The sequence below is a fragment of the Coregonus lavaretus genome (genome assembly GCF_964263955.1).
Source record: "Coregonus lavaretus genome assembly, chromosome: 24".
In the NCBI taxonomy this organism is placed as follows: domain Eukaryota; kingdom Metazoa; phylum Chordata; class Actinopteri; order Salmoniformes; family Salmonidae; genus Coregonus; species Coregonus lavaretus.
In genome coordinates, this window is record NC_140011.1 from 3,931,252 (window position 1) to 3,998,257 (window position 67,006).

At 43.4% G+C, this 67,006-nt stretch overlaps 1 protein-coding gene and 1 pseudogene across 2 annotated transcripts; one reads left to right on the forward strand and one right to left on the reverse strand.

The window, feature by feature from the left end:
• The first annotated feature begins 11,757 nt into the window (after nucleotides 1-11,757).
• LOC311099690 (large ribosomal subunit protein uL11-like) lies at nucleotides 11,758-20,304 on the forward strand. The gene is made up of 6 exons (XM_084140407.1): nucleotides 11,758-11,914; nucleotides 14,815-14,888; nucleotides 15,190-15,288; nucleotides 15,393-15,474; nucleotides 18,413-18,499; nucleotides 20,145-20,304. The coding sequence occupies exons 1-6, from the start codon at nucleotides 11,878-11,880 to the stop codon at nucleotides 20,261-20,263; spliced, it is 498 nt and encodes a 165-aa protein (XP_083996533.1). The 5' UTR covers nucleotides 11,758-11,877; the 3' UTR covers nucleotides 20,264-20,304.
• Nucleotides 20,305-28,157: 7,853 nt separating this feature from the next.
• Nucleotides 28,158-34,326, reverse strand: LOC311099363 (DNA polymerase epsilon subunit 3-like; annotated as a pseudogene). The gene is made up of 4 exons: nucleotides 34,261-34,326; nucleotides 29,172-29,257; nucleotides 28,873-28,991; nucleotides 28,158-28,306 (listed from the first exon to the last, which is right to left on the reverse strand). The product of its transcript is annotated as a DNA polymerase epsilon subunit 3-like (transcript).
• Between the last annotated feature and the right edge of the window lie 32,680 nt (nucleotides 34,327-67,006).

Below are 67,006 nucleotides of genomic sequence, written 5' to 3' on the forward strand. Positions count from 1 at the left end.
AGGACACCAATAAGAAGTAGAGACTTGCTCGGGCCAAGAAACACGAGCAATGGATATTAGACCGATTGAAATTTGTCCTTTGGTCTGGAGTCCAAATTTGAGATTTTTGGTTCAAACCGCTGTGTCTTTGTGAGACGCGTTGTGGGTGAACGGATGATCTCTGCATGTATAGTTCCCACCGTAAAGCATGGAGGAGAAGATGTTATGGTGTGGGGGTGCTTTGCTGGTGACACTGTCTGTGATTTATTTAGAATTCAAGGCACACTTAACCAGCATGGCTACCACAGCATTCTGCAGCGATACGCCATCCCATCTGGTTTGGGCTTAGTGGGACTATCATTTGTTTTTCAACAGGACAATGACCCAACACACCTCCAGGCTGTGTAAGGGCTATTTTACAAAGAAGGAGAGTGATGGAGTGCTGCATCAGATGACCTGGCCTCCACAGTCCCCCGACCTCAACCCAATTGAGATGGTTTGGGATGAGTCCGACGGCAGAGTGAAGGAAAAGCAGCCAACAAGTGCTCAGCATATGTAGGAACTCATTCAAGACTGTTGGAAAAGCATTCCAGGTGAAGCTGGTTGAGAGAACGCCAAGAGTGTGCAAAGCTGTCATCTAGGCAATGGGTGGCTATTTGAAGAATCTCAAATATAAAATATATTTTGATTTGTTTAACACTTTTTTGGTTACTACATGATTCTATATGTGTTATTTCATAGTTTTGATGTCTTCACTATTATTATACATTGTAGAAACTAGTAAAAATAAAGAAAAACCCTTGAATGAGTAGGTGTGTTCAAACTTTTGACTGGTACTGTATATATATATATATATACAGTACCAGTCAAAGGTTTGGACACACCTACTCATTCAAGGGTTTTTCTTTATTTTTACTATGTCTCTCACTGTTCAAATAAACCTACCATTAAAAGTATAGACTGATCCTTTCTTTGTCAGTGGGCAAACGTACAAAATCAGCAGGGGATCAAATACGTTTTTCCCTCACTGTAGATGTGCCAACCCCATTCAGCCAATCAGGGAACCATTGTATTTGCAGAAAAAACATTGGCTTGATTAGACTGCCTAGTTTATTCGACCAATCAAATACATTTTTGCTGTGGTGCGAGACGAGCGCCAAGATCATCTACTGTAGCCACAACAATTTTCCAAAGTTCGGAAATGGCAGACTACAATCCACAACAATAAATTAGTTTGTTAAAGATCCTAAATCCTCTGGTTTGGCTTAGTATTAATGATTGGAATTGCACCGATATTTGTAGATTATTTTTAAAAAAATTGGCATACTGCACAAGGCTCTCGCAACCTGCGAGTTGGATTTTCCATCCATTTATACCATTCAGAGTTCTTATTCATAAGTGACTGACGTTTTTAAACATAGACGCAGCCACTGGGTCACTAGCTAGCTAGTACTGTTAGCAGTCTGACCTGCTCATTATAACAACCTAGATTACATATTTGTGCTTTAGTTAATGTGCAATAATTACTGACTATCGGATAGGGCTCATCATCAAAACAACTATATTTATGATCTTTAAATGAATCAATCAATTTCATCCTGCTCATCAAGTGGATTGGATATGACAGATTATGACCATGGCATATGCTTCAATGTTGGATTCTTTCTAAATTCACTTTTTAGTTAGGCTTGGGCTATCTCAATTTACCAACAGGACATTCTGAAACGTCAATTTATGGAGAGATTGCTGTCAAGACTACAACAAGTCATCAACCAGTTACCTCTTGACTTAGATTTCCTAAAACTCCTGTGCGGTCCCTAGCTCATCCTCATTTAATATTTTGCTGATCAGGTTGATCTCCACCAGTAATCACAGATGCACTAAGAGAGTTATTCAATCTGGTCAAAACTGAAGTTGAAGCACGCCCCATGCCATCTGTTGATCTGGAGGAAGTTGTTGGGGCCAACATCTGCCCTACACTTGGAATTTCTAGGGAAAAGCTGAAGATTTGATACACATCTGCCAGTTCCATGCATTGCAAAGTGTCTGCGAGTTTCCAAGTGTACCATGTTCCGAAGGATGGACGAATATGGTTTATCTGTCAGGGGGTCATACAGCAACATTACAGATCAAGAGCTGGACAACATTGTGACAACCATCAAGACTCAGATGCCTAATGCTGGCTATCGCATGTTCCGAGGACAGTTGGTGTCATTGGGCCTCCGTGTCCAGTGGTGGAGGATGAAAACAGGACCGGTCCTTGCCGTCCTTGCAGGACCGGTCCTTGCGAGACCAAAAAATGACACCCACCGCGAAACTAGAATAGTCCCATTAAGCAAAATGACGTTGAAAAGATGTCTAAAATATGTATTTTCCAAACGTTGAACTTAGGTTCAATTTAGGTTCTGAATGAAAGGTGAAAAGGTATTTTCTGTATGTTTAAAATGCATATTTTCCAGAATGTTGAAAAGGACATTAAAAAAATAAACATTTTCAGGACGTTGAAATCAGGTTCATTTTCGGTTCTGAATTAATGTTGAAAATAAGTAATTTATAGAGGTCTATGTTTGGGCCAAATCAAGGCTGGTCCATACCGGACAAAATCTGAACCAAACATAGACGTGGTTCAGATTTGGTCCGGACCAAAAACCAATGTCCGTGGATGTGGAAATCAAGGCCAGTTCAGAACTGCACCAAAAAATACATCCAAAAGGCGTCAGTCCATGCTTACTGAGGTGTAGCCTACAATGTTGCCTGAAATTGTATTTTATGAATGCCCATCTACAGTGGGGAAAAAAAGTATTTAGTCAGCCAACAATTGTGCAAGTTCTCCCACTTAAAAAGATGAGAGAGGCCTGTAATTTTCATCATAGGTACACGTCAACTATGACAGACAAATTGAGAAAAAATAATCCAGAAAATCACATTGTAGGATTTGTTATGAATTTATTTGCAAATTATGGTGGAAAATAAGTATTTGGTCAATAACAAAAGTTTCTCAATACTTTGTTATATACCCCTTGTTGGCAATGACACAGGTCAAACGTTTTCTGTAAGTCTTCACAAGGTTTTCACACACTGTTGCTGGTATTTTGGCCCATTCCTCCATGCAGATCTCCTCTAGAGCAGTGATGTTTTGGGGCTGTCGCTGGGCAACACGGACTTTCAACTCCCTCCAAAGATTTTCTATGGGGTTGAGATCTGGAGACTGGCTTGGCCACTCCAGGACCTTGAAATGCTTCTTACGAAGCCACTCCTTCGTTGCCCGGGAGGTGTGTTTGGGATCATTGTCATGCTAAAAGACCCAGCCATGTTTCATCTTCAATGCCCTTGCTGATGGAAGGAGGTTTTCACTAAAAATCTCACGATACATGGCCCCATTCATTCTTTCCTTTACACGGATCAGTCGTCCTGGTCCCGTTGCAGAAAAACAGCCCCAAAGCATGAAGTTTCCACCCCCATGCTTCACAGTAGGTATGGTGTTCTTTGGATGCAACTCAGCATTCTTTGTCCTCCAAACACGATGAGTTGAGTTTTTACCAAAAAGTTATATTTTGGTTTCATCTGACCATATGACATTCTCCCAATCCTCTTCTGGATCATCCAAATGCACTCTAGCAAACTTCAGACGGGCCTGGACATGTACTGGCTTAAGCAGGGGGACACGTCTGGCAATGCAGGATTTGAGTCCCTGGCGGAGTAGTGTGTTACTGATGGTAGGCTTTGTTACTTTGGTCCCAGCTCTCTGCAGGTCATTCACTAGGTCCCCCCGTGTGGTTCTGGGATTTTTGCTCACCGTTCTTGTGATCATTTTGACCCCACGGGGTGAGATCTTGCGTGGAGCCCCAGATCGAGGGAGATTATCAGTGGTCTTGTATGTCTTCCATTTCCTAATAATTGCTCCCACAGTTGATTTCTTCAAACCAAGCTGCTTACCTATTGCAGATTCAGTCTTCCCAGCCTGGTGCAGGTCTACAATTTTGTTTCTGGTGTCCTTTGACAGCTCTTTGGTCTTGACCATAGTGGAGTTTGGAGTGTGACTGTTTGAGGTTGTGGACAGGTGTCTTTTATACTGATAACACGTTCAAACAGGTGCCATTAATACAGGTAACGAGTGGAGGACAGAGGAGCCTCTTAAAGAAGAAGTTACAGGTCTGTGAGAGCCAGAAATCTTGCTTGTTTGTAGGTGACCAAATACTTATTTTCCACCATAATTTGCAAATAAATTCATTAAAAATCCTACAATGTGATTTTCTGGAATTTTTTTTCTCTATTTGTCTGTCATAGTTGACGTGTACCTATGATGAAAATGACAGGCCTCTCTCATCTATTTAAGTGGGAGAACTTGCACAATTGGTGGCTGACTAAATACTTTTTTTCCCCACTGTATGTGGTAAGCCTACAGTTTGTAAAACACCAAAAAACGACATCTGGACAGGACCAAAAAAAGACGTCCAAAAGACGTTGGCTCGTGCTTACTGGGGTGTAGCCTACCATGTCCGCTGCAATGGAATTTTATGAATGCCCATCCATGTGGTAGGCCCACCGTTTGCAAAACAGGCCATTGCATTTGCTTTATTAGTCCTGATTCCTGTGACTAATCAATTTGGCTATTTAAGCTCTGAATATCAGCTACCCAACTTTATCAGCAATGTCTTTACACAGCGGGAAATGCAGAAGTATTTTATTTTTCACTATGATTGTGAAGTTCTGGCTCCGGGACTCTTAGTTGTGAGCCAGGGTTGTCATTTTCTTTTGGGTGTATTTCTATGTGGGATCTGGTTGTTTCATTTCTATGTTTGGGTTTTTGTTGATTAGTCATATGACTCCCAATCGGAGGTAACGAGTGTCAGCTGTCGGCTCGTTATCTCTGATTGGGAGCCATATTTATACTGTGTGGTTTCACCTTGGTTTTGTGGGTTTTTGTTTCCTTGTTGCTGTTAGTCTATATCAGTATTGGACTTCACTTTCGTCCTATTTGGTTTGTTGTTTTTGATCGTGGTTTCTTATTAATAAAGTCTACGATGTTCGCTCAACACGCTGCGCTTTGGTCTCCTCCTTTCGACGATCGTGACAGAAAAACCCACCACAAAAGGACCAAGCAGCGCGTCCAGGAGCAAAGGGTCTGGACATGGGAGGAGGCGCCGGGTCAGGAGAGAACGTTGGTGGATGTCCTCCTCGGCTGGGGACATATTACCCAGGAGGAGGCCGTCCGGTACCGGAGGGCGATGAAGGGGGAGAACCTGGCAGGAGAGGAGCAACGGCATCGGCAGGGCCATCGTCGGAAGGACGGGAGGCAACCCCAAAAAGTTTTTTGGGGGGGGCACATGGCTTGGGCGGCTGGGCAGCAGGAGGCTGCCACAGGGAGAAAAGGAGAGAAGGCTAACGGAGTACGGGAGCCATTGGCGAGTAGAGGGAGGGAAGTGTTTGTGGCACGGCGTGAAGGACTGATGTGTGTTGCCAGTCCGGTCCGGCCCGTTCCTGATCCTCGGTTGAGGCCAGTGGTGTGTGTTCCCGGTACGGACCGGCCTGTTCCTACTCCAAGCACCAGGTCCACGGTGTGCTACGCCAGCCCGACCCGGCCTGTTCCGGCCACTCGCACCAGGGATGCGGTGCGCGTCGCCAGCCCAGCCCGGCCTGTTCCTGCTCCACGCACCAGGGATAGGGTGCGCTTCGCCAGCCCGGCCCGGCCTGTTCCGGCCACTCGCACCAGGGATACGGTGCGCGTCGCCAGCTCAGCCCGGCCTGTTCCTACTCCACGCACCAGGGATACGGTGCGCTTCGCCAGCCCGGCCCGGCCTGTTCCGGCCACTCGCACCAGGGATACGGTGCGCGTCGCCAGCCCAGCCCGGCCTGTTCCTACTCCACGCACCGGGGATACGGTGCGCTTCGCCAGCCCGGCCCGGCCTGTTCCGGCCTCTCGCACCAGAGATACGGTGCGCGTCGCCAGCCCAGCCCGGCCTGTTCCTGCTCTCCGCACTAGGCCTTATGTGCGTCCCCAGGGTCCAGCATGCCCTGTTGCTGCTCTCCGCACTAGGCCTTATGTGCGTCCCCAGGGCCAAGCATGCCCTGTTGCTTCTCCCCGCACTAGCCCTGAGATGCGTGTCCTCAGCCCGGTACCTCCAGTTCCGGCACCACGCATCAGGCCTACGGTGCGTCCCCAGGGCCAAGCATGCCCTGTTGCTTCTCCCCGCACTAGCCCTGAGATGCGTGTCCTCAGCCCGGTACCTCCAGTTCCGGCACCACGCACCAGGCCTACGGTGCGCCTCAGACGGCCAGAGTCTGCCGTCTGCCCAACGGCGCCTGAACTGCCCGTCTGCCCAACGGCGCCTGAACTGCCCGTCTGCCCAACGCCGTCTGAACTGCCCGTCTGCCCAACGGCGCCTGAACTGCCCGTCTGCCCAACGCCGTCTGAACTGCCCGTCTGCCCAACGCCGTCTGAACTGCCCGTCTGCCCAACGGCGCCTGAACTGCCCGTCTGCCCAACGCCGTCTGAACTGCCCGTCTGCCCAACGCCGTCTGAACTGCCCGTCTGCCCAACGGAGCCTGCAAAGCCGCCCGTCTGCCATGAGCCTTCAGAGCCGTCCGCCAGACCGGAGCCGCTAGAGCTCTCCGCCAGACAGGATCAGCCAGAGCCTTCCGCCAGACAGGATCAGCCAGAGCCTTCCGCCAGACAGGATCAGCCAGAGCCTTCCGCCAGACAGGATCAGCCAGAGCCTTCCGCCAGACAGGATCAGCCAGAGCCTTCCGCCAGACAGGATCAGCCAGAGCCTTCCGCCAGACAGGAGCAGCCAGAGCCTTCCGTCAGACCGGATCAGCCAGAGCCTTCCGCCAGACAGGAGCAGCCAGAGCCTTCCGCCAGACGGGATCAGCCAGAGCCTTCCGCCAGCCATGAGTGGCCAGATCCGTCAGCCAGCCATGAGCAGCCAGATCCGTCAGCCAGCCATGAGCAGCCAGATCCGTCAGCCAGCCATGAGCCGTCCAGCCAGGATCCGCCAGAGCCGTCCAGCCAGGATCCGCCAGAGCCGTCCAGCCAGGATCCGCCAGAGCCAGCCAGCCAGGATCCGCCATTTAGTCAGGTGCTGCCCCTTAGTCCAGTGCTGCCCCTTAGTCCAGTGCTGCCCCTTAGTCCGGTGCTGTCCCTTAGCCTGGTGCTGCCTCTTAGTCCGGTGCTGCCCATTAATCCAGGTGGGTTTAAGTGGAGGGTGGTCATTGGGAGGAGGTTAAGAAAGCGGGTAGTAACTATAGTGGGGTGGTGGTCAAGCCCGGAGCCGGAACCGCCTCCGGGGAGCAACACCCACCCAGCCCTCCCCTATTGTGGGGTTGTGAGGCGCGGTCGCAGTCCGCGCCTTTAGGGGGGGGTACTGTGAAGTTCTGGCTCCGGGACTCTTAGTTGTGAGCCAGGGTTGTCATTTTCTTTTGGGTGTATTTCTATGTGGGATCTGGTTGTTTCATTTCTATGTTTGGGTTTTTGTTGATTAGTCATATGACTCCCAATCGGAGGTAACGAGTGTCAGCTGTCGGCTCGTTATCTCTGATTGGGAGCCATATTTATACTGTGTGGTTTCACCTTGGTTTTGTGGGTTTTTGTTTCCTTGTTGCTGTTAGTCTATATCAGTATTGGACTTCACTTTCGTCCTATTTGGTTTGTTGTTTTTGATCGTGGTTTCTTATTAATAAAGTCTACGATGTTCGCTCAACACGCTGCGCTTTGGTCTCCTCCTTTCGACGATCGTGACAATGATCAGCTTGTCAAAACTTTACAGATAAAACTTGAAACCACTGACCATGACAATGGTGTGAAACTCCTGGACTACAGTTGTGATTGTCCATTACATATTGTCCATTTTACTTTGACCTGTCCTGTTTTTAGGATATGTTGTTTGTTAACATGACAGCACATTTTTTTTTTGATGGACGCCATTTAGATTAGGCAATTTGATCGGAGAAACCTGCATGATGTAAAAAGTGTCTGTCTCATTACAGCGGAGTCACTCACCACCTTCCGGAGACACTTGAAACCGCACCTCTTTAAGGAATACCTGGGATAGGATAAAGTAATCCTTCTACCCCCCCTTACCCCACCCCCCCCCCCCCAAAAAAAAAAATATATGTTATCCCACTGGCTATAAGGTGAATGTACCAATTTGTAAGTCGCTCTGGATAAGAGCGTCTGCTAAATGACGTAAATGTAACATTTTATCTCCAGCCTGTAGGCCACAGAAAAGGCCACATACTATTTTTACCATATCTTATATCTGCTACATGATTTATGTTAGATTATTCTTTTGACAGAACGTTGGTGGAGCGCTGCAGAAATGCGTCTCTCCAACAACACCCTGGAGAGGCGTGCTTGGAATGGAAAGGAAAAATATTTTGCGCCTTTGACAAAGTGGGCACTGCTTATCAAAGGGCGGCATCAGCGCTCACCTAAAAAGCCCATATGCCACTGGTTGAGAGAAAATGTTTTGGGGCAGAATTATGTGAGGTTTTATGTGTTGTTGTTGGAGGTGTGTCTTGGTCAGTTTAGCTCAGAAAATGCCGCCTAATCCTGACTAATACCTGATGACTGTGGATGAAAGCCTCTATGCATCTTGTGGATGCAGTTGGGACCCTGTCCCAAATTACACAACTCGAATGTGTGGTTCGACGCAGTTATTCAGTACGAGCCCCCCTCTTCTTAGTACACATACACTACCAGTCAAATGTTTGGACACACCTACTCATTCAAGGACTTTTCTTTATTTTTACTATTTTTTACATTGTAGACATCATAACTATGAAATAACACATATGGAATCATGTAGAAACCAAAAAAGTGTTAAACAAATCTTTTATATTTGAGATTCTTCAAATAGCCACCCTTTGCCTTGATGACAGCTTTGCACACTCTTGGCATTCTCTCAACCAGCTTCACCTGGAATGCTTTTCCAACAGTCTTGAAGGAGTTCCTACATATGCTGAGCACTTGTTGGCTGCTTTTCCTTCACTCTGCCGTCCGACTCATCCTAAACCATCTCAATTGGGTTGAAGTCGGGGGATTGTGGAGGCCAGGTCATCTGATGCAGCACTCACTTTTTTAATGTTTATTCACTGAGAAGGATGGTCCGCCCCTTCCTCCTCTGAGGAGCCTCCACTGGCACAGATTTATATTACATTTACATTTTAGTCATTTAGCAGATGCTCTTATCCAGAGCGACTTACAGTTAGTGAATACATATTTTTTTATACTGGCCCCCTGTGGGAATCGAACCCACAACCCTGGCGTTGCAAACGCCATGCTCTTTCAACTGAGCTACATCCCTGCCGGCCATTGCCTCCCCTACCCTGGACGACGCTGGGCCAATTGTGCGCCGCGCATGAGTCTCCCGGTCGCGGTCGGCTGCGACAGAGCCTGGATTCGAACCAGGATCTCTAGTGGCACAGTTAGCACTGCGATGCAGTGCCTTAGACCACTGCGCCACTCAGGAGTCTATTACTGTGTAAACTCTTCAGAATTCCAATATGAATGCCAATATGCACTCTATATTACTGTAAGACCTCTCATTGAAATGTACATTTTTAAAAACATAATACCGTATGTAGTCTTGTACCAGACTTGAATAATCAACTGCTCATTAGGACTTGATACTAACAAATGTATTGTTGCTGAATTGGATCAAAAGCCTGAAAAAACGTACAGTAGCTCTCAAGGATTCAACCCCTTCTCCAAAGCACCCTTGATTATGATTTGAAATACATCAATGATAACTCATTACCACTAGAAATAATTGTTACTGAACTCACTCCTCCACGACGCCAGGACAGCGGAGTCACTGACCACCTTCCGGAGACACTTGAAACCCTACCTCTTTAAGGAAGACCTGGAATAGTATAAAAGTAATCCTTCTACCCCCCCCCCCCCCCCCCCTCCCGCACCCACCCATAAAAGAAAAGAAAGAAAAGTGGTTGTCTCACTGGCTATCATAAGTTGAATGCACCAATTTGTAAGTCGCTCTGGATAAGAGCGTCTGCTAAATGACGTAAATACAAATGTAATTCACGTCACAAATAGTATGGTTAGTGTGGTTAGTATGAGTATTCGAACACAGCTTTGCTTTCAATGACAGATCTATAACTCACATTCCTATATGAATTTGGTGGAGTTGCCGAAAAAGTTACATATTGCAGCTTTAAATGGAGACCAAAAAAGCTATTCCTTAACCCCTAACCTTAACCTTTACCCTTAACCCATAACCATTTTAAATGTAAACTTCATTGGGGTAGGGACGTCCCAAGGAATTGAAAGGAGTGATTACTGGGGTAGCGGTAAATGTGAAAGCTGACCAACTGAAGGGGAAGATTCCCAGTGTTTGTGATGCTTGTCGTTTGGTGCGACACAGACAGGGTGGCGTGAATGGAGAAACAGAAGAGTCATTGTCTGTTCTTTTGAGTTTTGATGCTGAGTCTTTGCCTGACAAAGTGATGTTAGGCTGTATAAGTTATCCTGTACGAGCTTTTGTGCCGAATACATTACGTTGTTACAGGTGTCAAGCTTATGGGCATGTGGCAGTAGTGTGCATAAGACAAAGGAATGTGTAGCATTGGGGAAAGTAGTGATATGTGTTAATTGTAGGGGTGCCCATGGGGCTTAGGATCAGAAATGTCCCATGTGAGAGAGACAGGTTGAGGTTTCCAGGGTTAGAGTAGTGCAGAAGTTGTCATATGCTGAGGCAGAGAAGAAAGTAGAGGAAGATGGGTCAAGGGGGAGGGATCCTGAGAGGAGGTGTGAGTAGTAGATCTGTACCAGTACAGAGGGATACACCAACAAGTGATATATGTTTCAGTAAGATTGGATTTTTGGCATTTATAGCAATAGTTATCAACTGTACTGCAGGGATGGAACGTAAGTCGCAGAAAATAGAGGTTGTAGTGGCAGCTGCAGAGAGGTTTTTGGGTGTGCGAGACTTGACATCAGAAGAGTTACAGGGTGTGTTAAGTGGCGGTGTCCCATCCTTTCAGGCTGTTGGCCTGAAGTAGGACTAAATAGATTTAAATAGTGGAGTATGGTATTTATTATTATTTGTATGTTTTGTGAGTGTAGTGTAAGATGGTCGGGTATAAGTATTGTAGCGACCCGCACAGACAGCTGTGTGTTATGTGTTAGGCTAGTAGATGGTTGTGTTGTACCTACCAGTACCCAGTATTCGCGGGGTCCGACATGTCAATCAACCTGCTATCTGCCAATCACGGGAATGCCTGGAATGTTCTGATGCCGGGCATCCTGGCGGTTGGCGGAGTGGCGTGGAGGGGGGTTGGGCAGGGGGATGGAGCATTGGAAGTTAAGACCAGGTTTAGCCTTTGTTCTCTCTCTTTACGTCTGGGCTTCACAAGAGAAGGTCACGATTGGCTTGTGGGTTATCTTTCATTTATTTGGCGTGGGCTACGGCCAAACAGTAGCCTGTGTAAAGTTGGTTTAATAAACCGTCCATTCGTAAACTCAATCCTCTGTCTGGACAGTTGTTCTTTTATGATCTAGTCAGGTCATTACAGTATTATTATATATGTATTTGTATTTATTTTAATTTTGAAGCAAGGCATAAGGGAGTTATACTCCAGTATAGTAGGTGACGGTAATGCAATATTTATTGGATGCCAACCGCCGTTAAACCTCATCAAAGAAGAAGAAGACGTCCCAAGGATCGCAGATAGATTGGACCGTTGTGAATGACGGAGCGTCATCTCCTCCAAATCCCGCGCGACACTCTCTCTGTATAGCGTTCCACGCGCCCCAAGCTTGTTCTTTCCTTTATCACTTTAGCGGTGAAGGTGCAACAGTAATCGGTCGTCCCGAATCCGGGTTCATCCGACACCCTCACAAACTACAGCTGAACTGAGCTCAACGTCTACTGAAGCATCATGCCTCCCAAATTCGACCCCAATGAGACTAAAGTTGGTATGTGAGGTATCTACTGTAAAATGATTTGTTTCAGATAAGATCCAAAATGGAGTCGACTTCTGTCTGGCACATCCATGATGGCGCAGGCCTCTTCTCAGCAATGAGCTGATAAAATGGTAACGTTAGCTAGGATAAACACCACATTTGTCTTGAATTTACTGTGAATGCGTTACAGTATCTACTCATAATACATTCAAGTGAACATTGCATGATGGGAGATTCTGTTTAAACCTTTCAGACGAAATTAGAACGTTAGTTATATATCCCATTTCAGACGTAACATGTTGCTAACTATATAGCCCATTAATTTCAGGTCTAGCTATTTATGTTAGCCTAGCCAGGTAGCTGCTGCTCTGTTTTCACTACGTGGGTGCATCTGGTTTCAGGAGGCAATCTCTGACACGTGTCTAGATTGTAAAGTGTAAGCGCTAGAAATAAGTTAGACATTTCACAGGTATTGAATGGTAGACGATGCATATAGACTAATTGATTTGACTGCAACAAATTATATTTTACTAACTTACTCCTGGCGGGCTGCATGTGGTCTAGGTCAGTGGTTCCCAAGCAGGGGTACTAGGACCCCAGGAGGTACTTGAGAAGACTCGAGACCATAGGCTTACTGGTAAAATGCGCTGGGGGGGGGGGCGGTACTCCTTGCAGACAAAATTCAGTTGGTAGTACAGTAACCGAAAAAGGTTGGAACCACAAGTCTAGGTAATTACATACAGGTTTAGCATCTTTACAAGTTTGGATGACTATTCAGCACAGGTAGCTGGACTATTCTACAGTTACGTAGCAGTTAATTCATCATTATTGGAGACTTGAGGCTGGCTTCAGCCTAGGTGCCCTAGTTAAGTGAACTAGTGCTCACATTTGCACAGCCACACAATGGTACCTGCACTTGCAAGTCAATGATGGGCTTTTGGCATGGCATATTTTAAATTAGCTGACTTAACTCCACGGTGAAGAAAGTTTAATTTCAACTAGGCAAATCAGTTAAGAACAAATTCTTATTTACAATGACAGCCTACCCCGGCCAAACCCTCCCCTAACCCAAACAACGCTGGGCCAATTGTGCGCTGCCCAATGGGACTCCTGATCACGGCCGGATGTGAAACAGCCTGGGATCAAACCAGGGTCTGTAGTGACGCCTCTAGCACTGAGATGCATTGCCTTAGACTGCTGTGCCACTGGAATTTACATTTTAGTCATTTAGCAGACGCTCTTATCCAGAGCGACTTACAGTTAGTGAGTGCATACATTTTTTATATCTATTTTTTTCATACCCCCCGTGGGAATCGAACCCACAACCCTGGCGTTGCAAATGCCATGCTCTACCAACTGAGCTACATCCCTGCCGGCCCTACCCTAGACGACGCTGGGCCAATTGTGCGCCGCCCCATGGGTCTCCCGGTCGCGGCCGGCTACGACAGAACCTGGATTTGAACCAGGATCTCTAATGGCACAGCTAGCACTGCGATGCAGTGCCTTTTGATCACTGCGCCACTCGGGAGGAATTCTGCTCCGACTACATTGGCTAGCGTTAGCGCAATGACTGGAAGTCTATGGGTAACTACTAGTCCCCTGTAGCTCAGTTGGTAGAGCATGGCGCTTGCAATGGCAGGGTTGTGGGTTCGTTTCCCACGGGGGGCCAGTATGAAAATGTATGCACTCACTAACTGTAAGTCGCTCTGGATAAGAGCGTCTGCTAAATGACTAAAATGTAAATGTACTAGCATGCTTAATCTAGATAAATGGACTCAATGCCAAAATCCCAAAGTATCCCTTTAAGACTTGGAAGCATAGAACAGATCTACTGCTTAGACTTGCTTTCAATGATGAGATCTATAACTCGCATTTCTATGGGAATTTGCTCAGTCGCCCAAAAAGTTACATATTGCAGCTTTAACGTTTATGGGTAGTCCTCTGTGGCTCAGCTGGTAGAGCACGGCGCTTGTAACGCCAAGGTAGTGGGTTCGATCCCCGGGACCACCCATACACAAAAAAATGTATGCACGCATGACTGTAAGTCGCTTTGGATAAAAGCATCTGCTAAATGGCTTATTATTATTATTGAAAAAGTCTGGATTTCAGCTAACAAAGGCACGCAACTACAGAGGACAAACATAGGTACAGGTTTTTATTTTTTATTGTCCTTCGGCGACTCTGTAGTCAGCACTGAATTCCACAAAGCCTGGTCTCTGCTCTCATCCATTGGTGGAGTTCATCAGAAACTTCACCATGGAGTGGCATTTGGTCAGCAAATGTTCAATAGGTTTACTGTACTGATGCATAGGCGTAGACCTAATTCCAATTCAGTGGACCACAAATGCGCTTTATCTTGCCCCATCCTATCATGTTTGGCACTTCACATGAGATTGCAATAAATGGTAGGAAATCTGACTACTATTCAGTTCTGCAAAGGGTGTAACCATTTTGACTGACTCCCAACTTCTTAGACAGCACCTAAGACTTATTAGAAAGAACTGCTATAATACTTCAAATTAGTCACTGAGAAATCCAGTATTCACCATAAAGGGGAATATACTTTTAGTTAACTTACACCCTAAATCCTATAGTGCACCTCCATAAGCATTGGGACAGTCATTGAATCACCTGCTTTATTATGATTTAGCCTCCTGCCACTTTGCCAGTGTCTTGGACCTGAGTATAATCCAGTGGAGGCTAAAATGAACCCAGCTCTAGGAAACGGGGCAGCCCAAACAATGGGCAACTGTGCAGAAAGGCCTGGATCAAAATGGTGCCCTAATACTAACAGCATTTTGACTCATGCTAATTCCTTCACTGTATTTACTCAGGAACCACCAATAACCTATGCCTCATATCTTATGGATTTCTTCTCATAAATAACCAGTTTCTCTTTTTCTACCTTGCAGTGTACATGAGGTGCACAGGAGGAGAAGTTGGTGCCACCTCCGCTCTGGCTCCCAAGATTGGACCTCTGGGTCTGGTAAGTGTACCATTCCAACCCTCTCATTTAAAGTGAGTTGTGGTAATTTTTGGAGTACCCATTGTCTGCAGATTAGCCTCCCGCCACTTTGCCAGTCTGAGTGTAGTCCAGTGGAGGCTAAAATGGACCCATCTCTAGGAAACTGGGCTGCCCAAACAATGGATTACTCTGTGCTGAAAGGCCTGAAACAAATGCTAATATTGTCCTTCTGTTTCCCCTGAATTTGTCACTATTGATCACCGTTTGAAGTGTCACGCTTGAAGCTTCTTCTGTGTTTTAAATCTGTACTCCTTGCTTTCAGTCTCCCAAGAAGGTTGGCGATGATATTGCCAAGGCCACCGGAGACTGGAAGGGCCTGAGGATCACTGTCAAGCTGACCATCGTGAACAGGCAGGCAGCGGTACGTGCCAAATCTGTTCCCTCAACCAGAGTCCCTGAAAATGGATTGGCCATTGAAATGTTTTTCAATCATCCCAGCTTTAACGTGGCTTCTGTCTATTGTAGATCGAGGTGGTGCCCTCTGCTTCGGCTCTGATCATTAAGGCCCTGAAGGAGCCCCCTCGTGACAGGAAGAAGGTCAAGAACAGTAAGTTGCCCTGAGCTTTCTCCTCTGATGACTAATGCAATTTTTTTTTAAACAAGGTTGTCTTCATTAAATTAAACCTGTAGTTTGGCACGTTCCAGCCTCCCGTCACCTGTCTTGTTTGTGACTGAGTATAGTCCAGTGGCGGCTAAGATGGACAAATCTCTAGGAAACAGGGTTGCACAAACTGCTCATTAGGCAGCCGTATAGGGCGGCAGATTGACGAGGGCGGCATTTACTGAGCTAAACTGACCAAGACGCACCAACAACATTTAAAACCTCACATAATTCTGCCAAAAAACAATTTCTCATGTGGTTTTAGGTGAGCGCTGATGCCGCCTTGTGATAGACAGTGCCCAATTTGCTGGCACGCCACCAACGTTCCGTCAAATTCATCTAACATGTATCATGTAGCAGATATAGGATATGGTAGTGTGGCCTTTTCTGTAGCCTACAGGCTGGAGATAAAATGTATGACAATGTAATGAGACGGATACTTTCTGGATAAGAGCATCTGCTAAATGACGTAAATGTTTTACATCATGCATGTCCGCCGCTCAAATAACCTAACCTAAATGGCGCCCAATCAAATAAATGCGCTGTCATGTTACAAACAACATATCCTAAAAACAGGACAGGTCAAAGTAAAATGGACCATATGGAATGGACAATCTCTACTGTTGTCCAGGAGTTTCACCCCATTGTCATGATCAGTGGTTTCATGTTTGTATCCGTCAAGTTGACAAGCTGATCATGGCGAAAAGGAAAACACTTCTGCATTTCCCACTGTGTAAACACATTGCAAATAGGCTCACGATAACTTCTGATAAAGTTGGGTAGCTGATATTCAGAGCTTAAATAGCCAAATTGATTAGTCACGGGAATCAGGACTAATAAAGCCAATGTAACGGCCTGTTTTTACAAATGGTGGGCCTACCACATGGATGGGCATTCATAAAATTCCATTGTGGCGACTTGGTAGGCTACACCCCAGTAAGCACGAGCCGACATCTTTTGGACTACTTTTTTTGGTGTTTTACAAACGGTAGGCTTACCACAGAGGGGCATTCATGAAATTCAATTTCAGGCAACACTGTTGGCTACACCTGAGGACTTTTTGGCAGTCCGGACCAGCCTCGATTTCCACATCCACGGACATTGGTTGTTGGTCTGGACAAAATCTAAACCAATGTTTGGTTCAGATTTGGTTCCGGTCCAGACCGGCCTTGAATTATTATTTTTGGTCTGGACTAAATCAGACTTCTATGTTTGGTTCAGATTTAGTCCAGTCTTGACCTGCCTTGATTTGGCTCAAACATAGATGTCTAAAAATGACGTGTTTTCAACTTTCATTCAGAACAAAAAATGTGCCTGATTTCAACATCGGGGGAAAATGTGTATTTTCAACATCCAGAAAATATATATTTTAAACTGTTTTTGGGTCTCGCCTAAGGCGGCAAGGACCGGCCCTGCTCTGTGCCGAAAGGAGCCATTCAGTTAGTTGCGTAGCTGTCCCATCTGGTCTTGCTACTATCAACAGGTGAACGTTCTCAGTCACTGCACCGGATTTCCGTCATATGGATTCTGGAGGTCAGTTTTGAGATTCGTCTAGATCGCAATAAAACATCTCTGGGGGGCTGGTTTGGAGATGGCATGTCTGTTCTATATATTCCCAAATTATTTTTTCACTGTTTGCACTGAACTGACATGCATGACTGTTGCGGATACTCCGATGTTCAGATGAGGGAATGAAAAACAATATAATGCCCACTATTGTGGCGCTCAACTCAAACAGTGGTGTGTAGTGTACCGTAGCTGCTGGCAAAGTAATTCAAAGCCTATGCTTTATCACTCAGGATGTGGTAACTTTCCAGTGCTACTATTTTTGCCATGTAATATTCTTAAAATGGACAACCACATAGTAGAATAATTTGCCTATTTACCTAGTCGGCTTGTGTGCTATGCGAGAAATGGTCCTTGTGGCGCATTAAAGTTGCGAGAGCTGTAGGGAAGGAAACGTATTCTGACGAGGCCAATGCACAACTCTTCAATTGTGGGATAAACACTTGAAAGCAGTTTTCTCCTTTGTTAAAAAGTGGTTTCCCATATTTCCATTGCTACCACGTTTATTTCTCTACTTCTGAAATGGCGCGCGGCATAATTTTTCAAAATGCAGTTCCAACCGGCGTTTTAACACATGGTTTGGACAACTGTGCAACAGAGCTCTTAAAGGGGAACTGCATTTTTACATACATTTACATATGTCCATATTTGCATATTTTTGTTGTAAACTGGGGCAATGGTGTCTTAAAATGGCAATGACATACTTTGTAATAGAAACCCCCAAAATCGATAGTTCTTTAAAATATCAATCAGGTGGTTGAATCCAAAGGGTGTAAATGCAGATGGACAAATCCCATGCTTATGTATTTATAGCCAATATGCTGCATCAGTTGGGCTATAGGTGATTTAACATTTTTACCATTGTTACTTGGCTAATTTCTGGAATGGAAATTGTATTTGGTGTCAGCATTTTATTTTCATTTTGGATAGCATGCCCTTTAAAAAAAAAAGTTACGATCTGAGCTTCTCATAATATTTCTCCCGAGGAGGACCATGGACCCCCCGGGGACCGGAAGTGGTCAAACTCAGTTTAATACATGTATTTTTTATTTAACCTTTATTTAACCAGGTAAGCCAGTTGAACAAGTTCTCATTTACAACTGCGACCTGGCCAAGATAAAGCTAAAAAAAATATCCTCAATCCCTAAAAGCCTGATGGTCATGACTTTAAAAAAATGTATTGGGAGGGTAACTTGGCTGAACAGACAATCCGAGATCGACTGAAGTGTCAGTCATGGGATTTTGTTGCTGTAAGCCCTGTATCAATGATTCAGAGATCCAGGGTGTACTTGTTTTAAAGTCTTCTATTTGTTTCCAGTCAAGCACAGCGGCAGTGTGACCTTTGACGAGATCGTGACAGTCGCCCGCACAATGAGGCCCCGCTCCATTGCCAGGGAGCTTTCTGGTAAGAGCCCAGCCCATGCCTATCCCCTCAGCTTCACGTCATTCTTGAATCACCTGCCACTTTGCCAGTCAGAGTATAGCCCAGTGGAGGCTAAGATGGACCCAGCTTTTGGAAACACGGCTGCCCACACAGTGGGCAACTCTGTGCTGAAAGGCCTAGAACAAAATTGCGCCTTTATCATACACTAGAACATTTATACAGTGCATTCGGAAAGTATTCAGAACCCCATTTCCACCTTTTGTTATGTTACAGCCATATTTTAAAATGGATTGAATAAATGTTTTCCCTCAACACATACAATACACCACAATGACAAAGCAAAAAGAGGTGTTTAGAAATGTTTGCTAATTTATTTTTTAAAAACAAAACAAAACATACCTTGTTTACATAAGTATTCAGACCCTTTGCTATGAGAGTCAATTGAGCTCAGGTGCATCATGTTTCCATTGATCATCCTTGATGTTTCTACAACTTGATTGGAGTCCACCTGTGGTAAATTCAATTGATTGGACATGATTTGGAAAGGTACACCTGTCTATAACTTCCCACAGTTGACAGTGCAGTCAGAGAAAAAACCAAGCCATGAGGTCGAAGGAATTGTTCTTACAGCTCAGAGGCAGGATTGTGTCGAGGCACAGATCTGGGGAAGGGTACCAAAACATTTCTGCAGCATTGAAGGTCTCCAAGAACACAGTGGTCTCCATTCTTAAATGAAAGCCGTTTGGAACCACCCAAGACTCTTCCTAGAGCTGGCGGCCCGGCCAAACTGAGCAATCGGGGGAGAAGGGCCTTGGTCAGGGAGGTGACCAAGAACCCAATGGTCACTCTGATAGAGCTCCAGAGTCCCTCCTCCCAGAAGGACAACCATCTCTGCAGCACTCCACCAATCAGGCCTTTATGGTAGAGTGGCCAGACGGAAGCCACTCCTCAGTAAAAGGCACATGACAGCCCGCTTGGAGTTTGCCAAAAGGCACCTAAAGGACTCTCAGACCATGAGAAACAAGATTATCTGGTCTGATGAAACCAAGATTGAACTCTTTGGCCTGAATGCCAAGCGTCACGTCTGGAGGAAACCTGGCACAATCCCTATGGTGAAGTATGGTGGTGGCAGCATCATGCTGTGGGGATGTTTTTCAGCGGCAGGGACTGGGAGACTAGTCAGGATCGACGGAAAGATGAATGGAGCAAAGTACAGAGAGATCCTTAATGAAAACCTGCTCCATAGCACTCAGGACCTCAGGCTGGGGCCAAGGTTCACCTTCCAACAGGACAATGACCCTAAGCACACAGCCAAGACAATGCAGGAGATGCTTCGGGAAAAGTCTCTGATTGTCCTTAAGTGGCCCAGCCAGAGCCTGGACTTGAACCCGTTCAAACATCTCTGGAGAGACCTGAAAATGGGATAAACTCCCCAAATACAGGTGTGCCAAGCTTGTAGCGTCATACCCAAGAAGACTCTAGGCTGTTATCGCTGCCAAAGGTGCTTCAACAAAGTACTGAGTAAAGTGTCTGAATACTTATGTAAATGTCGTATTTCAGTATTTCTTTTTTTTTAATTGCCAAAAAATCTAAATCTATTTTTGATTTGTCATTATGGGGTATTGTGTGTAGACTGCTGGTCCTAATTCCTTTTCTATTTTCTCAGGAACCATCAAGGAGATTCTGGGAACTGCCCAGTCTGTGGGTTGCACCATCGATGGCCGCCCTCCCCATGATGTCATTGACGACATCAACAGCGGCAAGGTGGAGTGCCCATTTGAGTAAAACATCAAATGGAGAAAATAAAGGTTTATAAGAAATATGAATTTGGTCTTGAATAATTGTACAATTTGCTATATCCACTTAGTAAATTCTAGTGTCTTACAGTCGATTCGTAATTGCTGTGTTAACAACTGTCAATATTTTGCAGTTTAATTATACATGGGATAGTTCACCCAAATTACAAAAAGATATTGGTTTCCTTGCCCTGTCCAGTCTATGGACAAGATGTGAAAGTAATCAATGCTTTTTTTGTACCTGGCCTTGTTTCCAAATACTTGCTTTTTGCCTTTGTGGCACAGTCCAATGAAAGTCAATGGTACCTGTAGTAGCATTATTTTGCTCTTCCAAATCCTCTATAATTAACTTGAGCTACACAATCAATTTTAGATACTTGAGGATTTGGATATGAAGCATGAAAAATGCTTGTACAGTGCCCTGCAAAAGTATTCAGCCCCTTTGGCATTTTTCCTTTTTTGTTGCATTACAATCTGTAATTTCAATGGATTTTTATTTGGATTTCATGTAATTGACATACACAAAATAGTCCAAATTGGTGAAGTGGAATGAAAAGAATAACGGGTTTCAAAAAATTTGAAAAAATAAATAACGGGAAAGTGGTGCGTGCATATGTATTCACCCCCTTTGCTATGAAGCTCCTAAATAAGATCTGGTCAACCAAATACCTTCAGAAGTCACATAATTAGTTAATGTCCACCTGTGAGCAAAATAAGTATTGCATGATCTGTATGTGTGTGTGTGTATATATATATATATATATATATATATATATATTTTTTTTTTTAATACACATACATTAACACTGTTAAGGTCACAACCAAGCAAGCAGCACCATGAAGACCAAGGAGCTCTCCAAACAGGTCAGTTACAAAGTTGTGGAGAATAATAATAATATGCCATTTAGCTGACGCTTTTATCCAAAGCGACTTAGTCATGTGTGCATAAATTTTTACGTATGGGTGGTCCCGGGGATCGAACCCACTACCCTGGCGTTACAAGCACCGTGCTCTACCAATTGAGCTACAGAGGACCACAAGTACAGATCAGGGTTGGGTTATAAAGAAATATCAGAAACTTTGAACATCCCACGGAGCACCATTAAATCCATTATTTAAAAAAATAGAAAGAATACGGCACCACAACAAACCTGCCAAGAGAGGACTGCCCACCAAAACTCACGGACCAGGCAAGGAGGGCATTAATCAGAGGCAACAAAGAGACCAAAGATAACCCTGAAGAAGCTGCAAAGCTCCACAGCAGAGATTGGAGTATCTGTCCATAGGACCACTTTAAGCCGTATGCTCCACAGAGCTGGGCTTTACGGAAGAGTGGTCTGAAAAAAGCCATTGCTTAAAGAGTAAAATAAACAAACAGGTTTGGTGTTTGCCAAAAGGCATGTGGGAGACTCTCCAAACATGAAAGAAGGTTCTCTGGTCAGATGAGACTAAAATTGAGCTAATTGGCCATCAAGGAAAACGCTATGTCCGGCGCAAACCCAAAACCTCTCATCACCCCGAGAACACCATCCCCACAGTGAAGCGTGGTGGCAGCATCATGCTGTGGGGATGTTTTTTATCGGCAGGGACTGGGAAACTGATCTTGTTTGTTCCAAAGACTATTTGGATGCCAGGAGCACAAATCTAGGAGTTCAAATCTAATTGCATTTGTCACATGCGCCGAATACAACAGGTGTAGACTTCACAGTGAAATGCTTACTTACAAGCCCTTAACCAACAATGCAGTTAAGGAAAGTGTTAAGTAAAAATTTAAAAAAAGAAATAACATAATTAAAAAGCATCAGTAAAATAACAGTAGCGAGGCTATATACAGGGGGTACCGGTACTGAGTCGATGTGCGGGGGCACCGGTTAGTTGCATCCTTCAGAGTTTAGTGAGTACTGAGTGAGTCGGTTGACACCAAGTCTAACAAACACGAGTAACTTCATTGCCATCAAATCTATTGTGGGAGGAGTACATCCGAGAACGTCAACAAATTATGACCAACCATGCATGATCTTAATTTTTTAAAAATTAAATTAGTGGTGTAAGGCCATTCTGGTCAGAGTGCATAAGATTTGCATTGTCCTTTATCACAGCAAATAACTGATGGAGATGGTTGGTCTAAATTCTACTCCATTTGTTCGGAGTGTGCCAGTTGTCGGAAGACAACAGAAAATAACTATTACATCAAGGTCCTAGGGATGTGCATATTTCCCTTTCAAGAGAATTCAACACTTATCTAGATAAATGGGCTCTGATACAGGAACAATACATTTTAGTTTGAAACTATTCCGTGCTATTCGGTTTGATGCAATACACTAACGTTTGTTGCATAAACATTCATTTTCCACTCTAAATTCAAATCTACTGCTGATGGAGCTCATGAGCTGGATCTGTCCGAGCTGATGTAAGTAAATGTGTATGTAGGCCCCTGAGCTGAGCCATAAGGAAAACTGGGCGTCTACCACCCCATTAACAGTTCTGAAAATCACCAACCACCAATTAGTCATTTTTGCAGATTAAACATGTTAGAGCTAGTAATGTATCAATATTTCTTTTAAAATGTGCTATGACATAGCCAATGAGTGTACTAAACATGAACACCTGCTATTTCCTTGACAGACTGACCAGGTGAATCCGGGTGAAAGCTATGACCCCTTATTGAGGTCACCTATTAAACCAGCTTCAGAGTGGATTAAGGGGTGGCGACCGTTCAAAGGATTTTAAGGGTGAATGGGCAGGACAAAAGATTTCAGTGCCTATGAACGGGGTATGGTAGGTGCCAGGCGCACCCATTTGAGTGTCAAGAACTGCAACACTGCTGGGTTTTCACACTCAACAGTTTCCCGTGTGTATCAAGAATGGTCCACCACCCAAAGGACATCCAGCCAACTGTGGGAAGCATTGGAGTCAACATGGGCAAGCATCCCTGTGGAACACGACACCTTGTAGAGTCCATGACCTGATTAATTGAGGCTGTTCAGAGGGAAAAAGGTGTTCCTAATATTTTGTACACTGTGTATAGCAGAATTTGGGATTTCACCCAGTCATAATTGAATGGTTAAGACAGTTTGGAAGGTTTTTACAGACCGGAGTGACCTCATCTTCTCCCTGCTTCAGCCATGCAGTGTGGGTAGCAAAAGTAATTGTCTTTGTTATGAAATGATCAACTTTACCCTGTATATCTAAAAATGACCATATACTGATTGTTTCAAGCAAAACTATTGCTGATGGTGAACTTGAAAAATCGAATAAAATATAAGCCCCGATCAGCATGTAGCCAGATGAGTTGTCTCCAACGGTACCGTAAGCTACTTTCATTTCCAGTAAAACACAATTTAACAGTGTATTTGATCAAAATAACCTAGCAAATTATACTGAACAAAAATATAAAAGCAACATGTAAAGTGTTGGTCCCATGTTTCATGAGCTGAAATAAATGATCCCAGAAATGTTTCATATGCACAAAAAGCTTATTTACGTTTTAGTCATTTAGCAGACGCTCTTATCCAGAGCGACTTACAGTTAGTGAATGCATACATGTTTTTAGGTTTGTTTAGTTTTTAGGTTTTTTTTCATACTGGCCCCCCGTGGGAAACGAACCCACATCCCTGCCGGCCAAACCCTCCCCTACCTTGGACGACACTGGACCAATTGTGCCCCGCACATAGTTCTCCCGGTCGCGGCTGGCTGCGACAGAGCCTGGACTCGGACCAGGATCTCTAGTGGCACAGCTAGCACTGCGATGCAGTGCCTTAGAACACTGCGCCACTCGGGAGTCGCATCCCAAACATTTCTCTCAACTTCTGCACAAATGTGTTTACATCCCTGTTAGTGAGCATTTCTCCTTTGCCAAAATAATCCATCGACCTGACAGGTGTGGCATATGATTAACCGGCGTGATCATTACACAGGTGCACCTTGTGCTGGGGACAATAAGGTCACAAAACAATGCCACAGATGTGTTGAGGGAGCGTGCAATTGGCATGCTGACTGCAGCAATGTCCGCCAGAGAATTGAATCTTAATTTCTCTACCATAAGCCTCGTTTTAGAGAATTTGGCAGTACGTCCAACCGGCATCACAACCGCAGACCATGTGTATGGCGTTGTGTGCGCGAGCGGTTTGCTGATGTCAATGTGAAAAGAGTGCCCCATAGTGTCGGTGGGGTTATGGTATGGGCAGGCATAAGCTACGGACAACGAATACAATTGCATTTTATCGATTGCAATTTGAATGCACAGATATACCGTGAAGAGATCCTGAGGCCCATTGACGTGCCATTCATCCGCCGCCATCACCTCATGTTTCAGTAAGATAATGCATGGCCCCATGTCGCGAGGATCTGTACACAATTCCTGGAAGCTGAAAATGTCCCACTTCCATGGACTGCATACTCACCAGACATGTCACCCATTGAGCATGTTTTGGATGAGCTGGATCGACAGCGTGTTCCATTTCTCGCCAATATCCAGCAACTTCGCACAGCCATTGAAGAGAAGTGGGAAAACATTTCACAGGCCTCAATCAACAGCCTGATCAACTCTATGCAAAGGAGATGTGTCATGCTGCATGAGGCAAATGGTTGTCACACCAGATACTGACTGGTTTTCTGATCCACACCCATACATTTTTTTTAAAGGTATCTGTGACCAACAGATGCATATCTGTATTCCCAGTCATGTGAAATCCATAGATTAGGACCTAATTAATTTATTTCAATTGACTGATTTCCACATATGAACTGTAACTCAGTGAAATCTTTTGAAATTGTTATATGTTGTGTTTATACTTTTGTTCAGTTTACATTGCTTGTCACTCAAGTAATAAAGCTTAATATTGTGCAAGCCATTTTACAGATATTTGAATGCTGAAGGTGACCCGCAGATATGCCAGATCAGGAATAGGCTTACATCTCGTTGGTCAGCACGCAGTTTGACTAGGCTACTGATGTTGCTTAGGGTTGTTCAGAATTCAAAATGACATGTAGATAAGTGTCAACATAATTAAATGCTTGGTTCAACACTGAAGGAGAGGACACAGTTGTCACAAAAGATGAGCGGTATTTTCGGAAGGTATAAAGTAATTCGGGCAAAAAAATGGTGAACCAGCAGTTCCTAATATTTTAACCGATTTTCTGACCGATGAATGCTACAGTTGGGCTATTTGGATCGGTTTGGGGTCCCGCAAACTGATGCACTCAAATCTTAAATGTTTGAACCGGGGACTGATGCATATTGGTGAATCGTTACATCCCTGCAAGGTCCTATTTGCATACTTTGAAAAAGCCCCCTTCATTGAAATAATCACTGATCTGACATCTACATTTACATTTTAGTCATTTAGCAGACGCTCTTATCCAGAGCGACTTACAGTTAGTGAATACATATATATATATATATATTTTTTATACTGGCCCCCCGTGGGGCTGTGTAGAACAGCCTTGAAAGATGATTGGAATCTGTTTGTAGCCAGACAGGTAGGATGACTGACAATAGTGAAGGCGGTCACAGGTCAGGTGACAGAGGAATTCCTTTAACCATATATCAATGGCATAATTGTCCCATGATGATCTGTAGGGCTGTGATCATTGTCCATTGATATAACACAATAGGTTTGACGCGTGCGCTCCAAGCCGCGCTCTGGGGTAATAACTATAAACAATAACTGATGGCCTGCTCTCCCGATCACAACAGACAGTTCAGATGAAAGATAACAGATTCGGTGGACTTACGTTGATTTGTGAACGCACACAATGTCTGGATTAGACAGAGTTGGGGGAGAGAAAGCGAGGTCGGTCGGTGGCGATTTTCTCCTATTAATGAGTTGAGATCTGTCGGACAGTTCCACCCAACCTAATTAAAGCGCTCTGGTCCAGCTGCGCAAGCGGCCATGAATTAAAGGGCAATTCCACCAACTCCATGGGCCTTTTCCACAAGCCTATTACAGTTTTTTTCAATTGTTTAAGCACAATTTTGAAAACAAGCACAATTTTGAAAACAGGGCCCGGTTTGACAAAACACTACACACAATTAGCACAACCCTACACCAAAGTAGCACAACACTTCAGATAATTTACAAAATGGAACACTTTTGTCAAAACTATACACGACTTCATAAAAACAATATTTTGTTACCATACGAAACACACACATTTCATATGACTTCAATCTTTTTGAACCAGTTACACACTGCTGTTGCTAACCTAAAACACTTTTAGCAAGTCTAATTCTCAGTGATTAGAGTACTGTAAATGAAGTACACAGAGAAAGTGCAACTATACAAACACTACACAAGACCAATGCTGCAGACTGAGGAAAATATCATTTATTTCTCTCCATATACCCAAATCAGTCAACATGGAGAATCACAACAAAACATGTCCCAGTTTTCATGCTACTACAGTAGTGTGCATAACACTGTTAGCTCAGCAAACAACAGACAAACGTAAAATACTGTATCCAGTACAGGTTACAATTACAGTAAATAACAATAAACAAAAAATAATCCGAAAAAAACTGACAATATTTTACAGAAAATACTACAGTAAACATACTATACATTATCTCTTCGCTTAGCTGGATCTGGCCAGAGAATTTCATCAACATCACAAGCAATATCCTCATTAGCAAGACAACGCGGGAAGAACCATCTTGAATGTCGAATCCATCCTTGCACAGCTGCGGCGTCGACTTGGTCACAGGTGTCCTCCATGGCCTGAATGAGGGGTACCTGAGCCTGGGGCTGGAGATCGTAAACCTTCCACCGCCATGCAGAGAAAAACTCTTCGTTAGTGTTTAGAAACGGAGAGTATGGTGGAACGTATAGTACTGTCAACTGTGGATGGTGTTGAAACCAGTTCTGGAGCAAAGCAGAGCTGTGGAATGACACATTGTCCCAGATGCCACTGTATATCTGCTAAGATTTGGCTGAACTCTCAGTCCAGCCTCCCTCAGCGTCAATCCGTGGTTTACAACATGGTCCACTAGTGTTGCACGAATGTCATTTGATAAGTTTGGTCCTCTTCTTCTTTGTGCACATTCTCCTCCTGCTTCAGGTCTTCCTCGACCTCTGGCTCGGCCTCTGCCTCTTCCTCTACCACCTTCTCCTCCTCCTCCTCCTCTGTGTACTCCTCCTCTCACCCTCACTCTTCTTCTGACTCCTTCCATTTTGGTTGAAGGCAGGTGAACCTACCTGCTGCATTTTTATAGTGCTTAAACCTGATTGGTGTGTCTACAATTTAGCAATCATGTGTTTGTGCACCTGATGGCTTTGTTTAACAGATTGGCTCATAGGTGTGGTAATTTGACAGTCAGTGCTTTGGAATTGCAAGGAAGTGACATCATGATATACTTCTGTGTCTGATGTGTACAAGTGTGTTTAGTGTTTTGCAAATCACTGTGTGTAATGTTTTGCAAATAGTGTGAAGCTGACAATGTGCTTACAGTTGTGCAAATCTAGCCTTGTGTTTTGCTCCTTGAGTGTAAGGTTTTGCTAATTGTGGGAAAAGTTTAATTTTAGTGTGTAAGCAATCGTAAAAAACTGTAACTCAAGGATGTGTGCATTTTCAAAGTACTCAAACAGGGCATTTTCAAAGTACTCGAACAGGGCATTTTCAAAGTACTCGAACAGGGCCTCAGACCACACATCTGTGTTCTGATCAGTGCTTTACTACAGTGTTTCCCAACTCCTGTCCTCGAGTCCCCCCAACAGCACATTTCTGTTGTAGCCAGGACAAAAACACCTGATTAAATTTGTCAAAGGCTTGATGATTAGTTGACAAGTATAATCACGTGTGCTTGTCCAGGGCCACAACAAATATATGTACTGTTGGGGGGACTCGAGGACTTGCTCTACTACATGAAGGATAACAGTCAGTTCTCAATTCTCAACTTCTTCCCCTTCAACCTCGTTATCCACTTCCTGGTCTTCCACCATGCACTTCTCCTCTGCATCGTTCTTTTGCTCCTTTGAATCTTTACGTTTTTGTTCCGATGCCTCTTTCTTTCCCTTCTGGCCCTTCTTGTAAGTTGTATTGGAACCACAACATTCATAGTTATAAGCAGCATTCACTCAGTCAGTGGTTAGCAAGGAGGTGGACAATTGTAGTCGACACTGGCCACAATTTTCAATAGCTTTATAGATTGCTATAAATATCCACCCCATAATACAACAGAAAATTGCATTGTTCCAATGAAGGGGAAATAAGAAATTAGGTTTAAATAGAACTAGACCTACACCCAGACACCTCTGCTATTCATATTCCTCTGTAGTGACAGTTACAATTTAATTTTCCCATTTTGTGGGGTTCTCTAATCAAGACAGAATGTAATGCAACACAAGCAGTGTCCACATAAATTTAGAACATAGTTCCTATAGGGCTAAAAAGCATCAAGCGGAGTCCCTGCAATAACTGACCACAATGCTGATCACCAGCTGAGCAGACTGACTGATCTACAAATCATAATGTGTTGTTATTTAGTGTAGATCTGTGAGTCGATCAGCGACTGATTATAATTGATGCTCTCAACACTGTGTCCAAAACACACATGCGGTTAAAAATACAGTGTTGATAGGTGATCATTTGAACACTTACCCTCCAAAGATTCACGTAGAGGCTGCAAGAAGCGTTCAAACTCCATTTCCTCCATCGCATACATCATATCTGTTGCGTTTAGAGTTCTCCGTTTGGCTTTCATGGCAAAGTTGTTTGCACTGTTGGCACAAGGGAGGAAATCAATTATTATTTATTGCACTCAGAAGAATGCATTTATATATGTATATATTCCTGGTGCTGAAAGCACGTGACTGTATGAAGGTATGTATTGTGACCAATTAACAAGTGTTATATTTATTGCGCAAACCTGTTGCACACGTGTGTGTAGTTTCTCTTACCAAGATGTTGCATAGAGGACGAGTACACTGGCAGCTTGAGATATGGCTCACCTGGCTTCTTTTGACACGTTCACCCCATCTGGTAGCTATTTACAACAAATGGTGAGGGCAATGTTACTAGATTAGCTGGCAGTGTTGTCATTTGCAAGCATGAGTTGTCACTAAACACACAAGACTTTGGGTATAGGTACCCACTACCCACCAAAACACTACTCCATCCATGGTAATGTTTTTGTTGTCATATAGCCTCTATAGCTTCAAGACATGTATAAAAAAAAGATGGTGATGACCTGGAATGTCATAGATATAGCTGAAACAGTATCTAGGCAAAGGAGATGAGTATGACTAGATCTCCTCTCTGCCCTAAAGCTACCATTCAAGCTACAATTCGCCGTTACAGTCAAAATACCTTAATTATTCACCAAATATGCCTGCACTGCCTAGACCTAGTACATACTGGGCATAACGGCAGTAAATGACGATAGTTGCTGGCATATTTTGTGAGTAACGTCAAACGTATTTGAAATAACGCTTGCATTGCTGGTGAATGGTAGCTTGAATTAAAGTTTTCTTTGCCCAGATACTGGTAGGCTGGACACATGACATTTTTAAAAACAGTTCATTGCATCCGCCGTGGAGCCCAGTTTCATAATATTACCATATGCTGCTTGCCGTAATTTGAAGTAATCGTGAAAAAACAGGCCTTATTTTGGGTCATTTTTCACCCTGCCAGCTCCTATTAGTTCTATTGAGCACCGTGGCACCAACCTGCCTTCTGAACATTCTATTACCAGTCCATTGTTCTACGTCACAATGTTGGACTCAGAGGCTTACCTCATGTAATTTATTATTTTTATTATTATTTTTATTATTATTATTATTATGAAAGTTACAGCTACTTAATGAGCATAATCACTGTTCACTTGGGTACACATTGTTGTGACCCACAGTTTTAATGATGGCTGGCTAATAGCCATCCAACGTTAAACATTTTCTGGTCATGGTTTACCATATTTATTTCCAGAAAAATATGTAAACCTGAACAAAATGCATGTCCCTGTCCTCTTTTTCAAGATGTAGCCGATTTAAACAGCCAGAATACATTTTTTTATTAAGAAATAACCTTTGTTTTGGATGATTTGTTGTTTCTAAATGGATGCTGGGTAATTTGATATGCGTCAATATCTATTTGTTCATAGGCATCGAATTGAGAGAATGCTGCGCAGGTCGAACCAAATGGGTAGGTCTAGCTCATTGATTTGTAGATCTGACGCAGTTGCTACCTCAGATTATGAGCCTAGCAAGTGTTACGAATGAGTTATGTAGTACCTACAGAAAGCCACAGGGAGGAGCAAGAGAGCTATAAACCCATACTGGTTTTTTGTCTTAAAAAACCTAACCCTAGGTATAACCTATTTTAGCCTTAACCCTAACCCTAACCCTGACTTGTAACACAATGCACCTATAGCTGTAATGGTCACGGTAATTCTAACCCAACACTGACTGTAACCCTGACTGCACCTACAGCTGTAATGGTAACCCTAACGGTAACTCTAACCCTAACCCTGACTGGGAACACAATGCACCTACAGCTGTAATGGTAACCCTAACGGTAACTATAACCCTAACCCTGACTGGGAACACAGTGCACCTACAGCTGTAATGGTAACCCTAACTGTAACTCTAACCCTAACCCTGACTGGGAACACAATGCACCTACAGCTGTAATGGTAACCCTAACGGTAACTCTAACCCTAACCCTGACTGGGAACACAATGCACCTACAGCTGTAATGGTAACCCTAACTGTAACTCTAACCCTAACCCTGACTGGGAACACAATGCACCTACAGCTGTAATGGTAACCCTAACGGTAACTATAACCCTAACCCTGACTGGGAACACAGTGCACCTACAGCTGTAATGGTAACCCTAACTGTAACTCTAACCCTAACCCTGACTGGGAACACAGTGCACCTACAGCTGTAATGGTAACCCTAACTGTAACTCTAACCCTAACCCTGACTGGGAACACAATGCACCTACAGCTGTAATGGTAACCCTAGCTGTAACTCTAACCCTAACCCTGACTGGGAACACAATGCACCTACAGCTGTAATGGTAACCCTAACTGTAACTCTAACCCTAACCCTGACTGGGAACACAATGCACCTACAGCTGTAATGGTAACCCTAACGGTAACTCTAACCCTAACCCTGACTGGGAACACAATGCACCTACAGCTGTAATGGTAACCCTAACTGTAACTCTAACCCTAACCCTGACTGGGAACACAATGCACCTACAGCTGTAATGGTAACCCTAACTGTAACTCTAACCCTAACCCTGACTGGGAACACAATGCACCTACAGCTGTAATGGTAACCCTAACTGTAACTCTAACCCTAACCCTGACTGGGAACACAATGCACCTACAGCTGTAATGGTAACCCTAACGGTAACTCTAACCCTAACCCTGACTGGAAACACAATGCACCTACAGCTGTAATGGTAACCCTAACGGTAACTCTAACACTAACCCTGACTGGGAACACAATGCACCTACAGCTGTAATGGTAACCCTAACGGTAACTCTAACCCTAACCCTGACTGGGAACACAATGCACCTACAGCTGTAATGGTAACCCTAACGGTAACTCTAACCCTAACCCTGACTGGGAACACAATGCACCTACAGCTGTAATGGTAACCCTAACTGTAACTCTAACCCTAACCCTGACTGGGAACACAATGCACCTACAGCTGTAATGGTAACCCTAACCCTAACAGTAACCCTAAACCTGACTGGTAAAGTCCAGCAGTTGGATACACTTTATTTCTCAGCTGCTTCACCAATACTAAATTGTAATTATTTTGCACTATGGCCTATTTATTGCCTTACCTCCATAACTTACTACATTTGCACACACTGTATATATATTTTCTATTGTGTTATTGACTGTATGTTTTGTTTTACCCCATATGTAACTCTGTGTTGTTGTTTTTATCGCACTGCTTTGCTTTATCTTGGCCAGGTCGCAGTTGTAAATGAGAACTTGTTCTCAACTGGCTTACCTGGTTAAATAAAGGTTAAATAAAATAAATAAATAAAAATGTCTTTATGTGAATTAATAACTTTTAATTGCTAAATATTTCCAATAGATGGCAGCATAAGACCACGAAGCATCAGTTATAGGCTATGGGGGGAGTGGTGTATCCAGGGAGAAAACTGATCTTCTGAATCTGATCAGACCATCAAAGTTTCTATACCTAAGGTCACTGAATAAAGTGTATATCCTTACTGAAGTAGTAATTACTCAGAATTGCTAAAAATAAAATATTTGCTAGTTCATTTTATCACTTACAACCATAAAATAAACATTTACAGCATAACAATAAAACTGATGGGCCATTCGCATATACAAAAAACACCATAGATTTAGTTAATTGTTTTAAAAACACTTTCTTTACATGGGTAACATTATATGCCAAAGTAACACCCACTTAACATATAAACACAGACACTGGACACAGAAAATGTGGTTTTTTAAATAAATCTGGTAGCTCTTAAAAGAGCCGTTGCTTTGCTGAAATTCAGGTGTGCTGCCTGCCTGCCATGCCATCAGAAAAGTACATCTGTGAATAATGAGAAGTTAATAAGTTATTGCCACGCTTTCACATAGAGACCTAGTTCAAACCACAACATTTCTAACACAAAAAAAGGCAAATAACAGCAGATAAATGGTAAGGTGGTTAAATAAAAGACTGCTCTTAGAACTTTCAGACTGCCATTGTTTTGGGGAAATAGGGACATGTCTATTTCGCCAAATATCTCAAAATGTATGTATTTTAATGGTTTGAAGTTCTTAACCATATTATTTCTAATTATGTAAGTTTGGGCAGTTTACAATGCGGTTACCAATTACTGGTAGTTAAAACGTCAACAACAACAAAAAATACTCTTGGAACTCTGAGGTCGTCCCATTGTTTCCTATAGGGGAAATATAGGTATGTCTGTTTATTTCACAAAATATCTCGCAATGAGTATATTTAGATTTTTTTCAAGTCAGACACCATTTTAATCAGGATAATCTCAATTTTCTAATTATGTAAGGCTGGGCAGCGTACTCCGTTGTCATCAACCGCTGGCCCCGAAATACTTGTTGCCCTTGGAATGCTGAGCTCCCCCTAATGTTTTCCTATGGAGAGGCATGCTGGTATATTTTGCCAAATATCTCGCAATGTGTATATTTAGATTTGTTCAAGTAGGACATCATTTTAATCAGGATAATCTCCTCTTTCTAATTATGTAAGGCTGGGCAGCGTACTCCGTTGTCATTAAACGCTAGCCCCGAAATACTTTTTGCCCTTGGAACGCTGAGCTCCCCCCATTGTCAGAAGTTGCCATTTATTTCCTACTTCCTCATTATGCAGACATACGCACACTTGGCACAATCGAGGTGCGGATGTTTACTTTCTACACAAGTTATTTTTCGGTTTCATCCTAAGAACCGATTGTAGTAGTAAAATGAAAAGGTATACATTTTTTGGTGCCATTTAGGGAAAATTGAATTCTATGGATCATTCCCGTCAAAAGAGGCTCAGTGAAGGTCAGTTTCAATTCATTTGCTATGGCCTCGTGCTAGTGTTCCAGCTCAACCAACGTTCTTTAGCCGTTTTTCAGCCTTGGTTGAAATTTGACTCGTTCTATTGTCCAGCCTAATACTGCATTTGCGTCATTTAGCAGACGCTCTTATCCAGAGCAACTTACAGGAGCAATTAGGGTTAAGTCCCTTGCTCAAGGGCACATCGACAGATTTTTCACCTAGTCGGCTCGGGGATTAGAACCAGCGACCTTTCGGTTACTAGCACAACACTCTTAACTACTAAGCTACCTGCCGCCACGGTTACTGGTTCAAGATATAGTATATAAATGTGATAGTTAAGTATTTGCATTATTAAAGGTCATGGGAATGGCAGGCATTTGTTCCATTGTTTACTTTGGTGACTTATGCACATATTACAGTGTGGTAACGTTAGCCTACTTTAAATATATATGTGTGTAGAAAATGTTCTTTGTATGCACTCACCGCTTCCTTGATGATGCGCGTGATGACAGCGTTGGGTAGATTGAGGTTCTTGGGTCTCTCGGCCATCACTTTGCTAGCTAGTTTACAAGTGTATTTCAACAAGCCAACTAAATAGAACTGCGGCAATTTCGAGGCAGCCTTCGCTCCTTTCTCCCAAATTGGAGAAAACAGATGTCTCGCTCTTCTTGTTAGCGTGACAATGGATTTAGCAAGCTATGTTAGTCAGTTAGCTAACGCACTTCCGTACATTTGACCTTATTTTAGTGCCCCAAAAACATAATACTTCCAGGTCAACTGTAATATGAATACCATTGTAAAGCACAATTTCTCCCCTTTCCAGCAAAGTCAATGACGAGACCTTCATGCTGCCCGTCTCTGCATGATTGAAGAAAGCAATGGAGCTCCGCCGTGTTTTGTTAAAAATGGCGGGTGGGGAAGCGAAAGCTACTGTGTGATAGTGAAAGGGGGAGATATGTCGTGTGGGGAACCGGCTTTTTTCACCCGATTTGTCCAACTTATCACCTCTAAAATGTAAATAAAACACTATAAGAGTTTATATAATGTCTCATTACATACCTATTTGAAGGTTTGTATCGAATTTGAATAGGGTTTTTAGGGCGGCACTAAATTTATCTTCACAATTAAACTGGGTGTCACGTTTGTTGAGAGTCATGATGGCTCGCAGTGATTACACGAAAAATTAACAATTGATTGAATTAACTATTGATTAACTCACGAGTAATTAACTTTACACTCACCATTGATCATTTCTTGTTTTTTATCTGCGAGAGAAGCACTACACCTGGTGGAAAGAGGCTGTACGGTACAGAATGAGTTGAATAATGCATGCCGTACGTTACGTTGTGCCATGTCACACTTTAACGTACAGCGTTAGCGGGGTCAGTTTTTTCAACTTTTCTCCAATACTATTGGGCTATTACCATGTCAATCAATGCTGAATCGAAACTTAGTTCACACCCCGGATTTTGATGCCAACACAGTCGCTGCAGTCCCATTAGTTTTCATTGCAGCCTCGTTTGAATGCCGCGGTTGCCCACATATGTACGGAACGGAGTTAGCTACCGTTAGCTGCTAGCTAGCAGCTAGTTTAATGTCCACCAAAAAAGCCAGACAACTGCAACAAATAAGGTATTTGTGTAGTACGAGCTAGATGACTTTATATCTAGATATAATAGCCTACTTTACTTAAGCTAGTTAATAACAAGCAAACTTGACTTTACCTTCCTAGCTAGCAAGCTCAGAACTGTCACACATTTGTTTTGAGACCCTTTCGCGCGAATCTTACAACGGTCAGTAGTGATGGGTCATTCGCGAACAAACAGCTCTTTTTGAACGGATCTTTTTGGTGAACTTCAGGAACCGAAAGTGCGGATCATTTGGCTCCCTGATTTGCATACTGATACTACTGATTTTTGAGCTCAAAACAACGTTTTTCTGCAGATAAGTTACAAAATAATTATCTAGAGTGTGAATCCTCACTGCAGAAACAATAAATTGTGTGGGGAGCGTGTCATGGTCCATGCTGATTATAATATTTTTTTTTTATGTGCAGGCCATCCAATCATTTGGCCAGGTAAAAATCAATTTGAACGTGCATTTCACGATCTGACATAATGGTAGCCTACCTTTTGGGCTTACATTGGAGATTTGCAATTTTTTCATGGTTATAGGTTGATTTTTAAAGTGTTTTAACTACTTTGTGAAACAGACAATCATATCAGTCAAAAATCTGCTACAAAACCAACTTTATAAGAGGTTTTAAAAATAGGTTCTATTTGACTCAAACTTCCATGACATACAGTAAGACATTGTTGGCAGAATAGATGGATGCTGTTCAATGCATGATTCATATAATTCACCAATACATTTCTTGGTAGTCCCAAAAAATTGCTATCAGTTTGTAAATCACAGCTGGCCTGGTACATTGTTGGCTGCCTCTAGTCATTCGGGATGCACTGTTTCAGTTTCAATGACTCAATATTTTGGACAAAAACGGACAAATGTTATTAAGGCTGGGAATGTCAATACAATCAAACTAGCAAGGGCAATGATCACAAGTCAGTCATAACGTGGCTAATGCTGCATTTAGACGAGGGACGCAAAAACCATCATACCAGTCGGCATAGCGGACAAGAAAGCAAGAAAGGTTTGATGCTATTCCATCTGGAACTCTCATGTTGTTTAGAGGTGTAACCAGACCTCACCTTCTTGAGATACCCTCGCTTTGTCCAGTTGACTCTCCAATAGGAAAAATGTGTTTCTCCTTGCTTCCTCAGAACAACAGATCTATATGTGCTTTATTTCAAATGGATGTTGTATAAATTCCTTATGTCACAACTTACTGGAATACATTTGTCAATAATATCTGTTGGAAAAAGGTCTGGTTATTACGACACAAATACCTGCTTGTTAACAAAGTCAAAGAGGTCTCTTTCAGAATTATCCATAAGTATTACCCTGCGAATCATTACCTGAAGAAACTCAAAAAAGACATTAACTGTACTTTATGTGTTGAGCATCCAGAAATAGTTTTGCATTTAATTTGGCATTGTCTACATGTAAAGAACTGATGGCTGTTACAGGAGTGGGTCGCAGTTCCTAAGCAACCCACTAGGTGTCATCCTCCGACCACCATAGGCACCTCCTCACTCACAGTCGGGACTAATTATCTGCCTATTGGTGTCACCTGTGGCTATCTGATTCACCTGTGTATTTATGCCCTCACTTCCCTGTGTTCCCTTGCTCAGTTTTCTCTGCTAGTTCCTTGGATGTCAAGCTGGACGTATCAGTGTCGGATCACGTGACGGAGTTACAGGTACTCGAAAAGTGTTCTCCCTGTGTCATTGTGTTTTTCCAGTCAGAGTTAGTATTTCATATTGTTTTTTTGTCAGCCTGTTTTTTGGAGACCTACAGTTGATGTCGGAAGTTTACATACATTTAGGTTGGAGTCATTAAAACTCGTTTTTCAACCACTCCACACATTTCTTGTTAACAAACTATAATATTGGCAAGTCGGTTAGGACATCTACTTTGTGCATGACACAAGTACTTTTTCCAACAATTGTTTACAGATAGATTATTTCACTTATAATTCACTGTATCACAATTCCAGTGGGTCAGAGGTTTACATACACTAAGTTGACTGTGCCTTTAAAAAGCATGGAAAATTCCAGAAAATGATATCATGGCTTTAGAAGCTTCTGATAGGCTAATTGACATAATTTGAGTCAGTTGTACCTGTGGATGTATTTCAAGGCCTACCTTTCAAACTCAGTGCCTCTTTGCTTGACATCATGGGAAAATCAAAAGAAATCAGCCAAGACCTCAGAAAAAAATAGTAGACCTCCACAAGTCTAGTTCATCCTTGGGAGCAGTTTCCAAACGCCTGAAGATACCACGTTCATCTGTACAAACAATAGTACGCAAGTATAAACACCATGGGACCACGCAGCCGTCATACCGCTCAGGAAGGAAACGCGTTCCGTCTCCTAGAGATGAACGTACTTTGGTGCGAAAAGTGCAAATCAATCCCAGAACAACAGCAAAGGACCTTGCGAAGATGCTGGAGGAAACAGGTACAAAAGTATCTTTATCCACAGTAAAACTTGCCGCTCAGCAAGGAAGAAGCCACTGCTCCAAAACCGCCATAAAAAAGCCAGACTACGGTTTGCAACTGCACATGGGGACAAAGATCGTACTTTTTGGAGATACAGTGGGGAGAACAAGTATTTGATACACTGCCAATTTTGCAGGTTTTCCTACTTAGAAAGCATGTAGAGGTCTGTAATTTTTTATCATAGGTACACTTCAACTGTGAGAGACATAATCTAAAACAAAAATCCAGAAAATCACATTGTATGATTTTTAAGTAATTAATTTGCATTTTATTGCATGACATAAGTATTTGATCACCTACCAACCAGTAAGAATTCTGGCTCTCACAGACCTGTTAGTTTTCCTTTAAGAAGCCCTCCTGTTCTCCACTCATTACCTGTAGTAACGTCACCTGTTTGAACTCGTTACCTGTATAGAAGACACCTGTCCACACACTCAATCAAACAGACTCCAACCTCTCCACAATGGCCAAGACCAGAGAGCTGTGTAAGGACATCAGGGATACAATTGTAGACCTGCACAAGGCTGGGATGAGCTACAGGACAATAGGCAAGCAGCTTGGTGAGAAGGCAACAACTGTTGGCGCAATTATTAGAAAATGGAAGAAGTTCAAGATGACGGTCAATCACCCTCGGTCTGGGGCTCCATGCAAGATCTCACCTAGTGGGGCATCAATGATCATGAGGAAGGTGAGGGATCAGCCCAGAACTACACGGCAGGACCTGGTCAATGACCTGAAGAGAGCTGGGACCACAGTCTCAAAGAAAACCATTAGTAACGCACTACGCCGTCATGGACTAAAATCCTGCAGCGCACGCAAGGTCCCCCTGCTCAAGCCAGCGCATGTCCAGGCCCGTCTGAAGTTTGCCAATGACCATCTGGATGATCCAGAGGAGGAATGGGAGAAGGTAATGTGGTCTGATGAGACAAAAATATAGCTTTTTGGTCTAAACTCCACTTGTTGTGTTTGGAGGAAGAAGAAGGATGAGTACAACCCCAAGAACACCATCCCAACCATGAGGCATGGAGGTGGAAACATCATTCTTTGGGGATGATTTTCTGCAAAGGGGACAGGTCGACTGCACCATATTGAGGGGAGGATGGATGGGGCCATGTATCGCGAGATCTTGGCCAACAACCTCCTTCCCTCAGTAAGAGCATTGAAGATGGGTCGTGGCTGGGTCTTCCAGCATGACAACGACCCAAAACACACAGCCAGGGCAACTAAGGAGTGGCTCCGTAAGAAGCATCTCAAGGTCCTGGAGTGGCCTAGCCAGTCTCCAGACCTGAACCCAATAGAAAATCTTTGGAGGGAGCTGAAAGTCTGTATTGCCCAGCGACAGCCCCGAAACCTGAAGGATCTGGAGAAGGTCTGTATGGAAGAGTGGGCCAAAACCCCTGCTGCAGTGTGTGCAAACCTGGTCAAGACCTACAGGAAACGTATGATCTCTGTAATTGCAAACAAAGGTTTCTGTACCAAATATTAAGTTCTGCTTTTCTGATGTATCAAATACTTATGTCATGCAATAAAATGCAAATTAATTACTTAAAAATCATACAATTTGATTTTCTGGATTTTTGTTTTAGATTCCGTCTCTCACAGTTGAAGTGTACCTATGATAACAATTATAGACCTCTACATGCTTTGTAAGTAGGAAAACCTGCAAAATCGGCAGTATATCAAATACTTGTTCTCCCCACTGTATGTCCTCTGGTCTGATGAAACAAAAATAGAACTGTTTGGCCATAATGACCATCGTTATGTTTGGAGGAAAAAGGGGTAGACTTGCAAGCCGAAGAACACCATCCCAACTGTGAAGCAAGGGGGTGGCAGCATCATGCTGTGGGGGTGCTTTGCTGCAGGAGGGACTGGTGCACTTCACAAAATAGATGGCATCATGAGGAAGGAAAATTATGTGGATATATTGAAGCAATATCTCAAGACATCAGTCAGGAAGTTAAAGCTTGGTCGCAAATGGGTCTTCCAAATGGACAATGACCCAAAGCATACTTCCAAAGTTGTGGCAAAATGGCTTAAGAACAACAAAGTCAAGGTATTGGAGTGGCCATCACAAAACCCTGACCTCAATCCTACAGAAAATTTGTGGGCAGAACTGAAAAAGTGTGTGCGAGCAAGGAGGCCTACAACCCTGACTCAGTTACACCAGGGGCCTCATGTACAAAGACTTGCGTTGAATTCATACTAAAACATTGCGTACGGACAAAGCCATAAATGTGCGTACGCACCAAAAAAATCTGATGTATGAATCTCTGCGTACGCAGCATTCCACATACATTCTCTTTGTACATCCCAATCAACGCGAAATTGAGCGCACATGCACGAGCACCACACCACACCCTGTCTCCTCCCTCAATTAAATCAATTTAAATATGGTAATTAGTCCAATTTGGCAAAAGAAACCTGCAAGAACATGGCTAAAGCAAGCAAGAAACGAAATTTCACTGAAAATGAATTAGAGGTGCTACTATCAGAGGTAGAAACAAGAAAAAATATTTTATTTGGAAATCTGTCCTCTGGAATTAATAACAAAAGAAAGAAAAAAGAGTGGGCGAGTTTGTCTGATGCCGTCAACGCGGTGGGATCTGAGAGTCGCACCGTAAATGAACTGAAGAAGAAATGGTCAGACATAAAGGTGGAAGTTAAGCGGAGAACTGCTGCGCACCGACAAAGTGTGGGCAGAACAGGCGGTGGTACAGGGACCGATGAACTTGCACCCTTTGATCAGAGAGTTGCCTCTATTGTAGGAGACACGTTAATCTCTGGAATCGTATCCGCTGATGTAGGAGACTCGGATATACTACAGGACTGCCAGCAAGGTGACTCAGATTTATTTCCTTAACTTTGATATACATAGCCAGCCACCGTTTAATTTTAAAATGCATGCAATATAGCAAAAGGTACACCAGAGATTTCACGTATCCACTGCTTTTATTGCAAATGCGTGTACCCATTAATAAGGAACAGACTCAAATTACTGTTAAGATGTGCCTGTGTTTAATTGGACTTAGGAACCGCAGGAACGTCCACTGGCACGCACTCAGAGTCCGCACCACCTGAGCAGCCAGAGCCCATTCAGTCCAGCGTCTCCCGTGTCTCTAATGTTCCCCCCAGTGCTGAAGCCCGTCCATCTGGCCGTGTCTTGACGCATGCTGTTCTGGAGTCACAACAACAAATTGTTAGGGCCATTGAAGAAATGAACAGTCACCTTAAAAATGTCACTGACGCACTCACAGAAATAAGCCATTCATTAAAAGAATTGGTCAAAAAATGAACTTTGTGTCTGAGTACCATTTATATTGTCGCAATTACACGTTGACGGGCCTGAATGGCTTGTTGATTGTGCTGCACATATACTGGTCCTGGGTCAGGGTCATCTGGCGGTGCCCCCACCTCACCAAGGGGTATGCCATGCCTGTGCGCGACATTGTGCAGCACTCCACAGGCCAGTATGATGCGGCAAACCTTGTCAGGGCGGTATAACAGCATCCCCCCGGTCCTGTCAAGGCAGCGCCACCGACATTTCAGCTGCCCAATCGCCCGCTCCACAACTGACCGAGTGCGGGAATGGGCATCATTGTATCTGCGCTCTCGGTCAGTTTGTGGGTTGGTGAGGGGGGTTAACAGCCACGTCTTTAGTGGATAACCACTGTCTCCTGATGGGCAGTAATAATAATTACAGACACAAACATTTTACTTTTAGATAGAACCATACATTTAAATGCATAACTTACCAAGTAGCCACCCATCGCGCACCCTGCCAGCTTGGAGTCTCATCCCAACCATGCTGTTTGTAAGGATATATGAATCATGGGTTGACCCAGGCCACCTTGCCACAATATTTGTTAGGCGCATTTGTGCATCACATATAATCTGCACATTTATTGAATGGAAATGTTTCCGATTCACATATGCAAATTCGTCTTCAGATGGCGCCTTTATAGCAATATGTGTGCAGTCGATCGCTCCGATTACATTAGGAAAACCGGCTATCGCTGCAAATTGCGCTTTGATGTTTGGCTGGTCACCTGCATCGTATGGGAACGTTATATACCTGGTAGACAAGCGGATGATGCCGTCCCATACAGGTGGCATTGCACGGCTCAAACACGACTGGCTTATTCCTGAGCGGTCTGCCAGTTCTCTTTGGAAAGAACCGGTTGCTAGGAAACCAAGTGTAGTAAGCACCTGTAAAGGAACGGGTAATGCGTGGCTCCTCACTGTCTCTCTTTCCAAATTTGGACCCAACTCAGCGCAGAGCTCCAAGAGTATAGCCCTTGGAAATCTGAAACGGCTGATGAGCCAGTCATCGTCGTGGGCCAGAAAATCACAGTGGTCCCTAAAAACTCGTTCTCTCCGGATTTGTCCATTGAAAATGTCTTCTAATAAAGCCAAAGCTGCCATTGCTAGACGGGTTGTATCAATTTTCACATCCTTTATATATGTTCTTACTTAATTGCATAATTAATAGAATATTCTAATAAGACTCGTGTGACAATAATATGGCAAATCATTTATCAATTACAAATTATAAGCAATATCTGGCAGGTGCGATAGAACAGTTCGTAGTGTAATGTTTGCCACTTCACTTTATTGCCTCTATGAGTCGCCAACGGACAAACATCACAAAAATGTACGTACGCCAGGCCTGAAGTTTACGTGGAAGAACGCACATTCTTACGTTAATTTCACTGTTAGTACATCTGACCGTGAACGTGAAAGCTGGCGTACGCCGTGTTTTCGTGCGTACGCAAGATTGATACATGAGGCCCCAGCTCTGTCAGGAATAATGGGCCAAAATTCACCCAACTTATTGTGGGAAGCTTGTGGAAGGCTACGCAAACTGTTTGACCCAAGTTAAACAATTTAAAGGCAATGCTACCAAATACTAATTGAGTGTATGTCAACTTCTGATCCACTGGGAATGTGATGAAAGAAATAAAAAGCTTAAATAAATCACTCTCTCTACTATTATTCTGACATTTCATATTCTTAAAATAAAGTGGTGATCCTAACTGACCTAAGACAGGGAATGTTTACTAGGATTAAATGTCAGGAATTGTAAAAACTGAGTTGAAATGTATTTGGCTAAGGTGTATGTAAACTTCCGACTTCAACTGTATGTGCTCCTCATTTGTTTTCGTGTAAAGTCCATTGTTTTGTATCCTGGCTTCGGGACCACCAGTAAAGATCCTTGTTTCACCATCCTTTCCTACTCCCTACGGTCTATCCTGCACCGCACCTGGGTCACACCTCACACCAACCCTTACAGATGGAAAGATATTTGTAGTTTTATAATTGTTAATATTCTTGATGACTTTTGTTTATTATGGGAGAATGTACTGCTGGGTTTCCTTAGCTATAATAAGGATAAAGGAAAACAATTTTACCTCTTGAATCTAATTTTGCTAATGGAAAAATGTCATATTCACTAATAAAAAACACACTCTTCCATGTTTTCTATAAGAAGTTCGAGCTGTACATTAAGACCATTCTACATTCTTCCAAAAAGAAAGCAGTTAAAACAATCAATACGTGTGTGTCTCTGAAGATCTTTGTATAATCTGTAATTTGTTGTACCCCCTAGCATATTGTTATCATTGTCTGTTAGTATACTTCTTGTATGTATACTGGTGTTTCTGCAATCAAATAAAAATAAAGCAAGAAAGATGGTGATGACCAAAGCAAGCCAGCACGACAGTATGCGTTGCTATAGTGATTTCAGTAAACAAATGCAAATCAACATCAGGTAGAAAATAACACTAACATATGATAAAAATAAAGATTTCATTATTGGGCTACATCCTCAGCTAGGCTATAAATAAATAAATATTGATCATCTGTGGCTAAATTATAGGCCTTCTCATGGTGTAGTAGACTATTCTGAATTATTTCATTTCTTTCTGAAAAGACAGCAATTCTATCACTTTTGCGAATGTCAAATCAAATGTTATTTGTCACATGCGCCGAATACAACCGTGAAATGCTTACATACCAGCCCTTAACCAACAATGCAGTTTTAAGAAAATAGAGTTAAGAAAATATTGACTAAATAAACGAAAGTAAAAAATAAAAAAGTAACGCAATAAAATAACAATAACGAGGCTATATACCGGGGGTACCAGTACAGAGTCAATGTGCGGGGGTACAGGTTAGTCGAGGTAATTTGTACATGTAGGTAGGGGTAAAGTGACTATGCATAGATAATAAACAAAGGGGGGGGGGGGGGGGGATCAATGCAAATAGTCCGGGTGGCCATTTGATTAATTGTTCAGCAGTCTTATGGCTTGGGGGTAGAAGCTGTTAAGGACCTAGACTTGGCACTCCGGTACCGCTTGCCGTGCGGTAGCAGAGAGAACAGTCTATGACTTGGGTGACTGGAGTCTTTGACAATATTTTGGGCCTTCCTCTGACACCGCCAAGTACAGTGGGGAAAAAAAGTATTTAGTCAGCCACCAATTGTGCAAGTTCTCCCACTTAAAAAGATGAGAGAGGCCTGTAATTTTCATCATAGGTACACGTCAACTATGACAGACAAATAGATAATTTTTTTCTCCAGAAAATCACATTGTAGGATTTTTAATGAATTTATTTGCAAATTATGGTGGAAAATAAGTATTTGGTCACCTACAAACAAGCAAGATGTCTGGCTCTGACAGACCTGTAACTTCTTCTTTAAGAGGCTCCTCTGTCCTCCACTCGTTACCTGTATTAATGGCACCTGTTTGAACTTGTTATCAGTATAAAAGACACCTGTCCACAACCTCAAACAGTCACACTCCAAACTCTACTATGGCCAAGACCAAAAGATGTCAAAGGACACCAGAAAAAAAATTGTAGACCTGCACCAGGCTGGGAAGACTGAATCTGCAATAGGTAAGCAGCTTGGTTTGAAGAACTCAACTGTGGGAGCAATTATTAGGAAATGGAAGACATACAAGACCACTGATAATCTCCCTCGATCTGGGGCTCCACGCAAGGGGCCATGTATCGTGAGATTTTGAGTGAAAACCTCCTTCCATCAGCAAGGGCATTGAAGATGAAACGTGGCTGGGTCTTTCAGCATGACAATGATCCCAAACACACCGCCCAGGCAACGAAGGAGTGGCTTCGTAAGAAGCATTTCAAGATCCTGGAGTGGCCTAGCCAGTCTCCAGATCTCAACCCCACAGAAAATCTTTGGAGGGAGTTGAAAGTCCGTGTTGCCCAGCGACAGCCCCAAAACATCACTGCTCTAGAGGAGATCTGCATGGAGGAATGGGCCAAAATACCAGCAACAGTGTGTGAAAACCTTGTGAAGACTTACAAAAAACGTTTGACCTGTGTCATTGCCAACAAAGGGTATATAATAAAGTATTGAGAAACTTTTGTTATTGACCAAATACTTATTTTCCACCATAATTTGCAAATAAATTCATTAAAAATCCTACAATGTCATTTTCTGGAATTTCTTTCCTCATTTTGTCTATCATAGTTGACGTGTACCTATGATGAAAATTACAGGCCTCTCTCATCTTTTTAAGTGGGAGAACTTGCACAATTGGTGGCTGACTAAATACTTTTTTTCCCACTGTATATAGGTCCTGGATGGCAAAGCCAGTGTGTCTATGTATGCGGATGACTCAACACTGTACACGTCAGCTACCACAGCGGCTGAAATGACAGCAACCCTTAACAAAGAGCTGCAGTTAGTTTCAGAATGGGTGGCAAGGAATAAGTTAGTCCTAAATATTTGAAAAACTAAAAGCATTGTATTTGGGACAAGTCATTTACTAAACCGTAAACCTCAACTAAATCTTGTAATGAATAATGTGGAAATTGAGCAAATTGAGACTAAATTGCTTGGAGTAACCCTGGATTGTAAACTGTCATGGTCAAAACATATTGATACAACAGTAGCTAGGATGGGGAGAAGTCTGTCTATAATAAAGCGCTGTTCTGCATTCTTAACAGCACTATCAACAAGGCAGGTCCTACAGGCCCTAGTTTTGTCGCACCTGAACTACTGTTCAGTCTTGTAGTCAGCTGCCACAAAGAGGTACTTAGGAAAATTGCAATTGGCTCAGAACATGGTAGCACAGCTGGCCCTTGGATGCACACAGAGAGCTAACATTAATAATATGCATGTCAATCTCTCCTGGCTCAAAGTGTAGTAGAGATTGACTTGCGGAATGCACCGAGCTGTCTGTTTGAACTACTGGCACACAGCTCGGACAACCATGCATACCCCACAAGACATGCCACCAGAGGTCTCTTCACAGTCCCCAAGTCAAGAACAGACTATGGGAGGCGCACAGTACTACATAGAGCCATGACTACATGGAACTGTCAGCGTCTTGGTGCAGTGGGGAAACGGAATCAGGCGCAGGACACAGAACTGAGAATAAATTGCTTTACTCGACTCCAAGTAAATATTAGCAAACCCTCCACGCAGGGAAGAGCAAAAACAACAGCTCAACAGACGACATAACAAAGAACAATCACGCACATACTCAGGAGGGAAAACAGAGGTAATATAGGGAAACTAATAAGCCTAATGAGTAACAGGTGTGAACAATAAAGACAGAACTAGTGAGACACAGAAACATCGATCGGTGGCAGCTAGTACTCCGGTGACGACGATCGCCGAAGCCTGCCCGAATGAGGAGGAGGGGCAGCCTCGGCCGTATCCGTGACAGTACCCCCCCCCCCCGACGCGCGGTCGACACCGGCCTCGGGGATGGCCAGGAGGACGCGGAGCAGGGCGAGTCGGATGACAACGATGGAACTCCCTTAACAAGGAGGGATCGAGGATGTCCCTCCTGGGAACCCAGCTCCGTTCCTCCAGACCGTACCCCTCCCACTCCACGAGATACTGCAGGCCTCCAACCCGACGCCTCGAATCCATGATGGAACGGACCGAGTACGCCGGTGCCCCCTCAATGTCCAATGGGGGCGGAGGAACCTCCCGCACTTCGGACTCCTGGAGCGGACCAGCTACCACCGGCCTGAGGAGAGACACATGGAACGAGGGGTTAATACGGTAATCAGGGGGGAGCTGTAACCTATAACAAACCTCGTTCAACCTCCTCAGGACTTTAAAGGGCCCCACAAACCGCCGACCCAGCTTCCGGCAGGGCAGGCGAAGGGGCAGGTTTCGGGTCGAGAGCCAGACCCGGTCCCCCGGTGCATAAACCGGAGCCTCACTGCGGTGGCGGTCGGCACTCGCCTTCTGTCTCCTAATCACCCTTTGCAGGCGTACATGGGCAGCGTTCCATGTCTCCTCCGAGTGCCGAAACCATTCATCCACCGCAGGAGCCTCGATCTGGCTCTGATGCCACGGTGCCAGGACCGGCTGGTAACCTAGTACACACTGAAAGGGAGACAGGTCAGTGAAGGAGTGGCGGAGGGAATTTTGTGCCATCTCTGCCCAGGGGATGTAAACTGACCAATCCCCCTGCCGGTCCTGGCAATACGACCTCAGAAACCTGCCCACATCCTGGTTTACTCTTTCCACCTGCCCATTACTCTCAGGGTGAAAACCTGAGGTCAGGCTGACCGAGACCCCCAGATGGTCCATAAACGCCTTCCAGACCCTCGATGTGAACTGGGGACCCCGATCAGACACTATATCCTCAGGCACCCCGTAGTGCCGGAAGACGTGTGTAAACAGGGCCTCTGCGGTCTGTAGGGCAGTAGGGAGACTGGGCAAAGGAATGAGACGACAGGACTTAGAAAACCGATCCACAACGACCAGGATCGTGGTGTTACCCTGTGACGTAGGAAGATCTGTAACAAAGTCCACCGATAGGTGTGACCACGGCCGCTGTGGTCACACCTATCGGTGGACTTTGGGGGTCCTCTGTAGCTCAGCTGGTAGAGCACGGCGCTTGTAACGCCAAGGTAGTGGGTTCGATCCCCGGGACACAAAAATGTATGTACGCATGACTGTAAGTCGCTTTGGATAAAAGCGTCTGCTAAATGGCATATTATTATATTATTATATTATAGGTTGTAATTTACCTCTGGGCAGTTGTCTAGGTGCCTTGCACTGAGCGCACACCGAACAGGAAGAAACATAAACCCTCACGTCCTGAGCTAAGGTGGGCCACCAGTACTTCGCACTAAGACAGCACACTGTCCGACCAATGCCCGGATGGCCAGAAGAAGGTGACGTGTGAGCCCAATAAATCAAACGATCGCGAACCTTGGACGGAACGTACGTACGACCCACTGGACACTGGGGGGGAGTGGGCTGCGTGCGTAACGCCCGCTCGATGTCCACGTCAACCTCCCATACCACCGGTGCCACCAGACAAGAAGCCGGAAGTATGGGAGTAGGCTCCCTGGTCCGATCCTCTGAGTCATATAGCCGGTCTATACGATAAGGTGAACACAAAAAACGCGTGAAAAACATGGCCCACCTTGCCTGATGAGGATTCAGTCTCCTCGCTGCCCGAATGTACTCCAGATTGCGGTGATCAGTCAAAATGAGAAAAGGGTGTTTAGCCCCCTCAAGCCAATGTCTCCACACCTTAAGAGCTTTCACAACAGCTAACAGCTCCCGATCCCCCACATCGTAGTTTTGCTCCGCCGGGCTGAGCTTCTTCGAGAAGAAAGCACAGGGGCGGAGTTTGGGAGGCGTACCCGAGCGCTGAGACAGTACAGCTCCTATCCCCGCCTCGGACGCGTCCACCTCGACTATGAATTGCAAGGAAGGATCCGGATGAGCCAGCACGGGAGCCGTGATGAACAGCGCCTTCTGCTGACCAAAAGCCCTGTTTGCCTCCGCTGACCACTGCAGGCGCACCGAACCGCCCTTTAGCAAAGAGGTTATGGGAGCTGCTACCTGGCCAAAGCCCCGGATAAATCTCCGGTAGTAGTTGCCAAAACCCAAAAATCGCTGCACCTCCTTTACCGTGGTAGGAGTCGGCCAATTACGCACGGCTGAAATGCGGTCACACTCCATCTCGACCCCTGACTCTGACAAGCGGTATCCTAAGAAGGAGACAGACTGTCTGAAGAACAGACATTTCTCAGCCTTAACGTACAGGTCATGCTCCAACAGTCTACCAAGCACCTTGCTCACCAGAGACACATGCTCGTCGCATGTAGCGGAGTATATGAGAATATCATTTATATACACCACTACACCCTGTCCGTGCAGGTCCCTGAAAATCTAATCGACAAAGGATTGAAAGACTGAGGGAGCATTCATCAACCCGTACGGCATGACGAGGTACTCATAGTGACCAGAGGTGGTACTAAATGCCGTCTTCCACTCGTCCCCCTCCCGGATACGGATCAGATTGTACGCGCTCCTGAGGTCCAATTTTGTCAAGAAGCGTGCCCCGTGCAATGACTCCGTCATACTAGCAATGAGAGGAAGAGGATAGCTGTATTTTACGGTTATCTGATTTAGACCTCTATAGTCAATGCACGGGCGTAAACATCCATCCTTTTTCTTCACAAAAAATAAACTCGAGGAGGCAGGGGAAGTGGAGGGCCGAATGTATCCCTGTCCCAGAGATTCTGTGACATATGTCTCCATAGCAACCATCTCCTCCTGTGACAGAGGGACATATGATTAATAGGGAAATGTTGATTTTATTACAAGTATCTTTTATAATCATATTCAGACAACTTCCATATTGTCAATAACAGGGTTGAAGACAAATGATGTCCATATCAGAAGAAAATGGCCAATAATATTAGGGCTTTGAAGCCTGAGATGGGAAAATATGTTTTCTTGGTGGTTAAATATGTCCTTCTTGTCATGGTGTATTCAGAAAAATGATTTATTTCGGTGAAAATAGACAAAATATTTAAGTCAGAATCGTACCAGTTTGGTGGAATGACCTACAGTATATGCGTTTTTCTACATTGTAATGGACACGGTGCAACCTTTGGTAGGTAGGCTGCTGGAATGCCGCAAATTACATGTAACTACAAGTTCCTTGAATTTATTTTGCGGGTGCCTTTTCATTATCTGGATAGACACTTGTGGTTTCTAGATAACATTACACCAATCAAAGCAGTGGAGCCTGTAGTGAAGCAAAACTTTAGTGATCAAAACCATTCATCTTGGGGAGACGGTTTGCAAAATGCTATCATATCACGCAATTATACAATTTATAAAATGGTATAAAAATATCTCAGACCAAAATACAGACAAGCTAAAAAATAAGGGAAAATTGACTAATTATCCAATGGATTATGATCATTTTCTGTTTAAAAAAAAAAGCACCCCCTATTTAATTTGCTCAATGGCTCAGGCGGCCAAGTGGATCTCAGCCAAGAAGAAGAATAACTTTGCAGTTGTTTCTGATTAGTAAACAATGCCATGCTGGTGGATGGTAACATTAAAATAAAACCCAACCCTGAAATGAAATGTACACTGAAAATAATGAGTATGTCCTATCATAGGAAAAGACACCTCATTTACATGGATTTGCACGGTGGGCAGTTTGGATTTGTCACTTCAAGCCCAAATATATCATACTAAAACGAGGACATATTGACTTAAATCATTGTGCAACATCATGGGTAAGGTTTGGCCATCGTCTTTCAGCTCTAAAAACTGGATTTCTACTGGTGTGGGCGTATAAAGGCGCTGACAGGGGTCCACATTGGACCCGCTATTTGTTCCAGTTGAACCCCACATTGTGCTTAAAGGGAGGCCTTTTTCCCCGTTATAGTAAGGTACCTTAAGTAGCCTACCTTCCCATAGATTCAATGTTGTTATTGTTAAATGATGCTGACACTGCTGTTTTGATTGTCGAGTGAAACTAGAGTTTACCACATGCAAGTAATTGTCTCTTTCCAGATGTTGTTCCTGATGTTGAGTGAGCCACACGGTGCATAACACCACTCACAAGAGAGAGAACAGCAACCTCACTGTTGGCCTCCCAATGACTTTTTCTTTGTCTCTACCTCACTCACTTCTATTGAAGCCGTTCTCTGTAGGCATGTGAAACATTAAACTCTGTTTTTCTGCACTGGTAAATTAATAATATAGATATAACCTACAAAATGTGACATTATAGCCTATTCATTGCTATAGCTACCTCAAATAAACATCCCATAAGAAAAACATTTGGATAAGACCGTCTGCTAAAATGTGAATGTAATAACTGTAACTGCAGGCTAGAGCTAGGCTACTGAAAGGTTCACTGTCCAGTAGGCCTAATGCCTGAGTCAGAGCAGTCATAAAACAAATTGGAACAGGACCTCTCCTGCCTTAAGCTTCTATCATAGTCTAAAACGTGTACACATATTCACAGCAGTGTTCTAGAATATTGGACCGTTGGCTTTCATACTTTTCAAATTCTTAGCCAGCTCAAGCAATTTCTTCAACTGTTAACACATTCAAATGAATAGAGGACGTGTACCGGAGCCACATTGGTTGGGAGGTGCGAGTTCAGGCTGTGCGTTTGGGCTGTTCATCCCATGTCACAATGGGACCCCCGGACTATCGGGTCTCAGAGTCTGTGGACTATGATTTTCACTTTAAGCGTCTATCATAGTCCAACACGTGTACAGGTAAGCACAGCAGTGTTGCAGATTAGAATATTGTAGTGTCCGAAACGTTTGGCCTACAAACTATTATGACCCCTCTTTGGAATTATGTGACTCTCACGAACACGATGGTGTTCTCTATTTTGCTCTACGACCCCCACAACCTTCTTGGGACTCGTCTGAAGTCGGTACAGCCGATCTGCCAACTTCTGTCTGTAGCGTCCGAACAGTTTGGGCTACACACTAATATGACCCCTCTGTGAAAGGTGAGACTCTCACGTACATGTCAGTTGTTTTGCTCCAGGATGCCCACGGGCCTTACAAGACTCGTCTGAAGGTCCCACGGTACTAGTTGAAAAAATGAACGGAAGTACATCGCCTCCCGAGTGGCGCAGTGGTCTAAGGCACTGCATTGCAGTGCTAGCTGTGCCACTAGAGATCCTGGTTCGAATCCAGGCTCTGTCGTAGCCGGCCGCGACCGGGAGACCCATGGGGCGGCGCACAATTGGCCCAGGGTAGGGGAGGGAATGGCTGGCAGGGATGTAGCTCAGTTGGTAGAGCATGGCGTTTGTAACGCCAGGGTTGTGGATTCGATTCCCACAGGGGGTATGACAAAAAATATAAAAAATAATGTATGCACTCACTAACTGTAAGTCGCTCTGGGGATAAGAGCGTCTGCTAAATGACTAAAATGTAAATGTACATGTATATATGTGTCACCTCTACTCCCGTTCCTCACTTCCGGCGTTCAACGTCGCCGGTATACTAACCACCGGTCCTGGAATCCATCATTACGCACAGCTGGCATCAATCATTACGCGCACCTGCACGTCATCATGAGGCACACGTGGACTCCATTACCTCACTTACAGTATTACCTCCCCTATACCTGGCACTCCCTTAGGTTCTTTCCCCAGTCAGTATTATTCCTGTGGTTATGTGTAGACGCTACTGCTATGATGTCTCGTTTTATTAAATGTTTCACCTGCATCTGCTTCTCGACTCACAGCGTCTTCGTTACAGAATACTGACTCCAACAATGGAAGCAGCAGGAGAACAAAATATCTCCCAGACGGTCGATGATCAGGGATACCGTCTACGTCAACACCATGACCAGCTGGCACAACTGGGGACGGCTATGGGAGAGGTTCGTCGCAGGGTGCAACGTCTCGAACATACCCGGGAGGCGTTGCCGTCAACTAGCGGAGGATACTCTACAGCCAGTCGACCCAGCGAGCCAGCACAACAGCCCATTCAACAACCCGCTCAGGTCAGCGATGCCCGTTTGTCCCTCCCGGATAAATATGACGGCACACCATCTAAATGCCGTAGCTTCCTACTTCAGTGCTCCCTCTACTTTACTCACCAGATGGGAGCTACCACCACCAACAGGTCCAAGGTTGCCACGGTTATTTCTCTGCTGACTGGGTGGGCGGGCATTGGAATGGGCCACGGCCGTCTGGGAGAGAGGAGAGGAGCTAGATTCATATGGGGGGTTCATGGCTCTGTTCAAATGCATCTTTGATCATCCCCCAGAGGGAAGAGAGGGAGGGGGATGCCCAGAATAAGGGGTTAAATACATGTAAAAAATATATATATATGTTTCCTGATCATTCTTATATATCTCAGATATAGGACAGACACTTCAGAACAAACGTGTTTTCCATTTTTGGGGGGGACTATCTGTTGTTCCATGTAGTTAATCTGTTCTTCAATGTGTTTGTATGGGCTAATAGCAGTAAGGCCCAAAATAATTTTATCAAATAATTTTTTCATATTTTTTGGGGATACTTCAACGGGTCTTAAAATTTCTAAATCAAATAGCTAAATGGTCCTTGGTATGACCTTCTTAGAACAATTCCATATAGCTTAGTAGAACACCCCCGGCTTAGACAGAGCTTGGACTGTTATGGGTTAAAGGGGAATTTCACCTCTGCCATGGTACATAGTCATTACTACAGTGCATCCAGACCCCTTCCCTTTTTCCACATTTTGTTACGTTACAGCCTTATTCTAAAATGGATTACATTTTTTACAAATCCTAATTAATCTACACACAATATCCCATAATGACAAAGCGAAAACAGGTTTTTAGACATTTTTGCAAATGTATAAAAACTATAAAACAGAAATACCTTATTTACATAAATATTCAGACCCTATGCTATGAGACTCGAAATTGAGATTAGGTCCATCCTGTTTCCATTGATCATCATTGAGATGTTTCTACAACTTGATTGGAGTCCACCTGTGGTAAATTCAATTGGTTGGACATGATTTGGAAAGGCGCACACACCTGTCTATATAAGGTCCCATAGTTGACAGTGCATGTCAGAGCAAAAACCAAGCCATTAGGTCGAAGGATTTGTCCGTAGAGCTCCAAGACAGGATTGTGTCGAGGCACAGATCTGGGGAAGGGTAGCAAAATATTTCTGCAGCATTGAAGGTCCCAAAGAACACAGTGGCCTCCATCATTCTTAAATGGAAGACGTTTGGAACCACCAAGACTCTTCCTAGAGCTGGCCGCATGGCCAAACTGAGCAATCGGGGGAGAAGGGCCTTGGTCAGGGAGGTGACCAAGAACCCGATGGTCACTCTGACAGAACTCCAGAGTTCCTCTGTGGAGATGGGAGAACCTTCCAGAAGGACAACCATCTCTGCAGCACTCCACCAATCAGGCCTTTATAGTAGAGTGACCAGATGGAAGCCACTCCTCAGTAAAAGGCACATGACAGCCCACTTGGAGTTTGCCAAAAGGCACCTAAAGGACTCTCAGACCATGAAAAACAAGATTCTCTGGTCTGATGAAACCAAGATTGAACTCTTTGGCCTGAATGCCAAGTGTCATGTTTGGAGGAAACCTGGCACGGTGGTGGCAGCATCAGTTGTGGGGATGTTTTTAAGTGGCAGGGACTGGGGGACTAGCCAGGATCGAGGGAAAGATGAACGGAGCAAAGTACAGAGAGATTCTTGATGAAAACCTGCTTCAGAGCACTCAGTATCTCAGACTGGGGCAAAGGTTAACCTGCCAACAGGACAACGACCCTAAGCACACCGCCAAGACAACGCAGGAATGGTTTTGGGACAAGTCTCTGAATGTCCTTGAGTGTCCCAGCCAGAGCCAACGTCTCTGGAGAGACCTGAAAATAGCTGTGCAGCGACGCTCCCCGTCCAACCTGACAAAGCTTGAGAGGATCTGCAGAGAAGGCGTTGTTTACTTCAAACGACCAACTGACAGTCAGAATTTCACTAGGCAAATGTTTTTGTTAAACGTTTTTTTTTCCACTAACGTTTGTCATAATGCCCGTGTGTTGTTTTGTCTGGCTGTGCTGATTACAAACAAGCGCGAAAATTAGTTATCTTTACCCGTTCTACCTACCAGAGATTTACCCCGATGCTGCCAGTGGTTTGCAACAATCAACAATGATACTTACGGTGCCAAAGCGTATCAGAGGGATTTTCAGGCTGAATAGATGGGGAATCCATTTAGACGACAGCTGAGAAGTGATATGATACCATCGTTTTCTCCCTTCACAACAAAACAGAAGATTCTTGATTAGAGTTAACGTAACGTTAGCTGGACTAGGTAAATTAGCTAGCTAATATTACAGTCCTGTATTGAACTCTGAAAGCCATCAGCTAAATCATATAGCTAGCTATCTTTTTGATACACACTGTCAATCTATTTCACCTATGCCATGGTAGTCACTGCTAGACTGGTAGCAACCTTCAGTAGAGTAAACATATTTGTCTGTTTGTTCTATCTTCAACTATCGTTAGCTCATGTAAGCTAGCTAACGTTAGCAAATAAGAGTAACTCAATCTGGTAGCCATCTATTCTACCTTTGTCTGGAAAACACTCAGTTACTAAAAATGTAATTCGATATAGCTAACTCACTCTCGGTTTGTTGGTATAATAATGATGAATATGTATAAATTGTCTATGGTTGGTTACAGTGAGGGAAAAAAGTATTTAATCCCCTGCTGATTTTGTACGTTTGCCCACTGACAAAGAAATGATCAGTCTATAATTTTAATCGTAGGTTTATTTGAACAGTGAGAGACAGAATAACAACAAAAAAATCCTGAAAAACGCATGTCAAAAATGTTATAAATTAATTTCGATTTTAATGAGGGAAATAAGTATTTGACCCCCTCTCAATCAGAAAGATTTCTGGCTCCCAGGTGTCTTTTATACAGGTAATGAGCTGAGATTAGGAGCACACTCTTAAAGGGAGTGCTCCTAATCTCAGGTTGTTACCTGTATAAAAGACACCTGTCCACAGAAGCAATCAATCAATCAGATTCAAAACTCTCCACCATGGCCAAGACCAAAGAGCTCTCCAAGGATGTCAGGGACAAGATTTTAGACCTACACAAGGCTGGAATGGGCTACAAGACCATCGCCAAGCAGCTTGGGGAGAAGGTGACAACAGTTGGTGCGATTATTCGCAAATGGAAGAAACACAAAATAACTGTCAATCTCCCTCGGCCTGGGGCACCATGCAAGATCTCACCTTGTGGAGTTGCAATGAGCATGAGAACGGTGAGGAATCAGCCCAGAACTACACAGGAGGATCTTGTCAATGATCTCAAGGCAGTTGGGACCATAGTCACCAAGAAAACAATTGGTAACACACTACACTGTGAAGGACTGAAATCCTGCAGCGCCCGCAAGGTCCCCCTGTTCAAGAAAGCACGTATACAGGGCCGTCTGAGGTTTGCCAATTAACATCTGAAGGATTCAGAGGAGAACTGGGTGAAAGTGTTGTGGTCAGATGAGACCAAAATCGAGCTCTTTGGCATCAACTTCACTCGTCGTGTTTGGAGGAGGAGGAATGCTGCCTATGACCCCAAGAACACCATCACCACCGTCAAGCATGGAGGTGGAAACATTATGCTTTGGGGGTGTTTTTCTCCTAAGGGGACAGGACAACTTCACCGCATCAAAGGGACGATGGACGGGGCCATGTACCGTCAAATCTTGGGTGAGAACCTCCTTCCTTCAGCCAGGGCATTGAAAATGGGTCGTGGATGGGTATTCCAACATGACAATGACCAAAAAAACATGGCCAAGGCAACAAAGGAGTGGCTCAAGAAGAAGGACATTAAGGTCCTGGAGTGGCCTAGCCAGTCTCCAGACGTTAATCCCATAGGAAATCTGTGGAGGGAGCTGAAGGTTCGAGTTGCCAAACGTCAGCCTCGAAACCTTAATGACTTGGAGAAGATCTGCAAAGAGGAGTGGAACAAAATCCCTCCTGAGATGTGTGCAAACCTGGTGGCCAACTACAAGAAATGTCTGACCTCTGTGATTGCCGACAAGGGTTTTGCCACCAAGTACTAAGTCATGTTTTGCAGAGGGGTCAAATACTTATTTCCCTCATTAAAATGCAAATCAATTTATAACATTTTTGACATACGTTTTTCTGGATTTTTTTGTTGTTATTCTGTCTCTCACTGTTCAAATACACCTACCATTAAAATTATAGACTGATCATGTCTTTGTCAGTGGGCAAACATACAAAATCAGCAGGGGATCAAATACTTTTTTCCCTCACTGTAGTTGGTTCTCAGCTGGCTAGCAATCTTGCTGCCAATTTAATGACGCTAACTAGCTAACAGCAAGCTGACAATATGAAATGTCCATGTTAGGTGTGCTAAACTAGCCAGTCTAATAGAGTTCAATACAATTAGTGGGGTGGTTGTATTGTGTTTTTTTGTTGTAGGTAGTACATGATTCCACCAGCATGTATATCCAACCCCTATCTCTGCACAAGGTGAAGGTAAGTTGCCAAAAATATTTACAAGCTGAAGGCTAAGATAGCTGAACTTACAGTAAGCATGTAATCAATTTAGTCTACCCCTTTTCTCTTTTTATATTTTCTCTTTATAAAACTCAGGTTATCTGGAGTCCTTCCACAGGTCCTGCTGAAAAGTACCCCAAAGCGGCGGCATTTTGGGTACATGAGCATGAGGGAGGAGACACACCTTGCGGTTATAGAGCACAACAGGATTGTGGGACAAAATGAGCAAGTGACACTGAAAGGAATAAAATCAAGACTACAACAGTAATGACACAACCACCTCATTCTTCTCTCTGCAGATTCTCAAAACACAACAAAGACACGTCTACAAAATTCCCCTGCTACTATTAACAAGAATGATCTGTCAAAGTCAATGGTTTACAGATAGGGGCTTTTGAGATGAGGTAGGGGGTTTTGGTTGTGCTTAGAGACATAAAATGTATTGCTGTGTATGAGAACAATTGAAAGGTGCCATTTCTCCTCAATCTCCCATACACAACAATGCATACTGTATAAGAACTGCCCTCCTAAGACTTTTCACACCTTCTGCAGCCCCCCAGTCCATTCACTTTGTTGACTGATCTTTCCTCTCAAAAGCAGCTCATAATGTCGCTCATTGTCCCTAAACAATACACTAGTCTGTTTCTAAACACTTAGGTCCCAATCGGTGGACACCTTTACCAACAAAGGCGTGTTGCCCTACGTCCCCAGTACCAGCAAATCTTCTGCCAGAGGTCCAAACAGTTGATGGTTAAGGTCTACACCACTTTAGGTAGTCTTATCCAGCTGGCCGTACACCGCAGACGGGACAAGACCATTCGCCACAAGCACTCTGCTTCCACAGCCCACCATGCCAAACACCATTGCCAGTGTACCGAAGCTGGATAAAGGACCATAAAATAAATATAGAAGATCAATCCTCTAAATGTGTCTGCCTTTATGGATTCATAGAATATATTTATATAAGCGGTATAGGGCTCTGTAGCATCAAACAGAAATTCAGATATATCCAAAGAATGTTTACAAGCTAAAATACATGGGAGTGAGTGTACAATATTTAAGGCTAACTCAAAGAGAACTGGGTATTCAACAAGAATGTTATATGGTAAAAGTAAAACCAAAAAATACAGTATGAACAGTGTAGTACAGTTCAGTGTGTCTCAGGTGTAGTAAAGTGCAGAGAACTGTAGCTACAGATTGTTACACCAGATAATGTGATTTAACCAAAGATCTTTGGTATCCATTACTGGGAGTTACAGGATAAGTGCTGTTTGGTGTAGCACAGGGAATTTTCGACCAACCATAGCTTGGTGATGCTGTCTTCGTCCTTGATTAGTGGAAACAGGAGTCTCAAAATATCTGTGTCCAGTTGCAGTGGGTCCGTTTGAATTTAGAAAAACCTCTGTTATCAAAATAAATAATTTTTTGCTCCATGAAGTAATCCAACAGTGTACACAGCCATCTTATTTATTTCAAGTATTCTCTCATTGATCGAGACAGGTGAGTGTCCACCCCAAACTGCCGCATGTCATGATGACAGACACCTGTCTCACCATTCCAAAGAAACATACACTAAGTTCAGGGAACACTTGTACAGCTGTGGGAGGAGTGTTGTCATGGTCAAACTGCCATTCAGCTCCTCTTGAGTCATCTTCTGCTTGAAATCCTGCATAATGTCCAATTCATCGAGAGGGATACAGTTCATGGGATACAGTTCTGCTACAATGACACATACAGGCAAAGGAATTCTGATTCTCACCAAGAATCCACTCCAGGAAGAAGCCCAGGCACCACACGGTATTGTCTGTAAGACAAAAAAAAGATCATAAATTATACTGCATTGCACAGTTTGAACAAGAGCTAAACTGTGCCAGCATAACAACATTAGGGTAGACTAGTTGAACATGCATACATAGGCACAGAGATTACATTTAGAACAATATCTAGCCTAATAGAAAGAAATATGGCATAACCTTCAACCTTTGCACAGTGACCAGACCGTACATGTCACAACTCCCCTCCTTGTTCGGGCAGGCTTTGGCGTTCGTCGTCACCGGCCTTCTAGCCACTGCCACTCCATATCTCATCATTCCATTTGTCTTGTCTTGTCAATTACACACACCTGGTTCATATTCCCCTCATTAGTACGTGTTTAAGTGTTCCCTCTGCCCCCTTGTCCTTGTGGGTGATTATTCATTGTGAGGATTAGTAGATCGGTTGAGCTCAGTATTTTGCATTGCCGGGGTATTTTCCCCGTGTGCATGTTAGTTCCAGTGCGCCTGTTTTGCGCACTGGACTGGTTACACTGGATTACGGAATAAACTCTGTATACTGTGATTTACCCTCCTGCGCCTGACTCCTTCAAATCACGCATCACAGTACAAATGTACCTAGGTAGGTAAGCAGACAGTATCTAGCTACAGCCATGTCTAACAGGCATGCTTAGGCAAATATTTGTTATAGTAAAACCAGCTTATCAGTTTTAGAGATTTACAATAGTAAAATTGTTGTATTATTGTTCCTCCTTACTGTTAGTTAGTAAACTTAGATAGCTAGCTTGCTGGATAGCCAATCATTGTTATTTACATCTGTCTGGAATCCTATCTCGCATCTTGCCTATAATTTTGTGATTTTGAAATGCACCACGGTCATAATCATAACCAATGTCAACTCTCGTCAATTGTTACATAGCTATCTTGTAAAACTATTTACAGTTGCTGATGTTACACATGTTCACTAAAAAGTTACAAATGGGAGATCTGGCACATAGTAACAAGTTAGCAGGTGCAAGGCTAACTAGCTAGCCAACTCTAGTCATATGCTAACGTTTGCTGGTAAACCTAGCTTTAAGTGGCTACTTTGTATAGTAGCAATATCTACGACTAAAAAGAGAAGACGTTTTACAATCGAGATACAATAGATCTTCGATTGTAAAACCTCTTCTATTTTTTGTCATAGATATGGCTACCTGTAGCTAGCTACCTACCTAGCTGCCAAACAGAAACATTATTTGATTTCCCCCCACTGTAACACAGTAGTATGTTAGCCAGCAATACACAATATGTGACCCACCACCTGGATTCGGTCCTATGTAGCAACATTTGAAATTGTGTTTTTTACATTGGATAAAAGTCGAGACTCAGAGCTAGAAAATTGTATATCATACACTGCAGTTGAGGAACAATGGGAAAGTAATTCTGCTTTGAAAGTTGATAAACTTGTAACCCCATTTTTTTGAAAATGGCCATTGAATGTTTTGGTACACCTACTGGAGAGCTCTTCTTTGTCTACACCCTTTCAGCATCGTTCACACCCTCTTAAGCCTTAGCCGCACCTATCACTTTAAAGATTCACATGAGGCCATGTGCTAAACAAAGTGAGTAGTGTAGTAAACAACCAAAGATTTCAAGACTAAAAGTGGTAAAAGTAGTAGCCTACAATAAGGAAATCCAGGTAAAGATACACTTTATCTAGTCCTTGGACTATATCCTAACCAGATTTTGGTCATTGTCATGTTGTTCTTCACATTACCGTTTCTGGTAAACACACTATCTAAAATATAACTTGATTCGTCACATCCACAGGACACAGAAGGTGTAAACGGTACAGTGAAATGGTTACTTGCATAGCAGCAATATCAAAAACAAAAAGTGTCCAGATAAAAATATTTTATAATTATAGATGGAGCTTACAGACTTGTATAAATTGACGGGTCATGTGAAAGAAATTCTATAACCACCCCCCAGTCACATAACTAAGTGGATGGGTCACTATTGTCTAGACATGTACACATGTTCATGAAATACAATAGGTGGCCGTAATCACCTCCAGACACACCTGGCTAACTTGATGGGTCATGTAATAAGATGGTGAAGTGGAGTCTTTTGTTTAGACATATAGCTAACTAGCTATCTAAACAATGAACCGGCATAATCCCAACTCATACTGCTTCCAATACAAACATTGTCATAGCTGTAGTATGAATCTGCAGGTAGCTAAAGCTAACAAAACTAGGTTCAATGTTAGCTAGCTAACATTAGGCTATAACTAGCAATGCAAATGATTTCTGATTAGAATAATATTACTGTACAGATCATACACGTAACATTAGCTAGCGAGCCAGCAAGCTAACGTTCGCTAGTTAGCGAACAGTACGCTTTAACTTGCAATGACATTCTGACTAAATTAGAAACGTATAATATCTGAAAATGTAGCTAGACTCTTACCCATGTATATGGATGAATGCTTCACGACAGACTGGAACCATTTAAATTAGTTTTATTTGTAGCTACAGTACATCTTGTTTGGCCAGTGTTGTGTCAAGTCACTCCGGTTCACACTGACCTGTGGCGCGTGCAGAATGTAGCCCATCACAACTTTTTCCAACTGATCTGTCGATAGCGCCTGCTAAATTCAAGGCATCCCCTTACAAAAATATACCATGGCAGTAAAATGAAAAAATACCATGGTACTATCATGTTTTTTTGGCAGGAAAAAAACATGGTACTGTTGCAATAAAACATGATAGTAGTAGTTTTTTCATTATACCATGGTATTTGCACCAGTACCATAGTATTTTCCTGCCATGGTAGTGACCTAAAAAACATTATATTTTTTTCATTGGACTAGCTACAATGGTACAAAAATGAACCATGGTAGTACAATGGAAAAAAGCAGCATGTAGTGAAACATTAAAGCATGGTAGTTGTTTACAATGTATTATGAGGGTCTGTGTCCCACTGTTTTTGGGGTAAAGTTACCAAAAAACGTAGTCATTTATGGTACTCACATAATGCAACACTGACTACTCGCTCTGCAATGGCAAAGTGTAGGCCTAGTACCCTCTTAAACCCCTTTAGCTCATAGTGAAAAAGCACAACACACATGGTCTAGTAGTGTAGTGTACCCTCTTAAACCTTGGAACCTGGATAGGGTATGGTGAGAAGAATGAAGGGAGTCTGAAACCTTAAAGATTTAAAATAGTTAGTTTATCTGGTGCTTCTCTCTTCAATACAATTTCAATTGGCTCTCTCTCATTCAACTGACTTGGCTACTCTTATACAATTCTAAATAGCCAACATACTAAAAAATAATTTGGTAAAATGTATTAATTATCATCTTAACTCATAGATACATTTTCATCATGTAATTCTCAACAAATCCCTAAAAACAGCAAGTTACAATGTTTCTCTTTGTTTACACTCTGTGTGAACGTTCGTTGGTCCTGTCGCCATGACTACGACAGGCTAGCTTGACTGGAGCTAACTTTAGCCAACGTTAGCTTCTAATTGAACTATCAAAACTATCATAAAAATAACAAGAATTATATGGTGTTTCATATCCTATGCTTTATAACTCACTCACCGTGATGATAACATTTAAAATATTTTGTTTATCTGGTGCTTCTCTCTTCAGTTGGCTCTTTCATTCAACTGACTCACTTATGCAACTAATTTTCAGGGGAAGTTGCTAGAGGCAGGTCGATTTGTTGCTAAAAGTTGCTAAATGACGTTGTGATGTCTTTGCGTGAAAATATCTTTACGTAATAACGTAAAACTGCGTCATTACGTAGAATACACAATAACATTACTGAAATTGACTGGCCATCTCGGCGACAAATATGATTTGACATTTGTTAGTTTAGATTTGTTTGTTTTTTATCACATATTTTTATTTTTAAAAGTAATATAAACAGAACACATTTTCTATGATCAGATATTTTTATTTTTAAACACAACACATTGAATTATTGAACAATTACACATTATACATTACATTATTGAACAATTACATTTTATTTCTTATTAACTAGTAAACCTACACATTCTGAACAATTATAGTTTTAAGCAGTGCATTTGTAGTTTGTTAACATGCTTACCTAACTGATCAACTATTATAGGTACAAGCTAATAACAAGGTATATATGCTATCTTATTGAACAAGCAACTTAACTCAAATAATGATGTGTGCGCTAGGCATATCTCTCCAGCTCTCTCCAGGTTGTTGTGCTGCTTGGCTGGCCTGCTGCTGCCTGTGCACAAACTGAGCGCCTGCTGCTGACATCACTCACAATGCACTTTTGCAGCCAGGCACGTGTGTTGTGACTGAGTGTGTGACCGAGAAAATCGTTTTTGTGTCATTTAGAGGGAAAATGCATGCATTTTAGCGTTTGAGTCACTTTTCAAAAGTTGCTAAAAGTTCCAAATACATTTTTAAAAGTAGCTAAATTTGTTGCTAGGTGCTGTTTGAAAAAAAAGTTGCCAGGTTAGTCTGAAAAGTTGCTAAATCTAGCATCAAAATTGCTAAATTGGCATCACTGCGTACTAGGCAGGTTAGCACGAGAGTGAGAGCGTGTGAAGCAACCACTAGACGGATCGGCTCCCTCTGCGGGCCGAAACAAGCACAACACCCCTTGACTATAGACCTCTTTCTGTTGCAAACATTGCCGCACAAGGGCGATGCATGCAAATTGGTGACAGAACAAGGGGGTGTTCTTATAGAACGCCAGCAAAAAAGCATCTATTTACAAATCAAATCAAATCAAATGTTATTGGCCACATGCGCCGAATACAACAGGTTTAGACATTACAGTGAAATGCTTACTTACAGCCCTTAACCAACAGTGCATTTATTTTTAATAAAAAAGTAAAATAAAACAACAACAAAAAAGTGTTGAGAAAAAAAGAGCAGAAGTAAAATAAAATAACAGTAGGGAGGCTATATATACAGGGGGGTACCGGTGCAGAGTCAATGTGCGGGGGCACCGGCTAGTTGAGGTAGTTGAAGTAATATGTACATGTGGGTAGAGTTAAAGTGACTATGCATAAATAATTAACAGAGTAGCAGCAGCGTAAAAAGATGGGGTGGGGGGGCAGTGCAAATAGTCCGGGTAGCCATGATTAGCTGTTCAGGAGTCTTATGGCTTGGGGGTAGAAGCTGTTGAGAAGTCTTTTGGACCTAGACTTGGCACTCCGGTACCGCTTGCCGTGCGGTAGCAGAGAGAACAGTCTATGACTAGGGTGGCTGGAGTCTTTGACAATTTTGAGGGCCTTCCTCTGACACCGCCTGGTATAGAGGTCCTGGATGGCAGGAAGCTTGGCCCCAGTGATGTACTGGGCCGTACGCACTACCCTCTGTAGTGCCTTGCGGTCGGAGGCCAAGCAGTTGCCATACCAGGCGGTGATGCAACCAGTCAGGATGCTCTCGATGGTGCAGCTGTAGAATTTTTTGAGGATCTGAGGACCCATGCCGAATCTTTTCAGTCTCCTGAGGGGGAATAGGCTTTGTCGTGCCCTCTTCACGACTGTCTTGGTGTGTTTGGACCATGATAGTTCGTTGGTGATGTGGACACCAAGGAACTTGAAGCTCTCAACCTGTTCCACTACAGCCCCGTCGATGAGAATGGGGGCGTGCTCAGTCCTCTTTTTTTTCCTGTAGTCCACAATCATCTCCTTTGTCTTGGTCACGTTGAGGGAGAGGTTGTTATCCTGGCACCACACGGCCAGGTCTCTGACCTCCTCCCTATAGGCTGTCTCATCGTTGTCAGTGATCAGGCCTACCACTGTTGTGTCGTCGGCAAACTTAATGATGGTGTTGGAGTCGTGCCTGGCCATGCAGTCATGGGTGAACAGGGAGTACAGGAGGGGACTGAGCACGCACCCCTGAGGGGCCCCCGTGTTGAGGATCAGTGTGGCAGATGTGTTGTTACCTACCCTTACCACCTGGGGGCGGCCCGTCAGGAAGTCCAGGATCCAGTTGCAGAGGGAGGTGTTTAGTCCCAGGATCCTTAGCTTAGTTATGAGCTTTGAGGGCACTGTGGCGTTGAATGCTGAGCTGTAGTCAATGAATAGCATTCTCACGTAGGTGTTCCTCTTGTCCAGGTGGGAAAGGGCAGTGTGGAGTGCAATACAGATTGCATCATCTGTGGATCTGTTGGGGCGGTATGCTAATTGGAGTGGGTCTAGGGTTTCTGGGATAATGGTGTTGATGTGAGCCATGACCAGCCTTTCAAAGCACTTCATGGCTACAGACGTCAGTGCTACGGGTTGGTAGTCATTTAGGCAGGTTATCTTAGTGTCCTTGGGCACGGGGACTATGGTGGTCTGCTTGAAACATGTTGGTATTACAGACTCAGTCAGGGACATGTTGAAAATGTCAGTGAAGACACTTGCCAGTTGGTCAGCACATGCTCGGAGTACACGTCCTGGTAATCCATCTGGCCCTGCGGCCTTGTGAATGTTGACCTGCTTAAAAGTCTTACTCACATCGGCTACGGAGAGCGTGATCACATAGTCATCCGGAACAGCTGGTGCTCTCATGCATGCTTCAGTGTTGCTTGCCTCGGAGCGAGCATAGAAGTGGTTTAGCTCGTCTGGTAGGCTTGTGTCACTGGGAAGCTCGCGGCTGTGCTTCCCTTTGTAGTCTGTAATAGTTTTCAAGCCCTGCCACATCCGACGAGTGTCAGAGCCGGTGTAGTACGATTCAATCTTAGTCCTGTATTGACTCTTTGCCTGTTTGATGGTTCGTCGGAGGGCATAGCGGGATTTCTTATAAGCGTCCGGGTTAGAGTCGCTTATGAGTGCATTTCACACTACTTTTGGATAACAATTCGATTTTAAGCCTCGTATGAATGTCCTGCTTAATATAATGTTTGTGTCATCATCATACTTAAAAAACACTTCAACTTCAACCAGTAAAATGGCTCTTTGGCTAGCTTTTGCTACAGCCTATATCAATGAGCGTTGGCATTCTAGCTAACAACTGCTGCATCCAAAATAGTTATTTTGCAAAGATCACAACCAAATATAATCTTAGCGACTGTTCAAGCAATAATCAAAACATAATTGTAAGCGTATGAGAACCCCAAAAAGTTATTTTGTTTAGAAGTAATAAAAACGTAAATCTAGGCTATGTTGAATGGCCGCAGATATGCGTGATGTCAGTGTGTCGTGTACTGGAAAAGGGTGTATAAATATTGTAAATGATTACAAAATTCTAAAGATTAGGCTACCATATATCTTACATTATGCCACATTTCAAGTTGGCAACACAGGGAACACAAACATGAGCAAAGAACGGTACAATTAATACAGAAAATAGTACCCCTTTTTCACAGCAACTATTTCCCTTTTTACTTTGATGTTACAGACAAACTAGGACCAACAATAGTTCCCTGCCTCTGACTTTATCACAAACTTGCCCATACTGGTATAGAAATTCATCAATATAATACCAACCAACCTATTTTGACCTTGGGGGGTTTATTTATTCAATGCATTATACTGCCATCACAGAAAGAACAATGAGACAGATATTTCACTGGATGTATAAATGTAAAGCATCCGCTTGGCGTTTCCACTGGTTTAGTTATAAATCTTTGCTACCAATGTGCTATGGTAACGCACAATTAATAAAGAGGGTACCATATGATAATTATTGGTACCATTTATCATAATTGTGCATTACCATGGTAGAATGTATAATGCAGTTTAAACCATGTTATTTCCATGATCCACATCTATCATGATATAAATGATGCAATACCATGGTATTATTTAGGTGCATGGCAGTACCATGGTAGTACCATCATACTTCAAAGCTTAAACCATGGTACATTTCCATGACTCAGAATATACCATAGTATACGTGAAAGTACCATAGTTGTACCATGGCATGAATGAAAGTACCATAGTAGTACCATGGTACATTTTTGTAAGGGTCAATGTTGTTGAAAAAGTAGCAAAACTTTTGTAGGTCTCGATGGCTAACTTTATATATTTTTAAAATGCTG

Excerpts from the sequence above, each read along its gene's own strand:
- LOC311099690 (XM_084140407.1), top strand. The coding sequence starts at position 11,878 with ATGCCTCCCAAATTCGACCCCAATGAGACTAAAGTTG. Across the intron at positions 15,289-15,392 it reads TCGTGAACAGGCAGGCAGCG|ATCGAGGTGGTGCCCTCTGC; the intron begins GTACGTGCCAAA and ends TGTCTATTGTAG. Across the intron at positions 18,500-20,144 it reads CATTGCCAGGGAGCTTTCTG|GAACCATCAAGGAGATTCTG; the intron begins GTAAGAGCCCAG and ends CTATTTTCTCAG.